Source organism: Eleutherodactylus coqui, chromosome 1 (assembly GCF_035609145.1).
Source record: "Eleutherodactylus coqui strain aEleCoq1 chromosome 1, aEleCoq1.hap1, whole genome shotgun sequence".
Classification (NCBI taxonomy): Eukaryota; Metazoa; Chordata; class Amphibia; order Anura; family Eleutherodactylidae; genus Eleutherodactylus; species Eleutherodactylus coqui.
This window is the reverse complement of record NC_089837.1, coordinates 225,879,203-225,951,291: the sequence shown is the minus strand read 5'-3', so window position 1 is coordinate 225,951,291 and position 72,089 is coordinate 225,879,203. Positions and strand designations below refer to the sequence as shown.

The window sequence follows — 72,089 nt, the reverse complement described above, 5'->3', positions numbered from 1 at the left end:
AAGTACGGGTGGTCCCCAGTACCAAAACTTATAGATAATAAATGTTTTTGATCAAGTTTTGAAAAAGTGCCAGTTTGCAATAAACAGATTCTGAATGCTGTTGCAATTCCTTTTTTTCTAGACAGTTAATGTAATGTTTTATAAATAATGTAATATTTCCAGCAGTCTGTTTTTCAGGATTTAGTGGTTCTCCCTTAAAAGACTATTGATGCCGTTCCATTGGGATAGGTAATCATTAGTTGCTCGTAGTCCGTCGTTATGGCCCACGACCAATCAGCAGGCGCATGAAGTTACAGCCACAGATCGAAGCGGAAGCATGCGCCAGCACAAATGATGGGTTGGAGTCACGACCAAGAGAACCTGTGCGCTCAATTCTTGTTGCTCTATTCTCTGGATAGATAATCGCTATTTTACTTCTGAAAAGACCCAAATTATTTAAAGTTAAAAAATAAATGACAAAAAGCAGGTTTTCCAGAAAAGTGTTTTTATTTTTTAAGGATTATAAATTTTTTAATTCTATCCCAACGGAAAAATGAGGTATTGGTTCATAATATGGCCAAAGTCAGCTAAAAGACATTAGTCACTTGAGCAAATTTTGACCATATTACTTGAGCTCGCAACCCACATCAAGGGTTCTCATTGTCTTGCGAGTCCCTAACTAAAAAAAAAAAATCTAGCTAAATAAAATATTGGCCGGTAAAAAAACAATTTCATAGTTTAGAAAGTCCTTACCCTCAGGCTCAACCAGACAGAGGCCAGCTTCCACGGAACTGCTCCCTGGGGAGTCAGGAATTAGGCCACAAACTGGTCTCTAATCCAAAGTCCAGAAGATGCAGGCCTCACCACTTGATTCTGATCACCACCGCCAACTGTTGAAGTTGTTGGTAGTTGACCATCATCAAACGTCCAACCCGCGTCGTTGCTCCGGCAAAAATTATTCAGAACCACAGGGCTTTAACCACAGAGCACACATTTTCAGGTTCCATCTGGATGGTGCCCAGGAAAACTCGCCATTTACTGTAGAGAATTCCAAAGGCACATTTAACGAAATGCCGAGCACACGTGGGTCAATATTTAAAGACTCTCCTTCTGTTGTCCAACCCTTTCTGGTGAAATGGTCGCAGAATTTGGGTTGACAGGCCAAGGTCCTCATCCGTGACAATTACGAATGGGGCTATTGGACCTGAAGAACCAGGAAGCAACAGTGGCTCTGGCAGGGCCAGCTGGTTGGCTAGAAGAAGCTGGCCCATTCTGGAATACCTGAAGATGAGAGCATCAGCAGAGCTTCCACAGGCCCCAATATCCACCATTACAAGTTGGTAGTCATGGTCGCCGACCGCCAACAGGACTACCGAACAGTAATGTTTGTAATTAACATATCAGGACCCTGAGCACAACGGCTTCTTAACACGGATGCAGGGCCCCAATGCAGTTAGGAAATTGTGCAGCTTGCTGAAAATCGTCAGCCAAGGCAAGCCATTGCTGCTCGCTGGGAGTCTGAAATTGGGTTCCCTTTAAATGCTCCCAGATGATGTTGTACATCCTGGTCACGTTGGGGGAAATCATACAATGTGCAAGCAAAAATTCAAAGTGCATGGCAGCAAACAAGTTGTCCGTGGCCAGGAATCTATAACAAGAAGAAAGAAAAGATCTGCACCTCTAGCTGCCCATAAGCATGCATTAGCATCCGTAGGGCAGCTAAAAGCATGCACGTAGGATTTTTTTTCCAGTCTTATACCATCAAAATGTATACTCCAAAGGCCAAATGGCACACCTTCTCGCATGTGCCCATACAGCAATTTATGTCTACATATGTGGCATCTCCGTACTTGGCAGAAATTGGGTAGCAAATTTTGGGGTGTATTAACGAAAAAATTCTATTTTTTTTTTTTTGGATGACCAATCTTTTTTTTTGCAAATTATATTTATTTATTTGCAAACCTTCTAAAATCTAATTTTAAATTATTTTCATGACAAAGAGTTGGCCAAAGTCTGGAGGTGGGTTGTTTACTTAACGCAGAATGCATGGGGGCCGCACAGTAATTTGTGTCATGGTGAGATGGCTCAACTAGGTGAGCAGAAGTTACTGCTGTCTTGCCCTATCTTTTGACTGATCTACTGAAAAAACAGCAGTTTTAGGGAGTTTAGCTGCATCTTAAGCTGGGAAAACAAGACCGCTCGCCCTAATTAGGCAATCTAAGCCACGGGAAGAGTGTTAGGCACAAGCGTGTGTACCGGCTTTTTAATTGCAAAAACGAAGCACAGCAAAAATGTCTTGCCCTATATTCAGTAGGTTTTTTTTTTTAACATCTACTACGCCCCCGAATTTGCATTTGTAACTTTGCGTTTCCCCACGCACAATAATCTTTTGCACCACTCTGAGCAGTCACTATAAATGGCACGGCAGACATTCATAGTGTCAGTGGAACATTCAACAGCAAATAGAAAAGAATAGAAATGGAAATTTGAAGTCCACCTGCAGTTGTGGGACACGACCTGTACCCCCTATAGGGACCCAAATGGTTTTTGGTGAGCGCTGGGAGAATGGCACGTCCGCTCAGCACACCAAGTATTGTCAGTATATTTTGGATGTCTTTTGCCATGATCAGTATACGATTGACTTGTTGCAATATCTGACATCTAGAAAGCACCTCTGTGAAGCAAACATTGTTTACTTTGCCTATAGTGTGACTGCATTAGGGCCACTTTGTAGCCGCACTCGGTGGTCACTCCATTTGCAGTGCTCCTGGAGCCTATTGTTGTGTCTTTCCTTTATTAGTTCCTGCGTGCAAGAAAGATAGGGCAGGACGTATCATCCCGCTCTTTTTTTCCCCGAACTTGTGCTCAATTGCACAAAGCATGGATACTCCAATAAACAAATCATCTGCTAATACGCTCCTCCGCATCAAGCATATCAGCACATGCGCCCATGTGTTTAGACCCTTAGGTATTAACTGATGGCACTGAAGTGGAGAGTGGCTTTTGTTTGAGCCATATTGTTAAAAATGACAGTGTATTGCTAGGATATGCCATCATCTTCTGACACTTAGAGCGGCTTCAGACAGGCTGATGTGCAAATACGCTTACCACTACGAAGCTTATTAGCGCATAAACCAGTCAAAATTCCTTTTCTTTTTTACCATTCAAATGTTGCGCTATTGAACACAGTTAAAAAAAAACAAACAAACGCATGAAGATAGGTTCTGCCCTTTTTAGTTTTTCTACGTGCGCGAAAGATAGGGCAAGTCCTCTGTTTACTCGCGCATAGTATTAATGTGTGAAAATCCTGCAAGTCACGACGAAACCATTAAAATCAATGGTCATATTTTGCTGCCATGATTTTCACATTTGCAAAACATGAAGAAATCACGTTCATCTGTTTTGGCCCTAACGGGTCTTACAAGGTGCTCACAGATCCTGACATTACAGGGACTGCAATGCTGCTTAGCACTGCTTTAGTGCTGCATCCTCTTCCCAGTTGTTCCGTGAACAGCGGCGCCTCTAGCCCTCCCTGTGCAGGAAGCGCCGCTGTGCAAGGAGAAGCTTTGAAGGTGATGCAGCACTAAAGACAAACGTTGATGACCTACAATATGCTACAAATAGGCTATTAAGGTTTGACCCCAGGAAAATAACAGTAAATCTATCACCTAATGCATGAAATAATACACAACACTAATATTTATTAATAATCATTTATTATTAATGATACAAAACAATAAGTTTAGGGTTACCCAACAACATTGGCCATGCAAACTGTGATGCAGTCACAGGTGCCATGTAACCCTAGACTAGATGTACATTATGGTATAATACATTCCATAAACCTGGCCACATATAATAACATTCCATATAAACCACATCTTCAGTGTAATTATAGATAAATCCACAACGTTCCGTCCATCAGAATTCCTCCATATACTCAGTCACACCAGCGGTCAGTAAATGGTTCAGCCAGATGCTCCTCATGTGGAACTCCTCTATGGATTGTGTCTGTTGACCCTACTACTGCATGGACTCTTCTTTGGCCGTCCTGATGTGTCGCACCTCGTCAAGGTGTTCCTGTCATCTATGTAGAAGAAATAACAGTGTGGTTAATTAAACAGAAAACAATTGGCTTCCTACATCTCTTAATATCTGACATCCTCCACCCATTAGTATGACTAGCTGGTGGACAAGGGCCACAATTAAGGGTGCATGCTAAAAGTACATCAAGGAGAAAATCCACACCAAAATCCCCAAGTGGACTTTGATGTGAATTTTGGTGCAGATTTTCAAAGCGGGATTTACTCATTGTATTGCAATGAATGAATTTTATGGTGAAAATCCACAGCATTTTAGAATGCCTAACTAATACTGAAGATTTTTTTCTGCTGTAAGGCCGTTTTCACAAGTCTGAGCAACTCGTGCAAGATTTGTGCGTTGTGAGACACACATATCTCGCATGAATATGAACCCCATTCTTTAGAATGGGGTCATACAAATGAGCGATTTTTTTGTTTTCTGCGGTGCGATGCGGAAAAACAAATCGTAACGGTCCTATCTTTGGAAAAACCCTCGCATCAGATTGCCCATTGTTCTCATTGGGGCCTGCAGCAGCATCCTTCTTACCCCTTAATAGCCGGTCATCTCACACCTTTTTCCTTATCACCCATGATAGAACTATCATAAGGATGAGGAAATGTTATTACCGGTAAATGTACAATAGTCATAGGCATGTGTTTAGGTGTTAGGCTAAAAAAAAAATCCGGCCTCCTCTTCACCCCTTCGTAGCCGGCCATCACACACCTGGGTATTTCCCCTCTGCCCAAGACAGCACTAGAAGCTATTGCTATCCTGAGCATGGGGAATGTCATTTACCAGTAAGTGAAAAAAAATAGGTTATACATGCCTATGACTTGTAGCGCAGATGTTATAAACCATATCTACCGCCAGCTGCTGGTTGGATCTGCTGGCTTCTCCTTAGGTTTTCTCAAGCAATCTTTAACCCCAGTGAGGTGCCTTTAGAGTAATGGGGTCTTCTTCCATACAGGTGTCTGTGGAAAATGCTGGCCATCAGATCTTCTGGTCTTCTCTGGATGGTCCTCTAGAGGGCGCACAGCTTGCTCTGATGACATTGTGGAACTGGTATCTGTGGGAAAAAAAAAATCCGGCCTCCTCCTTACCCCTTAATAGCCGGCCATCTCACACCTTTTTCCTTATCACCCATGATAGAACTATCATAAGGATGAGGAAATGTTATTACCGGTAAATGTACAATAGTCATAGGCATGTGTTTAGGTGTTAGGCTAAAAAAAAAAATCCGGCTTCCTCTTCACCCCTTCATAGCCGGCCATCACACACCTGGGTATTTCCCCTCTGCCCAAGACAGCACTAGAAGCTATTGCTATTGTAAGCATGGGGAAAGTCATTTACCAGCAAGTAAAAAATATCTTATACATGCCTATGATGTGTAGCGCAGATGTTATAAGCCATACTTACCGCCAGCTGCTGGGTGGATCTGCTGGCTTCTCCTTGGGTTTTCTCCAGGAATCTTCAACCCCAGTAAAATATTGTGGAGCAGGTATCTGTGGAAAAAAAAATCCGGCCTCCTCCTTACCCCTTAATAGCCGGCCATCTCACACCTTTTTCCTTATCACCCATGATAGAACTATCATAAGGATGAGGAAATGTTATTACTGGTAAATGTACAATAGTCATAGGCATGTGTTTAGGTGTTAGGCTAAAAAAAAAAAATCCGGCCTCCTCTTCACCCCTTCATAGCCGGCCATCACACACCTGGGTATTTCCCCTCTGCCCAAGACAGCACTAGAAGCTATTGCTATCCTGAGCATGGGGAAAAGTAAGATGGAAAAGTGTTCCACATGCCTATGACGTGTAGAGCAGATGGTATAGTGCTTACTTACCACCGGCAGCTGGGTGGATCTGCTGGCTTCTCCATACAGGGGTCCAGGGTGACTGCTGGCCATCGGATCTTCTGGTCTTCTCCAGATGGTCTTGTAGAGGCTGCGGTTCTCGGCTTCCTCCCATGATCTTATTCAGCAGGTGTCTTGCTGAGGGTTTTCCAGTTGACAAACGAAAACCCGGGGTACCTGGTCTGTGTATCTGGTGGTAGAGATACACTGGCCTCTGCTTCTTCAATGTCATCCAGCTTGGTTTCTTGGAAGGTGGGATGAGTGTCACTTACTTCAGGGATGTATGGTGGAGTCACTTTCAGTCTTTCCAAGGAGTGCCAATCGATGTACCGGAAGAAGCGATGTCCTTTGATGTTCCCATGTAGTCCTAGGCGCCGGGCAGGATCCTTCTGGAGGAGCTAAAAATGAGAAATGTATCTAGAATTTAGTAACTGCAACCTGGGATCTGGGCGCAGTACGGACAAAAGCAATTACTACTCCCTGAATGCTGTTCTCCATGAATGGCCATCTATTGCTCTCATTTTAGGAGGTTGGTGATTGGGATAAAATGTGTATGTTTAAAACCGTCATCAGTACATCTATTATACAGTGTCAGCTACTATTAATGTTGTGTAACCCCTAGTATTAAACCCTTATAACAGGAACATACTGACCTTTTCAATGATGCTTCTAGCACTGTACGAAATCCCACGTAGGAGTGTCGGATCATAATCACACTCGCCGGTCAGCATTTCATTTAGGATGACACCAAACGCATACCAGTCAATAGCAGCGTTGTACTCTTTATTGGCCTGCATCTGCAATAAAGAAGAGAACTAGTATTAGTAGAGCGACATCTTGTATTGACCATACTGATATATCGCTCTCCATATCAGATTATTAGTACAATTTTAAAAAAACGTAGTAAAGTTCTCTTCTTACCTCCGGAGCGATATAACCTACTGTACCAGCCACACCAATGGATGTTCGGCCTCCATGCATGTTGACAAGCGAAAGTCCGAAATCCGTGATCTTAACATGGCCAGTATCAGTTAGCAAGATGTTCTCCAGCTTGAGGTCTCTGTGAGATAAAAAATGTGGATATAAAGTTAGTGTTCAGCTTATAATAATATGTGATAAATTCACATTGGAATTAGGAGGTTGTCTCATGAAGTGAATCCCTTTTGAATGGCAGCTAATCACAAGCATAGGCCCATCTTCTCTAACTGCTGGTAATCAGCTGTTATCACCATGAGAAGACAAGTCTAGCCTGATGTTTTGGACTCTTCAGGGAAAATCTGGCTTTAGAGCATGACCATTTAATGCAGGGCAGGTTGCGTCCTTCCCAGACAGACAACCATATGCCTTAACAGGGTATTTGGATAAGGGTTATATTCATGAGAGGCCCCTTTAAGAAGTGAGTAGTTAGAAAGCCATTACCTGTGGATGACTCCTTTACGGTGCAAGAACTGGATCCCACAAACAAGTTCGGCGCCATAGAATCTTCAAAAGGAAAAAAAGAGTATTATATCCCAAAAATAAGACAGGCAGCTCATGGAAATGTTATTCTTTAGTGTTACACATCTCATATATGTACAATGTACTCTAGTTTCACCTGGAACTGGTGAGGTCAAGTCTCCCCTTCCTCAGTAGAAGGTCGAAGAGGTCGCCGCAGCTCACGAACTCCAATCCAAATAGAACATTCTTCTGCAATATAGGACCGATATGTCACATTACCAAATCACCCTGCGCACATTTTCATAGTAACATAGTAACTGTAGGCTGAAAAAAGACTTGTGTCCATCCAGTTTAACCTATTAGCCCCAATGCTGATGCAGAGGAAGGCAAAAAATACAAAACAATGGGGTATAAGCCAATTTTTCTCTTTTTAGAAAAAAAAGGATTTTCCTACTCCAAGTCTGGCAATCAGTATATATTCCGGGATCATCAACCATTCTGAAGTTATCAATGACTATAACATAGACTTAAACATGTAATATAATTACACTCAAAAAACGTGTCCAGGCCCCTCTTGAATTCCTTTAGTGAATTCACCATCACCACGTCCTCAGGCAGAGAGTTACATAGTCTCACTGCTCTTACAGTAAAGAACCCCTTCTATGTTGGTGTAGAAACCTTCTTTCCTCTAGACATAGAGGATGTTCCCTTGTTACAGTCACAGTCCAGGGTATAAACAGATGATGAGAGAGATCTATGTATTGACCCCTAATATATTTCTACATACATTCATTACACAGTCTAGACAAGTACAGTTATTTAAAACTAGCTACTTAAGCAAATGCCAACAAACTTAGATGATGTTATTACTCTCCAATCATTAGTTATCTCACTGTTGTACTCCCTGCCAGTTACTAGAATGATTGAAGGTTGGCCATCAGTGTTGGACTTTGGTACCTAAGGCCCACTGGTATAACTGATTCTGAGGGCCCACCATACAGTGATATGGAAATACTAAGTGCTGTGTTTTAGTGCTAATGATGACCCGTGGTACACTGTGCAAATAATAACTGTTTTACACATTAAAGCCTGTAAAAAAGACTCCCCCAGAGCTGTGCATGGCATAAACTAGCCATTGTTCACCCTTCTACTGCCCCTCTGGTCTGGCACCGCTGACCCATTCCTCTCTGCTCTGATTACCCGCTGAAACAGGAAGCAATGACATAACATTCATCGCTCACATGGCCACTATAGCCAGTCGCTGGCCTCAGTGGTCATGTGAGTAATGAATGTTACGTCATAGCTTCTTGTTTCTCTGGGGCTCAGAACATAGGGAAGTGGGTTGGCAGCACCAGACTGGAGGCGCAGTGGAAGGCTGAAAAATGACTTTGTTTTTAATGTAATTTCCTACTCTGGGACAAGTTTTTGAAAGGTCAGAAAACCTTTTTGAATAGGGGTTCTGTTTATTGGACTGAGTTTTCCCCCTATGATTACCAAACTATGCTTATTTGGGAGACCTTAACCCCAGGTTTCCATTGCAGATTGCCTATCAAGCAATGCCTGTTACGTGGCTTGATAGATTGCCTGTCAGGTCATGGTATAATGTAACGCTATGGTAAGATCAAAGCATTGCGAGTTCATGTTCCCTCTGGGGAAGAAAAAACTGCAAAAATGAATGTAAAAAAGGTTTATTAATTATTTATTTAAAAAAAAGTAATAAAAGTTAAAAAAGAAACCCTTTGCTATATTTATAGTAAAATAATCCAAATAATAAAACAAAAAAACATATTTGGTATTGCTGCATCCATAAAAGTCAGATCTATGAAAGTAATGCATTATTTTCCCCACAACGGGAACATCGTCATAAAAAAAAAATAAACGCCAGAATTGCGCTTTTTTTGGTCACCTCCTTTCCAAGAAAAAATGTAATAAAAAAAGTTGTAGCACTCCAAAATGGCACCAATAAAAACTACAGGAGTCCTGCAAAAAATGAGCCATTGCCCAACTTTATATATATATTTGTTATCGTAGTAATTGTACTGACCCATAGAATAAAGTTATGTCATTCTTGTTGCAGTGTACGCTGTAGAAACAAGACGAACTGAAAGATGGCGGAATTTTGTTCTTTTTTTCATTTCACTCCACTTAGAAGTTTTTAAATGTCTTCCACTACTTTGAAAACTAAAACTTGTTCCGCAAAAAACAAGCCCCCAGACACCTATGTCAATGGTTTAATAAAAGAGTTAGGATTTTTTAAAAGGGGGGAGGAAAAAACGAAAACTTAAAAAGAAGGCCGCGTCCATAAGGCGTTAATCTAATATATGAATGTACATCATAAATGAGTTGCAGTATGATTAAATGACATGTGCGCCTAAAGCCATACTGTAGATACGCTTAAATATAATCATCCATATACACATTGCAAATATATAAAGTATATAATGTACAAAAGGGGCAGACACTGACAGCAAGTAGCCAGAGTGCAAGAACTATATCAAGGGCGAAGGGCGACGTCACTGGGATGTTTGCAAGTGCAAAATCTCCATGCACATTCTGCAGACAATAGCACCCATTGACTTCAATCGGTTTGTACACATTTCCGTATTTTATGTGCGCAAAAAAAGCTGCAAAATGTTTTACTTGTGTATGCACAGAGGCTCCCATAGAAGTCTATGGGGCGTGCGCAAATGTGTGTGCAATACGCTAGGAGATGCTTAACCCCTTAAGGACATGGCCTATTTTGGTGTTGAGGAGCTTGTTTTTTGCGTGGCGAACTGTAATTTTTACTGGTACCATTTTTGGGTACATAGACTATATTGTAAAACTTTTATTATGATCGTAGGGAGAAAAAAACGCATCAATTCTGCCATAGATTTTTTTTTTTAAGCGTCAATTTTGCAGCATAAATGACACAATACATTTTTTTCTGTGGGACGGTACGGTTACAACGATACCAATATCGTTATATTTTTTTTTGTTTTTTCCACAATAAAACCCCCTTTTTTGGAAATTTTTATTTTTTCTAAAAGCACTGCATTCAAAGTGCTGTAATTTTTTTTTCCATGGATGGAGCTCTGAGGGCTTATTTTTTGCGGGACGAGCTGTAGTTTTTATTGGTACCATTTAGGGGTACACACGTTTTTTTTAATCACCTTTATTGCGTTTTTTGGGAGGCAAAATGCTAATATGAGAAAAAGCATTAAAAAAAGGGGGTTTTCAACTGTTTTTTTTACATTTTTATTTTTTGTACTTTATTTTTCTCTTGTTCTCTTATTTGTGTCCCTCTGAGGGACTTTTATTGCAGGACTGCAGATCGCTATGATAAGGCATGGCAGGAATTCTCTCCTGCCATGCCTTATCGCTTACTATAGCGATCATAGGCTACGGCAATACAGGACGCCGGTATCTGGTGTCCTGCTGCCATAGCAATCAGCCGGGCTCTCGTGATGTTATTGCGAGAGTCAGCTGGAGTCACAGAGGGAGCACGCTCCCTCTGTGAACCCTTCCTATGCCGCGATCTACTCACATTGCAGCAGGGAAGGGGTAAACAGTGGGGGGGCTCCAATGCCCCCCGCCGTTGCAGCGGGACGCCGGCTACTACTGACAGACGGCTCCTGCTGCGGGATAGCGCGAGATCTGCTATGACCCCGCGCTATCCCTATGACGTAAGGGTACGTCCTTTTGTGGGAAGTACCCCGCTGCCATGACGTACCCTTAGGTCAATGGGCGGGAAGGGGTTAATAAGAGGTGCTATTCTGTTGGAGAAAGAACACATATGGAAATCATTAGACTAAATAGCCATTTAAATTGGAGTGTGTTTCTCTGCTGCACGCAAGTGAACTGATGTGATTTTAAGGGCGGCTTCAGTTTTACATCTTTGTACTCGCAAAATACATGTGCGCAATACGCAGTGACTGAATTTTTGCATGCAAAATCACCCGTGTGCAGAAGCCTTTGAAGCCTGACAGATCTGCACCAAAAACCGTGACAAGGTCCGCACCAAGTGGGCTTAAACAGATGAGCGCCATTTTGTCGCCTTATGCAGCCAATTTGACCATTTAGACCGCAGATTTCAGCACTTGAAATAAAAGGGTTAAATCCACAGCAGATCTGCTACACAAACCGTAATCACATCAGCATCATTTTGGTGCGGATTTAACCACAGTGGTTTTCGGAAAGCCCACAGCAGATATAGCCCATGTGAGGGCGGCCTTGTTCTGGAGGCAGTCACTTCTATATGGCGCTTGGCTATGGCCGCTGATTGGCCACATGAATCCTATTAGTTTCTTTACTAAGGCACATTAGATATACATCAGTGTAATTCATACCCTCCAACACGTAGAAAAGAGCAGCAGTACAAACCCTTGTTAGGGCTTATTTACACGGGCGTATATCAACCAGCCGATATACGCTCCCATCTAAGCAGTCCCGCCTTTCCTCACTGGCTCTCCGCATTTCTCCTTTACTCCGTGGTTTGCAATGGGAGGGGGCAGGGTGAGCGGAGCTAAGCTCTACCCTGTCGCACCCATTCCCATTGCTGGCTATGGATAAGTGGCGGGAGCTTAGCTCCGCCCCACCCATTTTCATTGCAAATCGCTCAGAGGGGAGAAAAGAGGCAGAGAGCCAATGAGGGAAAGGGAAGGAGGGGACTGCTCAGATGGAAGCGTATATCTGCGGGCCGTGAAAACCCCGACTGATATACGCTCATGTAAATAAACCCTTACACAGAAAGGGCGCTAACACGTCATGTACGTCGCACTGTAACCCTATAGGCACTATGCCATACAGTGCGCTAAGGAAGGTTTTCTTACAGCTCTTTTTCTGCTCTGAGCTTCCAAGGTTTTGGCTTAAAAAAAAGCCAGTTGATAAGATTGGAAAAACAATGCAGGATTTTTTGGTACTATAGAAAACACAAAATTTGGAACTATAGCACCAAAATCAGTACTCTTGAAGGATTTATAATTTATGGTCACTCTGGTGGAGGCGTATGGCCTATATCATAAAAAGTTTATATACTACATGTGTATGGCAGAAGGGGTGAAAATATATGTAGGTGATACTAAGGCGGCTTCACACAGCCATATGGGCAACTACGCTCACCGCTACGGAGCGGACTGCGCATTAACAGGTTGCTGTTTTTTTCTTCTCGGGCTGTTTGATCTCCACACCATGGCGCAGGAGTTTCGAAAAAACAGCAGGAAACATACAGCAAGTCCTATCTATTCTCCCCCGTACTATGAACAGGCGAGAATCCTGCTAGTGAGAATAAAGCCATAGGAATCAATGTTTTCGTTTTGTTCCATTACACGGCCGTGACTGTCACAGCTGACTAACAGGACTAATACCTGCCCATGTGTTTAACCCCTAATGCAGAGAATTATGTGGCAGGAAATGACTTTCCTCAAGGTAGGATTAGAACTATTGCTATTCTGGCTGGAAGGGGATAATTTCTGACCTTTGTTATGTGGCCCTATGACTATCTCATATGTTCCTGCCAGTGAAGTCTGTAGTGTATGACATTCGCTAATACAAGGTAGTTACAGTTATACCTTGGTCTGGATGGCAAAGTCTGCATGCACAAGGAAAGGGCTTCCGGATGCCAGCTGTAGAACTTGCTTCTCCACGATGATGTACTTCTCCTTCCCTTTAGCTCGTAGGGCCGTCTTGCTGATAATCTTAACCGCAAATTTTCGGTGGGTTAAAGTATCTTCGGCCTTCATGACTGTGCCGTAACTTCCCCGGTTAAGCTCCTGGTGGAATACTAATCTCTCTTTGAAGGAATCAGAGATTGTGCCGGAGCCAGTTGGACGAACTCCGCTGGATCCTAGGAGGGAAGATAAATAGAATGTAATACAATAAGTCTAGCATTTACTAGACACTATTCACACTGAGGAGATATTGCAAATGGTGCGGGCACAAGAGATGTGCCCCCCCAGCCCATCACTTGTGGGGACTAGCTGTATTATATAGCATACAACCTGCAACATCTAATTGGTTAACAGACATAGGACCCCTGTCACCCTATTGACCTTCCACAATGCAATTGTGGGAAGCCAATGATTTGCCGTGGCAGCTAGGGGCCATAAGGGGTTATCCTGGGACATAATCAAAAATGCCTTTAGCCTGTGGCAATAAAATAACAGGATTCATGCTCACCCTTCGGCCGCCTGCAGACAGGCGGAAATTCCGCGGCGGGATTCCCCGCAGAATTACCGGCCCTGGATACCTACATAGGATTGCATTACAGCACGCAATCCTATGCAGACGGCCGCGGTTTGTCTGCGCAGCAAAAAAACCGTGGCATGCTCTAATTCTGCGAGCCCCGCACAGAAACGTCACTCACCAGGCGAAGGCTTTGCCCTGTGCATGCACCGACTGCCCGGCAGCCGGCACATAAAAGAGCCGGAGCTGTGGGAGCGGGTGAGTCCTCGGTGCTCAGGTCGGGTCCCGCTGCGAGAATTCTCGCAGCCGGATCCGACCCGGCTGTCTGCAGGCGGCCTTCCACTCTTCCCCGCGTCTCACCGGCCCTTTAGTACCTGCTGAACTTCACTTCCTAAAACGGGGTAACATAAGTGCCACAGCTATTCACCGGCTGAAGGAAGCAGGTGATTGGCTGCATCGGCTATGTGGCCCTTTTCTTGGAGACGTCATCGCTGGCTTCCTGCATCGGGAGGTGAAGACCGGCGAAGACTGGAGAGCCGTCAGTACGGCAGCTGTGGGGGATTCTAGGATTTTATTACCACGGGCTGAAGACTTTTTGAACAAATCTATGTCCATGGAATTGCAGTTGGAATTAATTAAAATTTTCCACCATTTTCCTTATATGCTTGTGACATATAGCTGTGCGTTATAAACTACTCAATTTATTGCAGAGTCTGTCAGTCAAACATTCAGGGGCCAATTACAGCAGAGCAGGGGGGATGTCACATATAGCAATATACCATACAACCATGAAGCGGGGAGTCTGACCTTGTCCCATGCTGGAACTAAAGGTTTATGGGCCCTGGTCAAAAGTTCAGCTTGGTCCCCTCCCTGCTTATGGCAAAAGTTCAATTCTGTCATCATAACCTGCAACTTATTGTATGAGCCACTGCTATGAATCTTAGGCTTTATGCACACGGGCGGGTCAGATTCTAGCCCTTGTAGCAGCAGCTTCCGCACGTACCTGCTTTTCTTTTCCTTCATCCGTACTGGCGATGGTCCGCATGGCTTACTGTCAAATATGCGCAGTACTGATTTTTAAAAAAAACTCTTGTTTTTCCTGCGTCATCGCCTAACAATGCAAATCCTTAGGCCTCACGCACACGGGTGGAGTTTGCATTGTGGAATCCGGAGCGGGCGTCCACCTCCATGTTCCGTAGGAAATACCGACCATTGCATCCTATGGAAAAGTGACTATTCATGCACACGAGCGGAAAGCAATTGGGGTTTCCACTTGCGCAAGAAGTCAATGGAAGCCATCCGATCCGCAGCCCTTCTGCAACTAACATTGCAGAAAGGTCGTGGATTCTGCGTCATGGCTAAGCAATGATGCGGGAAAAGCAGGAGTGGACCGTGCGGACCATATGCAGTACAGATGAAAAATAAGAAAAGCAGGTATGTGCGGCCACCGCTGCTGCCAGGGCCGGATTCCACTGCAGGATCCGACCTGCCCGTGTGCAAAAGGCCTTAACAAAACAGCAAAGCACTATTTTTTAATTTTTTTGTCATTGTAGCTGTGTGAGGGCTTGCTTGTTGCAGGAGGAGGTGTATTTTTTAACCCCTTAAGGACATGGCCTATTTTCGATATAAGGACGCAACGATTTTTAGAGGATTTTCATCTCCTCTTTTCAAAAGCCATAACTTTTTTATTTTTCTGTCTGCCCATCTGAATAAGCCCTCAATGAGTACTGCGGGTTAGTACGATTACAATAATACCAAAAATATTATAATTTTTTTTGGGGGGGGGGGTGTTCTACAGTGAAACCCCTTTTTTTGGAAATGATAATTATTTCTATATCACTACATTAGTGCAATAACTTTTTCCATGGAAGGAGCTCTGTGAGGGGTTGTTTTTTGCGTCATGAGTCATAGTTTTTCTTTGTACCATTTTGGGGTACATATGGCTTTTTTGACCACTTTTATTGTGCATTTTGGGAGGTAAAGCGAACAAAATAAGCATTTTATCTCCAGTCTTTTTATGTTTTTTGCTGCGCAGGATGAATAGTGTGCTGAAATTACAGTACAGCTCATTATGGACATGCTAATACTAAATATGTGGGGTTTTTCTAAAAATTTTTGCAAATGATTTTTTTTTTTTCATGTTTTTTTTTTCTACACTATTTTTGTTTTCTTACTCCCTTTATGTTCCTGGGGGCTTATTCAGATGGCCATATATCGGTCGGGTTTTCACGCCCGGGTCGATATACACTGCCCCTCTCTGCAAAGGAGAGAGATGGGCAGGGCTGGGAGCTAGTGCACTGAGCTCCCCCCCCCCTCTCTCTCCACCCTCTCTCCACAGGTGGATAAGGCATTGCAGGACCTATGTACCTTGTGTCCTGTTACTTTAAGGGTCAATGGAACTGTTTTAGGGTAAATACAATGCGCTGAAAAAATATCTATTAATTCTTTTTGGGGGAAGAATGGAAACAAACTGCAATTCTGCAATTGTAAATTGATATAGTTTTTGTTTTTACTACTTTTGCACAATAAAAACACAAACCTTGTTTTGTGTAACTATGACTTTTTGATTTTTCCATTGATGGAGCTGCAGGAGGGCTTATTTTTTGTGGGATGACTTATAGTTTTCAGGGTGCTATTTTGAAGTACATGCCACTTCTTATTCAGTTTCAGAATAAACAAAAACGTTTACCATTCTGTCATTGATTATCCTTTTTTATGGCACGAAGGACCTATTCACATGAGCGTATATTGGCCAGCCATGAAAAGAGCCGGCCAATATACACTACCGTGTGATGCATGGGGCGGCGTATACGTAGAGAGTCGGCGAAGGTTAGTGTGCTGAGCTCCTGCCCCTCTCCACCCCTTGCCACTGTTTGCAATGGGAAGGGCGGGAGGGGTGGGGCTTAGCTCCAAGCCCGCCCCTCCCATTGCAAACTGCGGTAAGGGGCGGAGAGGAGAAAGGAAGGGGACTGAGTTTAGCAGTCCCTTCTCCTGCAGCTGTCATTAGCTCCCATAGGGCGCTTTTACACTGCAGAGATACGCCCCTGTGCACTGATGCATTGTAAACCAATGCATCAGAGGGGAAGCGTATATCGGCCGGGTCGTGAAAACCTGGCCTATATACGCCTGTGTGAATAAGGCCTTAGGCCGGGCTCACACCGGCATAAGATTACCATGTATTACGCGTGCGCTGTATGCACATGTGTTACACGGTAATTTGCAGACAATCAAAGAAATTGTTTTACACAGTTCCGCTCTCACTTGCGTGTTGCAATTGCGTAATACGCGAGTGCATAAAGAATGCAGCATGCTCTTTTTTGTGGCATATTATGCATGAGAGAGAACATTGTTCTCTATGGCTGCATAATTACATTGCGAATGGGTGGTGTGTCGACATGCCGTAGTGAAACAATTGCGCATGAAATTTAAGCAGAAAAAAAAAACAGTGCCTGACACGTGCGTATGATATGTTGTCATGTGCAGTACAATTTAGCTACCGTATGCGGCAATAAGCAACGTCACCAACACAGTGTTCATGCATACACATTTTTTGACATTTTAAAATATTTTTCTGTTGCCCATAGCAACCAATCACAGCGCAGCTTTCATTCACCTCATTAGTTTAAGAAATTAAAGCTGCGCTGTGATTGGTTGCCATGGGCAACAACAATTTTCTTTTAGACAGTTTCCATAAGAGTGTAGTGCTGTGATAACCCAGAACATTACATGGACCCCAAAACTGTACCAAGGAAAAATATAAGTCGCCTCACATAAAACAGGCCTTCATATAGCTTGGGCGACTGAAAAGCTATGGCTTTTGAAGTGCCAACAATTGGCCTTCCATTAAATACCACCGTCGGCAGTTTGGGGTTATACATTCATGAACAGAACCCTCCCAGCAGAGGACATTTCTGTAGGAGAGATCCATATAAACTTTGGGTTGTCCATAATTCACAATAAATCCCCTCCTAACCGTCTACGGACAGCAGATCACATTGGCTTCACCTCAGCAGACGTCACCCTGCAGGATGTGTGATGTTAGGGGGATTTCATCATGAATTGGGGAGAGAAGACAACTCTACTAACATTATAATGGTCAACTGGGCCTATTCCATCTGTCATCACCCGCTCTGACATAAGGGGGCGCTCACATGTAGCGCAAATGGGGAGGAGCTTCGGCACCAAAATCCATGTCAAGAACTACATCTTAATCTATACTAATGGTGGTGCGGATCCGCAGCTGACTTCATTCTTTCTATAGAAGGGGTGAACTCTGCTGCGGATCCATAATAAAGTCCACAGAAATGGTGTGGATTTTAATGCAGATTTTAGCATGGATTTTGCACTGTGGAAGATTCCCCACATTTCCTCTACATGTGAGCGTTCCCTGAAAATGGTGGAATATGACATTACTAAAAACAAGTACATTTAAAATAATAACATTTATCACTGGAAACATGCATATACAGTACAGTTATATAATGACCAGATATATCTACCTGCGACTCTCTGGTCATCAGGTCCATAATTTCTCTTTTGGAACTTGCTGTCCCTCGATGGCTTTTTTCCATCCTCTGAACAGTTCTGGTTGGTTCTCCTGTTCTTTGGTCTTTTCGCATGTGGAATGACGTCCTGTTCATCCACTGCTGGAGCGGCAGACGTCCTCGGTCCTGGAATTGGATCACTCCTCTTCCTCTTCCTGGTCTGCTTTCTGCTCTTTTTGGTCTTCTGGCTTGAAGACATCTCATCAGCCGATGAGATTGAGATGTGTTTCCTCTTCTCCACTTTCTTCCTCCCCACAACAACCTCCTCTTTCTCCATAAAAGCGCTTTTTTCTCTGTCCATAGACAACTCTCCTATACTGTCGCCAGTACTCTCCAACTGTCACTTTGTGCATGTGCCAGCTGCCTTATATGTACATCATCACAATACACCTGGAAGACACTGGTCATGTGATCAGTAACCGACCAATGAGATTCAAGTATATGTGCTATAGCATAAGTATTTGAAAATTTCAGCTTAATATATGATTATATTGAAAATGCTTTTATTTTTTATTCTACTTAGTTTGTTATGTAAATTATATTGGTTTTATCTTTATTTTTCCCTTCATTAAAGTACAACTACATTTACACTGCAGCATTGGCTAACAGATGGAGGGATTTAGGGCCCATTTTAATCATTTGTCAATTTATATGCTGCGTTGTGTATTAAAATCATACTAAAATCCATCATCCATCTACCTGCCCATTGTATATATTTGGGGCTATACTCCTATATTTTATTTGTATTATTTTATTATATCTTTATGTCTGTTGGTATATACTATTATAACAATTTAACCAGAATAAATGACTATTACTATCTGGCTTTTAGAGGCATACATTTCCTATGAACTGTAATTTAGGGAAATGGGGCAGATTTATAAAGCTGTCTAAAAGAAAACTGTCTGTGTTGCCCTTAGCAACCAATCACGGTGCAGCTTTCATTTCTAAAACTGCTGTTGAAAAAAAAAGCAGAGTGGTGATTGGTTGCTATGGGCAACAGGAATAGTCTTAAGGCTGGACAGTTTTGATAAATGAGGCTCTATAGTTTACATTTGTCTGACTGCACCTTCCATAAGGGCTCAGTATCCAGATTACAGGATGCCACAAATATTACCCTCCAAGGCCTCATGAACGCGGGTAGATTTTTGCTTTAGAATCCTGATCAAGCGTCTGCCTCCGGATACTGCAGCAATAACCCTCCATAGCATGCTATGGACAAATTATTCTTTATGCACACGAGCGAAAACCAATAGCGGTTTTTGCTCGCAGATGGAAAATTGCAATATGCTCCATTTTACTGTGGTACATGCACTGACAGCTTCCATTGAAGTCAATGGTAGCCATCCGATCAGGGTCCGTCTGAAATTGACATTGTCATGCGGACCATCCGAAGTACAGAGAAGCTGAAGACAGGTCCACACGGATGCCAGCGAAGAAGATGGCAGGTATGCATGGTCACCCGCCACAGTCGGGGCTGGATTCCATGTGAGATTCTGCAGGCGGTATCCGGACGTGCCATGAGCATTTGGCCTAAACCTTGAAATCAATTCTTTCGTGGTTCAAATAGTAGCCATCAGACTTACCTGCTACCAATAGACAGGAGACTTTGATTCTCTATGCTGCTAGTTATCAGGGCAGTCAGAACCATCTACCAAACTCTAGTCTATTCACCCAGATGTCAGGGCATGAAGACTGACTTACTAAGCTTTAGAGTATCCTGCAGCTATAAGTACTAACCTCTCTAACCAGCTTTAGACTCCTGATGAAAGAGTATTTATCCGCATCATAGAAACGCGTTGAGTCTTATTTAATGCGCTGGAATCCATCTGTGAGTGTTATGCACAGTCAGCATCTATTTTTGCTGGCAGTAACTTTGGTTTTCCACTGAGGATTTACGTGGATACATGATGATATTCTGATCTTTCATAACACGTCGGAACTAGAGATGAGCGAGCGTACTCACTAAGGCAAACTACTCGAGCGAGTATTGCCTTATGCGAGTACCTGCCCGCTCGTCTCAAAACATTCGAGTGCAAGCGGGGAGGAACGGGGGAGAGTGGGGAGGAACGGAGAGGGGAGATCTCTATCTGACTCTCTCCCCCCGCTCCCACCTGCTCACTCCCGCAACTCACCGCTCTCCCCCGCCGGCACCCAAATCTTTTGAGACGAGCGGGCAGGTACTCACATAAGGCAATACTCGCTCGAGTAGTTTGCCTTAGCAAGTACGCTCGCTCATCTCTAGTCGGAACCAATTTCCGATTGTTACACATATTCAGTATCCATCTTTGGCTGCCACATAGTTGAAGACAGTGGTGTAACTTGAAGCTCCTGGGCCCAGATACAAAACCTGTAACAGCGCCCGCAACTATGATGCTTTATTCATAGTACTATGCTTTCTATATAGAGAAGAGAGGCCTTATGGGCCCCCTAAGGGTCCTGGGCAGGGTGCAACCGCATCCCCTATAGTTACGCCAGTGGTTGAAGACAATGTCCATCTAGTTCAGCCTGTTTCAACCCCTCTTTTTTTGGTCCAGAGGCAAAAAAAACCCACTGAGCCAATTTCGCTCATTCGGAGAAAAAAAATTCCTTCCTGACTCCGTAATGGCAGTCACAGTAATCAATGGATCAACATTTGAGATCAACAACCCCACTGGTCTCCTAATGTCTATATCCTGTAATATCGTAGTGCTATAGAAAGACATCTAGTTCCCTCTTAAACTCCTCTATGGATTTTGCCATCACCAAGTCCTCATGCAGAGAGTTCCACTGTCTCACTGCTCTTACAGTAAAGAACCCCCTTCTATGTTGGTGATGAAACCTTCTTTCCTCTAGACATAGAGGATGCCCTCTTGTTACTGTTGCAGTCCTGGGAATAAAAGATCATGGGAGAGATCTTTTTATCATCTCCTAATGTATTCATACTTAGCTATTTGATTGTCCCTTAACCATCTTTTTTCCAGGGTAAATAATCCCAATTTTGATAACCTCTCTGGGTATTCCAGTCCTCGCATTCCATTTCTTAATTTAGTTACTCTTCTTTGGAGCCCCTCAAGTACTGCTACATCTTTCCTGAGCACCGGTGTCCAGTACTGTACACCGTATTCCATGTGAGGCCTGACCAGTGCCTTACATAGTGGAAGAATAATGTTCTTGTCCATCGCCCCTAAACCTCTTTTAATGCACACCATTTGCCTTCACAGCAGCTGACTGGCATTGATTGTTCCAATTGAGTCTACAGTCCACTAGTACCCCAGGTTTTCTGCCATGTCACTTTTTCCTAGTAGTACCCCATTTAGTGTATATTGGTGACATCTGTTTCTCCTGCCCATGTGCATAACCTTACATTTATCAATATTGAACTTCATTTTCCATTTTTTACCCAAGCCCCCAGCTTATCCAGATTCTTTTGTAGCCATACATTGTCCTCTGTTGTATTAATTATCTTGTATAATTTACTATCATCTGCAAATATTGATATTTTACTGTGCAGTCCCTCTATCAGGTCATTGATAAATATATTAAACAGAATGGGGCCTAGTTCTAAGCCCTGTGGCACCCCACTAGCTACGGACCCAGAGTACGAACCATTTATTACCACCCTCTGCTTTCAATCCCTGAGCCACTACTTTACCCAGCTCCACGCGTTTTCACCAAGACCGGGCTGTCTCATTTTACATAGCAACTTATTACCGTATGCGGCATGGTGTCAATTGCTTTAGAGAAGTCCAGATATACGAGATCAATAGACTCTCCCAGGTCCAGCCTAGAACTTACTTCATCATAGAAGCTGATCAAATTGGTCTGACATGATCGACCCTTTATGAACCCATGCTGATGAGTTATGCTGTTGTTTTCCTTGAGGTATTCTAGAATGGCGTCTCTCAGAAACACCTTGAATATTTTTCCAATTATTGAAGTGAGACTTGCCAGCCTCTAGGTATACTATAGGTCAGGGGCATACCTAAAGGCTCAGGGGTGCAAAAGTTCAGCTCAGATATACATAGATAGATAGATAGAAGAATCATGATTATTGCTTTCTTTAATGTGTACAGCTTGTTGCTCATGGACACATCAAGGATAACCAGAAATAAGACATAGATACAAAAGGTTTCATGTAAAGAATGAAAATTAGGATAATTGGACAGGCATTCTTGTATCCTGACGCCACCGGAAGCTAGGGGTTTGACAGGAGGAATGCCCCCCTCACACCCCCAGCTCTCGATAGGGTCAATAGGTGAAGGTCCTGGAAGTTGCTAAACCTAATAGCTGTGAGCCATAAGCAATGGCACTGAGCAGCTGTTCCCCGGGCCTGGTGCTGTGGCCTCCCAGCTGTCCTCCACCTGCTGTGTGCGGCAGCAGGCTGTAACACTGTGTGCGCTGTCCCTGTAGGCTCCCTGTCCTCCTCATACAGTGTGCGGGGGATGCATGTCAGGGAGTGCAGCGCACCGCTGCCGGCTCCCTACTGCGCTCCTGCAGTGTGTGCATGCTGTCTGTGACTTACAGGACCCCCGCCGCTGTGTTGTCCCTGCTGACGACCGGAAGCTTCAATACATGGGGGGTTGGTTGCTGTGCCTTCTGCGGCACTGCACCCAAAGCCGCTTCACAGCACTGTCGCCGCAGTCATGCCGACCCCGCTCTGCTCTTCAACACAGAGCAGGATGCTGCCTTCTGAGCTGCGGGTGGGGAAGGGCCTTTCAGGTGGGGCAATGCTTACCTGCAGTGTAGTTCCTGAAGTTACAGAAGTCAAGCATTGCTTGATAAAGACCTAGTATGTGAGGTCAATACGTCGCAGTCTTTTTATGTTTTTATACTGGGGAATAAAAGAAGATTTTGCTAAGTAAAGTTATCTAGTGTGCTGGTCCTCCTTCTGAAATTTTCCTACTTAAGCAACTTTTGAGTGATAATCATTGTGTCATTTACAGCGCAAGATGATTGCTTAAAATGAGCAATCACCTTGAGCTGCCAGCGGAGGATGCAGAAAACAAGCGGGGTGTCCCTGCTTGCCTTCTACATCATCTGTTCCCTTCTCGCAGCGTCCGGCTATTATACAGCCGAGCACTCGGAGTGGAGGATGCAGAAGACAAGCGGAGGGTCCCCGCTTGCCTTCTGCATCCAAATGTTTTCTGCATGGAGCGCCCGGCTGTTATACAGTCGAGCGCTCCGTGCCAGGTATGGGGAACAGAGCTGGACCTGCTCTGTTCTTCATACCCAGCCTGTCATCAGGGAGCGGGATACTGCTGAAACAATATAACTTTTACTTAAATAAACTTGGTAAAACAGGTAATACAGGTACAATTCACTTTCATTAGTTACAGGCTTAAGCTCAGAGATGGGGAGGATACACAGGATCAATAAGGCCCTATAGTCCAAGTTATCTATATGTCACCGGTCCTGCATTGGGAGCACTTCGGAGGAGGAAAGGGGGTAGGGGTCACTCCGGATACACTCTGGCAGAAACAAATATTAAAGGAGAAGGCTAGAGAACCTCTGTGCGGTGATCACAGCTATGGATGGCTGCACAGGAAAAGCCTGTGGTGTGTACAGTTACCTGTTTTTAGGAACTGGGATTGCTCTCTCTCTATGGCAGGGACTCACTCCTCTCACATCCACTCTCCAGATTCTATTGGATGTCACTTCTCTTCCTCCATCTTCACCTACATGGAAGCTGATGTTGTTCCCCTCGGCTCTGTGTTAGCACTCCTGAAGATGGACTCGAACACCTTTCCCACTCAAGCACTCACATTTATACCTTCACTCATACCACATGACACAGTACAATAGATATATTCAGAAGACAAAGCTGACAGGCAAAGATTTTTATTACAGTTAACCCTTCAGACGCTGTGCAACACACACACAGAATATGACATGAGAGCTTTACACACTGCATCCACAGAAGACAAACATGTTAGACATTTATGGAGGGGACCAGGAGGGTCTTCTGGGCCACTACACTAACAGGGCATGGGGTCTAGTGGATGTGTTAGGGCAGGCACAAAAGGCGACTGGGCCCAGGATGCCCTCAACAACCACCAGTGGAGAGGACCATCTGATCATCCAACAAGCATGAGCAGCTCCATCTATTTTGTTGTCCACCATCCAAAGACAGGTGGCATCATCGTTACAGGCCCCTTGGTCTGTTAAAACCATTTCCAGGCCATTGGCTTAAAGACTTTTGGTCTCATGGTGCCCATTATGTGTACCCACCCTCTTTGCCATTGTGTCGTTAATGATGAAACTAGCGTGCTATGCAGTGCAACCAAATTGTGTTCAGCGACAAAGCCTGGTTTAGATTTGCAGCTCACAACAGCTGTGTTCATGTCTAGAGATCTGGGGGTAAGCGCCTCAATCTTGCCTTTGCTGTCCCATATGACAGTCGGTCACCCTAGTGATATGTTCAGGACATCTTGCAGCCAGATGTGTTCCTCTCATGCCAGGGCTTCCAAGAGGCAGCAGGATAATACTCGGCCGAACACACAAGGGTGTAGTATGAATGTCCCCACAACATTGTCTGCCCACTCACCTGATTTATCGCCAATAGAACATGTATGGGACCATCTGGGTCACTAACTTCGAAAGCCTATGAGTTTGCCCGATCTAGAAACTCAGTTGCAGCAAACATGGATTAATATGCCTGGGATATCATGCAGAATCAGTATGCCTCCATGCTTGCCCATATCACATCTTACTTATATCATATACATTTTCATTTGATTCTAACAATTTCTTCTAGATGTTTGATTTTTTTTTGACAATGAGTGTATTTTCATACTCTTAGTCCTTGATGTTTTTTCTTTCTTCTGGACAACTTATCCAAAAATCACAGACAGCCATCATGTTATATAGACATATTAGAAAACCATAATGAATGATAAAGATTATAAGCGATACGTGTCTGGATGTCAGATACTGATGTCATCGCCTTAGGCCGTGCTCACACGACCGTAAGTGTAGAACGCTAGGTCACGCAGCATTTTACCACTGTGGAGCCGCCGATGGCCGGTGTACTGCCGTGTATGGCAGCGAAATTGTACTGCGCATGACAGCGTATCTCACATATGTTGTCATATGCAGTATACCTTTTTTTTTAGGTTTCCTGCGACGTTGCAATGCCCTCTCGCACGCGTGTGTATGTAGCAAAATAGATCATGCTGCGTTCTTTATTATGCTCTCATATTATGCAATTCCAACACGCTAACGTGAGCGGAACTGAGTAAGGTAATGTAATTGATTGCCTGTGAATTACCGTTTATCACACTGGTGTACAGAGCCCTGTAATACATGGTACTCATACACTCGTGTGAGACCAGCCTTTCCAGCATTTACCGTGAGCTGTTTAATAATAACTTGCTTAAATAACAGCAGGTTCGAAAAATTCACAGTCGCATCTCCCTTTTCACGAATACTGGGAAAAAGTATTTTTTACCAACCATCCAGGAATTTGCGGACAGTTCACAGCTCTGTACACAAGTGCAGAGGGCCCTAAAGCCACTAGAGGGCGAGGAGGAGGCAATTTCCCTTTGGCTGATGGTTTCCTCCCATAGTATCTAATGCTGCTACTCAGTTTTTGTATACATGATGATAACTGATTTAGATTTATCATTAACAGCTGCACCATTGGTGCTTTTTTGACTCTAAATAAGTTGCAGATCTGCAGTTGATTTTGGTTGCTGCTCCTTTCACACTGGAGAGGAGTGGCAGGTCTGCAGTTGATTTTTTTAAACTCTTTCTTATTAACATTTTTCCATAATATACAGACATAAGCAGGCAGTATTGATGATATATAGTAAGATCATATATACCATGCATTTCCTTTTACATCAATTATGTCTTAGTATTTCTGTTAACACGTTTGAATATGGACATAGCCTTCCCAGTTTTATATTCTATGTGTAACACTTATGCCTCATACTTGCACTCTACCTTCTCTACCCCCCCCCCCCCCCATCCCTTTCCTTTCAAACCTCCCAATACCATCCTTATAAAACAATAACAATAACTAATATCAACCCAGCAGTGGACACTACTAGCGATCCTTTGCCTTCTATGCTATGCTATCTTTAAGGTTCCCAGACGGTTCGCGTCATCTTGAGTATAGTACCACATTGTGTTGGTGAACTGCCTCATACATTCAGTGATTTTGTTGGGGTTTAGATACTTCTTTATAAAATCCCTCAAGTTTTTAAAAATTGGGGGCTTGCAATGTCACACGCTGCTCTATCTTCACTCTCTTCATTTTCAAGACGTATTTTAGTTGCTGTAAAGTATCATTTATCCCTGGGGGTCGGCGGGGGGGGGGGGGGGGGGAGGGGGGGGCATTGGCTTGTAACCAATTGTTCAATAAACATCTCTTACTTATCAAGAGAGTAGTATGTATCATATTGGCCTTTCTCGTCTGATCCGGGAGAAAGTGGGATATGAATATTTGTGGTGTTAACTGAAAGAACTGACCTCCAATATCTTGCACCAGCTTTTGAATCTCGGCCCAGTACTTTTTGATCTTAGGACAGTGCCAGATGTCATGTAGGAAGTCAGATTTTGGCAGGGAGCATCTAGGGCATTTTAGGAAAACATTTTTTTTTAATGGACATAGACTAAATGAAAAAAAAATTAACCCCAAAAAACGGACGTGGGTATAGCGAGGTAATTAGGGTGTGAGAGGCGCTGATGATTGGCTGATGGGCACAGGATTTTTCGCTGCTATCTCTCTCCTCTCACAAGACTCTCTCAGTGAGGGGAGGAAGATATGCAGGACTAATCCTGTGCCGTATTTACTAAACACATGACATGGGTGGCTGTGATAGGTATATCACAGCCATCCATGTTAGCAGGGACCAATCACTGTGGTCCCTGCTGGTTACTATGCCTAAGTCACTGTGGTATATGCTTGTACTGCGTATATGCAGCCATTTTGTCGGTACATGCGTAGATCAGCGGGGGTACCCAGCACTTTAGTAGGCTTCGAGGGACCTTTGGTGAGTATTTTCATCTTCCCTGGCAGATTGGCTCTGTGAAGGGAGATGAAACTAACTTTATTTCACTTTTTTAAACTTTTCTGTGATTGGATAACGGCGATCACGGTCCCAGGGACGAGTCACAACGGTCCCCGATGGCTTCTCCAGCCGGGAGATTCCAAATCACCAACATCGAACAGATCTTCTGTCCAGGCATCGCCATTTTTCCTTTGGCGTGTGCACAAAAGCTGCTGGAAGGTCCTTTCCGGACCAGATCATCGCGGGACATCATGGAGGATCCAATCCGTGAGGGGAGCTGAAGCTCTTAACTTTTTTTTACTTTTTATTTTCATCCATGCAATCGGCATTATCTGTTGGAAAACAATGATTGCATGACAATCTGATAATTTACAGGACATCACAGGCGCTGCAGCCAATGGCAGTGCTGTGATTGCTGTAGCACCTGGGACATTTTGTGAATCTGATGTCAGGACCCAGAGCAGCATAATGGGGCACATCGGGGAGAGGGGTCTATATGCCTGATAGTTATTTTAATACATGAGGTTTTATAGGAATAAAAAAACTTTTCTGAAAACCCCTTAACCCCTTCTCGCCCCATGACGTAAGCGTACGTCATGGGAGCGGGGTACTTCCTGCAAAATGATGTACCCTTACGTCATGGGGATAGCGCGAGATCATAGCATATCTCGCGCTATCCCACAGTGGGAGCCGGCTGTCACTAGTAGCCAGCATCCCGCTGCAACGGCAGGGGGCATCAGAGATGCGCCCCCCGCTGCTAACCCCTTCCCTGCCGCGATCTAAGTATATCGCGACAGCTAAAGGGTTCACAGAGGGAGCGCGCTTAGTGAAACGTACAATACATTGAACATGCTTATTATCCTACACGGCAAAAAGCGTTTAAAAAATGCTAAAAAACTGAGGCAAAATGCTAATTTTTAGCATTTTGCCTCCCAAAACAACGCAATAAAAGTGATCCAAAAAAACGTGTGTACCCCAAAATGGTACCAATAAAAACTACAGCTCGTCCCGCAAGAATAAGCCCTCACAGAGCTCCGTCCATGGAAAAATAAAAAAGTTATAGGACTTTGAATGCAGTGAGTTTAGAAAAAAATAATAATTTCCCCAAAAAAGGGTTTTTATTGTGGAAAAGTGGAAAAACCTAAAAAAAATGTAAGAATTTTGGTATCATTGTAACCGTACCGTCCCGCAGAAAAACATGTAGTGTGTTATTTATGCTGCATAATTAACGCTTTAAAAAAAAATAAAAATCTATGGCAGAATTGATGCGTTTTCTCTCCCTACGATCATAAAAAAATAATAAAAGTTTTACAATATAGTCTATGTACCCAAAAGAGGTACCAATAAAAACTACAGTTCGCCACGCAATAAACAAGCCCTTATACGGCCGCGTCGACGGAAAAAGTAAAAAAGTTATGGCTTTTGAAAAATGGAGATGAAAAACTACCAAAAATCGTTTGGTCCTCAACACCAAAATAGGCCATGTCCTAAAGGGGTTAATTTGCAATTGCTTAGTGTTAAAAGGATACCCCTTTATGTCATCTGGGAAATATGAACTATCTTTTGGTATTTAGTTCTGAGGTGAGAAAGGTGAGACTTATGATTGTGGGAAATTGGAGTCCAAACGTTATTTATTTTAGATGAAGCAGGAGGAGGTTGTCCATTTATCCATCTGAAGGAAAACTGTATTGCGTTTTGATAACTAATGGCGCATTCACATGGGGATTCATCCAGATATCGTGCGTGAAAAGAACACGTTGCTTTCAATGTATTTACTCACATGAGCGACTTTTCTCTCTGAAATAAGGAAGATGGAATGATACCTCTGCAGCGCCACCTATTGGATGGCAGCATTCCTGCAAATCAATGTACAACGCTTTAACGAGTCTGTAAAACAATGATTGGGAATAGGACACCCCTCTTTTCTCTTGGACTAATGGTCCAAGATTGAAAGATCACTGCATGCCCTATTTTTGGGCTATCCTGTTTTTAGAACCGCTCATTGTTTATCATGGCAAGAAAATTCCCATCGCAGTTGCATGTAGTTGAGACTTTCACACACGTGAAAATCGCACGTTGCAGAGATCTGATACATTTTTCTTGCAAAACGCATTGCAACTCAGTGAGTTTCTCGGACCGATATCTGACTTGCCCATGTGAATGCATCCTTAGTATTGCTTAAAAAGCTGGTGGACAAGGCAACAGAGTTTTGTGAAAAGTGCCTGGGAATCTGTAGCCTAAGATAGCAGCAATATCTGCTTCATGTTGAACATTTCCCCTCATAACTTCAATATATTTAAGGGCTTGCCTTTTAAAAAACATCTTTAAAAAAAAAAACAAGAAAATTGACACTAACCCAAAAAACGCAAGTGAAAAATGTGCTATTTGTACCATGTTTAATGTTTCCCTGCTGACTTGCAGCCAAGCTTGCGATCCTTTGCTGCGGCTGTGACAGCCACAGCGGGGATTCCCTCCATCCCTGAAGTGATGCGAGGCTGTTTTCACATGAAAACTCCTCGCATCCACTGGTTTCACATGGTTGGGAGAGCGATATTGGATGCTAACCTGGGTATCTCCGGTATATTATCATGTATGTGCAGCTGCTGTATATAGTGATTGTTACGATCGTGTGGGCAACCTAAGCATGGGAGCCCACCCGATTGTACCCCAAAAATGGGGAGAATGGATGGGATGCACGCACACAGGTAGCACCAGGGTCACACGGGATTCACACAGGTTTCAGGCAACTGACCCTGTTCTACACGGGAAGATGGCATGGCCCTACCTAAGCGGGGAACATTACCCCAATAAGGGCAGCCCAGCGGTCTTCGGAACTCGGCCCTAGCTGATCCTAGGAACCACCCCACAGAACAGGAGGCATACACATGCCACATGACAAAGACAGAACAGGATCCACAGCACACAACATGTAACCACTAGAAACAGATAAGCTGAACGTAAATACCAGGTATTGGTTGACATGTTGTACAAGATGTTGAAAGCTAGCGGGCCACTTCACGGCTCCTGGTTATACCGCTAGTCCCTACACTAACCAGGAGTCCAATAGAACCGGACAGCGTTCACACAGAAGGCTGCAACAGGACAGGACACAGATAGCAGGTCACGCAGCAGACTGACAAGAAACTGACAGAATTTAAACGTACAAACGGACATGAACCAGCAAGACAGAGATCACTCAACAAAGCTTGCAACAGGACAGAACAAAGCACTGGACACACAGCCAGCTGCATCAGGAACAGGACAGAGAACAGGGAACAGAGCCAGACAGACTCCACTCAGATCACATGCACACAGAAGGAACTCACCGCAAGTCTATGTGTCCTCATACCGGACAAGTTCTGTGTCCTGTAACAAGTTACAGGACACAGAACTCTATTTAGTGTGAAAATACCTTTAACTGTCTCTAGTCTGCATGATAAAATCTAATTCCTCCAACCCCAAACGTTTAGTACCATCTGCCTACCCCATCTGTTAAATACATATAATTATTCACTATGGTGGACATTATATAGTAAAATGGGTGTTAGTTTTATGCAAATGATTGCAGGATTGTGAGACCCCAGATAAAGACCCTTTTAGACACAACGATTTTCGCTCAAAAATCGCTCAAAGCCGTCTTTTGAGTGATAATGATTGTGCCTAACTGCACTGACATTGTGCAGTTTTCATTAAGCCATCGCTGATCTTTCAGCATGCTGAAAGATCAGCGATCAGTTATCAGGAATTCACAGCGACATACAGCTGATACTATTGTTTCAGCTGTATCCCGCTCCCTGATGACAATTCCTGATAACTGATCGCTGATCTTTCAGCATGCTGAAAGATCAGCGATGGCTTAATGAAAACTGCACAATGTCAGTGCAGTCAGGCACAATGACAATCCTGCAATCATTTGCATAAAACTAACACCCATTTTACTATATAATGTCCACCATAGTGAATAATTATATGTATTTAACAGATGGGGTAGGCAGATGGTACTAAACGTTTGGGGTTGGAGGAATTCGATTTTAACATGCAGACTATAGACAGTTAAAGGTGTTTTCACACTTAATAGAATTCTTCTCTATTCACAAGATAGGGCATAAACATTTGATCGCTTGGGTCTGATGGCTGGGCACCAGTGATCATGATAACTGCATACCGCGACTGCTCCATGTGAAACGACTGGCGGTGCATGTGAGGGTCTGAATGACATTGCAGAAATAGATTGAATGTTGCCCTTTTTTTCACACTCTCCATAATAGTGTTGCAGATAGAGCTTGCCTTAAATAAATTACATAGTAACATAGTATGTTAGGCTGAATGAAGACAATCTCCATCTAGTCCAGCCTGTTTATACTCCTGTGTTGTTGATCCAGAGGAAGGCAAAAAAAAAAAAAACAACGAGCCAATTTAGCTCCTTTGAAGGAAAAAATCCTTCCTGACTCCATAATGGTAGCCAGAGTAATCCCTGGATAAACATTTGAGATCAACAACCCCCAATGTCTATATCCTGTAATATCATAGCGCACATGAGTTGAAAGACATCTAGTCCCCTCTTAAACTTCTCTATGGGCTTTGCCATCATAACATTCTCAGGCAGAGTATTCCACAGTCTCACAGCTCTTACAGTAAAGAACCCCCTACTGTGTTGGTGATGAAACCTGCTTTCTTCTAGACGGAGCGGATGCCCTCTCGTTACCGTCACAGTCCTGGGTATAAACAGATCATGGTAGAGATCCTTGTATTGTCCCCTAATGTATTTATGCATAGTTATTTGGTCGCCCCCTTAACCGTCAGCCTCTCTGGGTATTCCAGTCCTCCCATTCTGTTTATTAATTTAGTTGCCCTACTTTGAACCCCCTCAAGCATTCCAAATCTTTCCTGAGCATCGGTGTCCAGAACTGTACACAGTATTCCATGTGAGGTCTGGGAAGTGCCTTATATAGTGAAAGAATAATGTTCTCATCCCTCGTCCCTATACCTCTTTTAATGCATCCCAAGATTTTATTTGCTTTTGTAGCAGCTGACTGGCATTGGTTGCTCCAGTTAAGTCTACAGTCCACTAGTACCCCCAGGTCTTCTTCCATATCACTTTTCCCTAGCTGTACCCCATTTAGTGTATATTGGTGACATCCGTTTCTCCTGCCCATGTGCATAACCTTACATTTATCAACATTGAACTTCATTTGCCATTTTTCTACCCAAGACCCCAGTTTATCTAGGTCCTTTTACAGCCGTTCATTGTCCTCCATTGTATTATCTCATATAATTTTGTATCATCGGCAAATATTGATATTTTACTGTACAGTCTCTCTATCAGGTCATTGATAAATATATTGAATAGAATGGAGCCAAGTACTGAACCCTGTGACACCCCACGAACAACGGGCCCAATCAGAGTATGAACCATTGATTACCACCCTTTTTTTTTCTATCTCTGAGCCACTTCTTTACCCAGATACACACTTTTTGCCAAGTCCAAGCTGTCTAATTTTGTATATAAACCTATTATGTGGCACAGTGTCAAATGCTTTAGAGAAATCCAGATATATGAGATCAATAGACTCTCCCTGGCCCAGCCTAGAACTTACTTCATTGTAGAAGCTGATCAAATTGGTCTAACATGATCGACCCCTCATGAACCCATGCTGATGGCGTTATGCCATTGTTTCTCAGAACCCCCTCGAATATTTTTCCAATTATTGAAGTGAGACTTACTGGCCTGTAGTTACCAGGCTCTCTTTTAGACCTCTTTTTGTATATTGGAATCACATTGGCAATGCGCCAATCCAGTGGTATAATCCCGGTGTCAATAGTGTCCATAAATATAAGAAATGTCGGTCTAGCTATCTTGTCACTTAGTTCCCTTAGAAGCCTTGGTTGTATTCTATCTGGGCCTGGCGATTTTAATCTTCTTTAACCGGTTGTGCACTTCCTCCTGTGTAAGGCATGCAATATTTAGCAGGGAAGGGAGGTTGTTTTTTTCCCCTTTGCCTTTTCCCCCATTGTCTTCTATGGTTTTCTATGGTTTCTCCTGCATTATGTGTTATAGGGCTAGTGCTTTCAATGCAAATCCTTTGGGTTATTTTTGCTCTCTTTGGTGATCACTTTTTTGCCTCCTCCTTAGCAATTTTGATCTTTTATTTATATGATTTGTTTTTTTTCCCTGTATGATTTTAGCGCTTCTTCGCTTGCTTTAGTAGTTTAAACACTTTCTTTTTTTCGTTTATTGCCCCCTAACAGTCTTGTTGAGCTACATTGGTTTCCTTCTACTTGTAGTTCTTTTATTTTTAAGGGGTATGAACTGCTCACATGAGGTAATTAGGATGTTCATAAACTTCTCTCATTTGTCGTCTGTACTGTTATTTATGAGGATGTTGTCTCAATTAATGTAACCAATAGTAATTCTGAACTGATCAAATTTTGCTTTACTAAAGTTTAGTTTTTTTGTCACTCCCTGATATGGCTTCTTATTGAATGACAGCTGGAAATTAATTAGATTGTGGTCACTATTTTCCAAGTGTCCCTCAAACTGCACCCCCGAGATTCTGTCTGGTTTGTTGATTAATAATAAGTCAGAGTGGCCCTCCCTCTGGTTGGCTACTGCAAAAGTTGGATAAGGTAGTTTCATTTAATTGTTCTGAAGAACTTATCACCCTTGTGATATTTGCAGGTTTTGTCTTCCCATATTATATCCGTATAATTAAAGTCCCCTATAATAATTACTTCTTTGCGCTTTGAGACCTCTTCTATTATCCTTAATAATAAAATATCAGTTTCTTCCGTTGCTTTTGGTTGCCTATAGAAAACCCCTATCAGGATTTTGTTTTTTTTTTCTCTGTATTTCTACCCACAGAAATTCCACGCATTCATCTCCTGCACCTGTATCTTCTTGTAGCCTCGGCATTAACTACGATTTATATACAGACATACCCCTCCCCCTTTCTGATTTCCACGGTCTTTTCTGAAGAGATTATAGCCCTGCCAATTCACCGCTCAATCACACTTATCATCAAGCCATGTTTCCGTTGTTCCCACTATATCATAATTTTCATCAGACTTTCTCACTTCAAGCTCACTCATTTTACTGATCAGACTTCGTATAAATTGTATGGCAATGAATGTAAGGTTATTGTTGTTCTTTATATTCATTGTGCTACTAATGGTACTATTAGCTCTTCTGTCAGTTCTAACTGTACTAACCCCACCCCCTGCTCGACTCCCATTCCTATTACTTGGTCCCTGGTTTCTATCTACACTGTCTACCTCCCTGTTTCTCTTTTTGCCCTCTTCCCCAGTTTTTTAGTTTAGACACTCCTCCAGCCTTCTAGCCATCTTCTCCCCCAGCACAGCTGCACCCTACCCATTAAAATGCAGCTCATCCCTACAGTAAAGCCTGTAGCTGACAGCAAAGTCAGCCCAGTTCTGCAGGAACCCAAACCTCTCCTTCTTACACCAACTCCCTAAGATCCTGCTGCCTTTTTAGTGCGGCTTGTGGTGCAGGTAGTATTTCTGAGAAACTACCTTGGAGGTCCTCGCCCTAAGCTTGGATACTAGGTCCCTGAAATTGTTTTGAGGGCCCTCCATTGACCTCTAATTTATTCATTGATGCCAAGGTGCACCATGACCGCTGGATCCTCACCAGACCCTTCCAGTAATCTGTCAATCCGATCTGGGATGTGTTGAACTTGAGAGCCAGGAAGACAACACAGAAGGGAATGCTAGAGAAACTGTGCACCTGCTTCCTGAGTCAGAGTGGCAAACTATTAACAGCATTACTAAATTGCTTGAAGATGTTTATGGTGAAACCGCTAGTGCTGGAAATCTGAGAGCTGAGGCCAAAGGATGGAGGAGGGCATCCTACAATATACCAACTCTGTCCAAGAGCTTCTGCCCAGCATACAGATGAGAGATTCCTCTTGGCTAAAAACGCTGGAACCGGAAGATGAGATCCTGCGTAACCAGTTCATAATTGGAGTACGCAATGTCCTTGTGGATCTTTCACTAACTTTCCATCGATTGTTAACGGAAGTCATTTCCCCAAGCCAGAATGAGCTCTATGGCCCATTTGCTGTGAGATCTCAAATCGACGAAGGCCGCCGTATGATTGGAAGAGGGAAACCTTGGAAGAAAAAAGTCAGAAAATTACAAGATTCACTGAGTTCTGTCATTGAAGAATTAACCCAAGTGAAAGCTAGAATGGAACAACCCTGGATTGAAAGATTACATTATGAAGCACTTCAACACCCACTTATGCCATCATCTGCCATGAAAAGCTGAAGCATTCCTTTGACTCAGAGTGCAAACAGACATAGTGACTGAAGGCAATTCCAATGTTGGCAAGGTGGAAAGAGAGGCCACTTTGGCAGGGATTGCCAGGGTGGCAAATTGCCCTTCTTGTCAACGCTTACTGGAAAGGCGTAAAGTTCTAAAAATATGAGATTGAATCAAAAATTATCCACACTAGTCAACTTTCAGAAAAGACAAATACATTACTTTTTGACATAATCTGATTGCTTTTGAATACACTTTAAAAATACCTCTTTAAAAATCTTTTCGACTGAGCTGCGAGCCACAAGGCACTGCTGTCTTCACCTCTTTATCAAACATGAATGTTTGTTCTCGTAGGACTTCTTTCAGGTGACCAAACAGTGTTTTGTTTAAATGGACCACTAGCAGTGTATAATTTTCAGAGCAGAGCTGATAAGCAAGGTCCTAACTCGCTATTACCATTCTGTTACATCACAATAGAAATGCAGACTTGCTATCATATACATAAAGGCGAAAGCCCTTACTGACTAACTCATTGATTGACTCGCCACTTAAGGCCCATTTAGATGGGATGTGTGTCGGCAAACGATGCCCGACACTCATCCCCGCATATACTTGCTCATACTTGCCTTTGCATAAATGATGGATGATGAGCAGATATAAATAGCATAGTATAAATAGCAGCTGTTCAGTACTCAACAGCCGCTATGTTACGTCAATAGAGAGGGGCAGGGGAGCACAAGGAGAGAAATCTCCAGCAGCCTCCCTGCTGTGAGCCAGTGATACTAGCTCTCGTGCAGGTGCATGGGAGCTAGTATGTGCAGGGACGAGTGTCAGGCATCATCTGCCCGACAGTCGTCCCCTCTAAATGGGCCCTAATTCTCTAACTTCTCGGTGTCGTAGAAACATGAAGTTTGGCAGGAGCATTCTATAGTTCCTATGTAGGAAAAGTAAAGGGGTCACAACTTGATTATTCAATGCTAATTGAGAAAGTAAGTGCACCCCTATGTAATGTAACTTTCCGGTGTCGTACAAGCGTGAAATTTGGCACAAGCATTTTAGGTCCTAAATAGGAAAATTCAAAGGATCACAACACAATTATTCAATGCTAATTGCAAAAGTAAGTGCACCTCTATGTAATGTAACTTCCAGGTGTCGTACAAGCATGAAATTTGGCACTGAGGAGAATCTAACACTCCTCTATGTGTATACATATTTTATTCCTTCATTCCTCTGAAGTAACCATGACTTAATGAAAAATTTCCATGTGAATAACAGGTGTACCAAATTAACTTGGGCAAGGCCTGGTATATCAGCTAGTATATATATAAAGGCGAAAGCCCTCACTGACTGATTGGCCACTGGCTCTCTAACTTTCTGCTGTCGTACAAACTTAAAATCTGCCATGACCATTCTTTAGGAAGAGTAGGAAGAGTAAAGGGGTCGTAACTTGATTATTCAATTCTAAGTGCAAAAGTAAGTGACCCCCTATGTAATGCACCTAATCTAATTCTCTGACTTACCGGTGTCGTACAAACATGAAATTTGATACAACCATTCTTTAGGTCTTAAATAGGAAAAGTAAAGGGGTCACAACTTGATTATTCAATGCTAAGTTCAAAAGTAAGTGGCCCCCTAAGTAATGTAACTAATAACATACACATCTGTACTGCAAAAACGTCAACTTTGCCTTGGCCATTCTTTACGTTCTAAATAAGAAAGGTAAAGGGGTTTGCAGCTTTAATATATTTAATTCTAAGCGTGAAAACTGTGAAAATCTATGATACATGACATGGTTATTTTCTTAGAACCCATAAAGCCTCAGGAAATAATTTGTATACTGAGGAGAATCTACCTCACATCTATGTGTATATACACTGAGGAGAATTTACCTCACCTCTATGTGTATATACTGCGGAGAATCTACCTCACCTCTATGTACATACACTGAGGAGAATCTGCCTCACCTCTGTGTGCATATACTGAGGAGGATCTAACTAACCCCTATGTGGATATACTGAGGAGAATCTAACTGACCTCTGTGTATATAATGAAAGGCTGTAAAGTACATAATGAAGTGGCCATGGACTGCAAGGCTGGAGCATGCCTTTAAGGCTAAGAGGGGGCTGCAGCCTCCAGTCTGGGGGTAAATTTGAATAAAAATGGGTGTTACTTTTAAGGGGGGAAAAGTGAGGAGAGTGGGAGGGGTGGCACATTCTGCAGAGGGACATTGGTACGTGCAGTCAGAGGAGAATGTAATGCTCCTCTATGTGTATACATATTTTATTTCTCTCGGTTCCTCTGAAGTAACCATGACTTCCTAAAATTTTCCATGCGAACAACAGGTAAACACCTGCACCAAATTAACTCTGGCAAAGTTCTAGGTATCTGGACTTTAGGGCTCGTTCACATGGGCGTATGCATGCAATGCTGCGAGTCTCCCGCAGTGTTGCACACATTACGGCCCATACGCTCTGCCAGCAGAAATCAGGTATGGGCTGTGTTTGGCATTGCGCATGCCCAGGAATCTAACGTTATGGACATGCATAGTATGATTTATTTTTCCAATTCCATTCAAGGGCTGCTTATGATACATGGAGAAATAGAGCATGCTGTGATTCATTTCTCCTGCGTATCGATATGCAGCGCACACACGCAGGTGTGCATGGAGAGTGAAAGTCCACTGACTTTTATTGCCTCCATTCATCGTGCACAGGAAATACGTGTGTGCAATACACCGTGACAGTACGCCCACAAGACAGAGCCCTTAGGCTGCTCTCACACAGACGTTTTCATTCGTATTCAACAGCATTATTAAACGTACCCCATCATTGCAATGGGTGATGAGGTGCGTTAAAAATCGCTGAAATGCACTAAAATAGAGCGGACAGTGTTCAAAAATTGCGGCATTTCTATCAAATGCTCATCTGAGAAGCTCCATTGAAATCAACGGAGGTGTTTTACAGCGTGTAGCTGTGTGAGAGCCGCCTTACTGAAATGTCATCCACATTGCTTGAAGTGTAATACACTGTGGATTTTTGCATGCAAATCCCCACTGGAGAATATGCAGCAAATACACTGTATGTGAACATACGCTAATTGGCTGTGAAAAGTCTGTAGTCTTACAGTACTAGTGAAGTAGATGCGCAATTTTTTTTTCTTATGACGTTCACCATGCTGCGTAAATAATGCAGCGGTATCAAATATGTTTGGGTTTCTATTTAGATTTTTTTTAATTATAAGTATGGCAAAAGGGGCTTTTTTAACTTTTATAACCTTTTAATTTTTTTTTAAATATTTAATAAAACTTTTTAAAACTGTTTTTTACATTTTTTTTAGCCCCCACACAGGACAAGAACTTGTTCTGGTTTGATCGCTCATGAAGTATGATGCAATACCATAGTATTACATTATAGTGCGATCTGACAAGCAATCTATAAGGCCACACCACAGGCAATCTGCAATGGCAGCCTCGGGGTCCAACTCTATTAAAATAATGAAAGTAGAAATACTTATCTGCCCTCTTCCCTGGTGATCCAGTACTGCAGATCTCAGTCTTTGTTGAAGAACATCGACCACCTGACTTCTGTAGCCAATCAAAGCCCACGGTGGTCAGATGCTGTTCTCCTGGTGTATCTGGCTCAGATGCTTTGGTCACCAACAAAGAAGGGAGAACAGGGGGGCTGCAAAAGGCTGAGGACAGGTAAGTACCTGGTCTGGCCTGGGGTTTGAGAACTGGGATAAAATATGATCATATTTGTTTTAAATGTTCCTAGTTGACTGAATGTGACAGTGATGTTACAATATTTTGGAATTTAGGACCCACTTTTAATTTTGCCCAGGGCTACACTTTGTCTAAAACCAGCGCTGGCTGTCAAGTCCAGTAATACCCCATTAACCAACAGCTTTATACGGAAAAGAAGGTTTAGTAAAGAGGTTGTTCAGGCACACAGTACTCTGCTGCCTAATTTGATATGACATAGAGAGCCAAGGTTGCACAACAGGCACAAGAGCTACTAAGGTAACCCCCTGATACCCAGCAGATATCATGTACAGGTCCTATTTATGAGAATAGGACTCATAGATGATGCTCGCTGGGTGTTGAATGGTTGCCTTAGCTAATACCCCACCCAGCACACAGTTACAGTGCTGCATGTTGAATGCCATAGCAATTACTGTTTACTTTGTTCATCCTGCTTCCCAATGAGTTATGCTACATTTAATTCTTAGGAGAAGGCACACAACAAATTGATTTAAGCTTTAGATTGATGTAGACATACAAAATGTTTGACCCATGTGTGCTGTTTGACTCATGTGTGCTTCATAAAGCCTTACTTGTACTTGCATGTAGTCGGACAGATGAAGGTATCATTGCAATACCGTAATGTGTAGCCCTTATGTCTTCATCAAAGTTCCTTGAAGAGTCAAGCTCCTGGTTCTCGGCCTGTTCAGCACACCATCGAGCCTCTTGCTCCCTTTCCATTATCTGTGAAATATGGTAACAGCTCCAACTTTGTAGAAGCAAGCAGAATTTGCGGAGGAAAGTAGGGTAATTCTGAGCATATAATGACATATAAAAACTAGTTGGGCGAACACACAAATAGTCCAAGTGACCATTGAAAAGGAAAGTTGGACTGAAGTTCGGACATCAATGATTGAGCCAGTGTAAGATTTAATGTTTTCAATGCTGCAACGTTAATTGTGAGACCTGAAAACAACCCAAACCTAGACGGTTCAGAAAGTAGATTAAAAAGAAATATATGAGTGGTAGGCGCCAGCATTAAAACGTCATCAGCAAGAATGCAAAGCTTATGATGAACCAATGCAACTTTGTTTCCATTAACCCCTTCATGACATGGCCTATTTTGGGCTTAAGGACGCAACAATTTTTGGCGGATTTTCTTCTCCGTTTATCAAAAGTCATAACTTTTTTATTTTTCCGTTGACGCGGCCGTATGAGGGCTTGTTTTTTGCGTGGCGAACTGTAGTTTTTATCGGTGCCACTCTTGGGTACATAGACTATATTGTAAAACTTTTTTTTTTTTTATTAATGATAGCAGGGAGAGAAAACGCATCAATTCTGCCATAGATTTTATTTTATTTTTTTTACAGCGGTACTCATGCAGCATAAATGAGACATTCCATTTTTTCTGCGGACCGGTACGGTTACAACGATACCAAAATTCTTACATTTTTTTTAGGTTTTCCCACTTTTCTGCAATAAAAACCCTTTTTCTGGGTAATCTTTTTTTTTTCTAAATTGCTGCATTCAAAGTCCTGTAACTTTTTTATTTTTTGATGTACGGCACTCTATGAGGGCTTATTTTTTGCAAGATGAGCTGTAGATTTTATTGGTACCATTTTGGGGTACATACGGCTTTTTTGATCACTTTTATTGCATTTTTAGTGAGGCAAAATGCTAAAAATTAGCATTTTGCCTCAGTTTTTTAGCGTTTTTTTTTTGCGCTTTTTTCTGTGCACAGTTAAAAGCATGTGCAACTTATTGTACGCGTCGTTACGGACGCAACAATACCAAATATGTGGGGTTTTATTTTTTTTTTTACTTTTTTTTATGCTAATCTGAGAAAAAGCATTAAAAAATTGTTTTTTTAACTCTTTTTTTACATTTTTTTAAATTCTTTTTTTAATCTTTGTTTTTTTTTTACACTATTTGAGTCCCTCTGAGGGACTTTAACCACTGCCCTGATGATCGCTGGTATCGCTTGTACAGCGATTATAGGCAATACAGGACGCCAGTGTCTGGCGTCCTGTTGCCATGGTGACAGGCCGGGCTCTTGCGATGACATTGCGAGAGCAGGCCTGGAGACACAGAGGGAGCGTGATCCCTCTGTGAACTCTTTCCCTGCCGCGATCTACTTAGATCGCGGCAGGGGAGGGGTTAACAGCGGGGGGCGCATCTCCGATGCCCCCCCGCTGTTGCAGCGGGACGCCGGCTGTGACTGACAGCCGGCTCCCGCTGCGAGAGAGCGCGGGATCTTATGTGATCCCGCGCTATCTCCAGGACGTAAGTTTACGTCCTGTTGCGGGAAGTACCAGGCTGCCAGGACGTAAACTTACGCCCTGCAGCGGGAAGGGGTTAATATTGAGTTTGCTATGGATTTTAATTGCCAAGGGTTCCATGGCTATAATGAATAGGCCGAGAGGGGGGGGGGGACTGAGGGCATAACAAAGAATAGGAAAGTTCTCGAAACAAAAGCCTTTATAGCATTACATGGCATCCTGTGCGGAATCTTTTTGCCCCTCCCTCCATCATAAGAAAAAAAAGGTATATATTGTGCTGAAGGGCAGTCTGCCTGTACTCTGCTTGTGCAGTAAGCAGCAAGATAGCAGCATACTCACAGCAGAACAGCTCAATGAATAAATACTGGACCAGAAGCAAGCTCAGTGCAGAAATATGGCACTAGAGCCAAGCTTATAACATAAATACAGTCTCAGAACCAACTTCAGTACATAAATACAATACCAGAATCAAGCTCATAACATAAATATAGTAGGATAACTAAATAATTGTGTTGCAGGGTACTAATGGGCTGATAGCAGCTCCTCAGTAGAGGAGACAGAGCCAGGAGGAGGAAGATTCATGTAGCTCCCCAAGATGCTGCCATATAGAGGAAGAAGGAGGTAGACCTTACCGGAAGGTTGCTCCCAGCCTACATCTTCATGGTGCCCGCCTCTACAAGCTTGCAGTCAGCATCCTGTGAGACAGCATGGGTCGTCCCAAGAAACCGTTCAGCAATACAAAGTTCGGGCATGTTTCAGCGCTCCTATAAAACATGTAGAAAAAGAGAAAATTAAACAAAGAAAAATCACAAAACATCTGATCAGTACATTTTAGCAAAATAGAAAGAGATCGCCAAGTCTTGAAAGAAGATCTTGGAGCCATTAGACCTTTGTTGTGAGTAGGCACTTCAGAAGGGGTAGATGCTGGGGAGCGATTCAGAGATCTTGATGGAGATCCTGCTGGAATTGTAGGCTTTCAAAACAGCAGTCTCCTGTCATGTTGTGCTCCTGGGACCTGTAGTTCTATGGGTTTCCAGGAGCACTCTTCCACAGGTGTGGGATGACTGAGCCGGCTGGGTGTGTATTGCTCCCGTCAGCCAATCACCACCCTCTGATGCATATATATACCAGTCTTTAGAGGTTGATGGTCATTTATCTTTCTCCTCATTCCCTCCTAAAACCCTGATGTATAGAGTCATGCATGTTTTGCTTGATGTTGCTGCAAGCATGAGGTTCTGCGTGGAATTCCCTCATCTATTGGTGAGAACAGTGTCCTGTTCAGCTTGTATGCCATTTACCATATATGGCGAGCCAGGACCCTAGGTTCCAGAGTAAGGCCATTCCGTATTAGGACAATCACCCCGCTTTCAGGCAGGACTCCGTGAGGTTTAAGTAGTCTTGTTAGAATAGGGACTCATGAGACAATGAGGACACTTGTCGTGGGCTCATGAGCTTAAGTATCTTAGTCAATACGAACCAATACCTCTTATGTTCTTTAGCTGTTCCATCTGCTTATGTGTTTGGTATACTAGATAAGTGTTTTGGCGTTTGCCAGTCATTGTTGGATTTCTGCTTGCAAGTCCCATTTAGTGTTCAGCCTGTTTTGGTGTCCGTTTGTGTGCATTCCCCTTCTATGCTTGTTCGTCCTAGGCATAGTGTAAATTATGCTCAGGTCAGACATGATAGCTCCTTTGGGAGAGGTGTATGGTGTGAATTTTATCCTGAGAGGTAAAGATCCACTTAAACGAAAAACCCCAACGATATTGGATCTGCTTCCACTGCAAAATCTGCAGGTAGCGTTTAAGGCCTTTCTGTTCCTTAATTGTTGCGGAAGCCCAGTCAGGAAATAACTGGTAGTCATGGCCTTGAAAAGTTAGCTTGGAAGAGGCCTAATCTGCTTGAAATAATTGCTCTTTTGTATGAAGAAAATAAAGTTTGAGTATAATATCTTGGGGAGAGCCATTAGGTTTACAAGCATACATCTGTAAAGAAGATACAAGTGCTTAATTGGAATATTTGGACAAAGTTCCTGGAACAAAGCTGTCAAAGTTGATTGCAAATCTGTGATAGACTCAAGAAGACCTTGGTTTCTCAAGTTACCTCTGTTCCTCATATCTTCTAACTTATTATTGAAAAGTTGAATTTCATCCTCTAGTCGTTCTACTTCTTTTTTGGGGGATTTAAGGCCCATGCTGGCATTATGTATAATTTCATCCAAGGCAGATGTGTAATGGCCTAGCTCCTGAATCTCTTTAGTGAGTTTGGTGGTAATGTCAACAGAGACTTTAAACCTCCAGCACATTAGTGCTTTTTGTGTCCATTTAACAGACTACACATAGAAAGCATACCGACCCATATTGTTCAATGCGGCAATACACATTAGCAAGTTTTTTCACGCAGACACAGACTGCGAGAAAAAATTTATCACGTCCACAATTGTGATCAGTTTTATGGACGAGACTCGCCTATTCAGTTCAATAGGGCTAGAAAAAAATGGACAGTACCCGAATACCATACATGTGCTATCTGGATTTTTTTTTACACAGCGTAAATGAACAAGTGAACTGACTACATAAGCCAGACGGGGCTGCACATGGATGAAAAATATCTGTTTTTTTGTGGATGTCATATAAACAGTTTTTTAACACACCTAGCCTTAAACAGTTCTTTCAGTAGCAGGCCCCGTGTCTGTGAAGGAGTGCATCTGGCTGGGAGGCCACTGAAGCTTCTAGGGAGAGGGAGCTCACAAGAGCAGTGTAGAAGAATGAGAGGAATCATCCAGAGGGAGCAAGGCTGGTGTTAGTTTGCAGAGTGAGAACCTTGGCCATTCCTCCATGGTTTATGTTGAGATGGACACATAAATGGAGCATAAAAGGTGAATGGAGGGTTAGACAAGAAGACTAGACACTAAAAAAACAGAAGGGGCCTCTTCAATTATATATGTTGTAAGGTGGGCCCATTTGGATCAAGGCTTATTGAGACTCCCCCACTATGTCACCATCACAGGGTGGACTTGCAAAATTAAAGATATATTCTTTTTTTGGCAGCCCCTTAGAACTTAAAGGGGTTGTCCCGCGCCGAAACGGGTTTTGTTTTTTTTTCAAACACCCCCCCCCCCGTTCGGCGCGAGACAACCCCGATGCAGGGACCTAAAGAAAGCTTACCGGAGCGCTTACCTTAATCCCCGCGCTCCGGTGACTTCTATACTTACCGGTGAAGATGGCCGCCGGGATCCTCTTCCTCCGTGGACCGCAGCTCTTCTGTGCGGTCCATTGCCGATTCCAGCCTCCTGATTGGCTGGAATCGGCACGTGACGGGGCGGAGCTACACGGAGCTACACGGAGCCCCATAGAGAACAGGAGAAGACCCGGACTGCGCAAGCGCGGCTAATTTGGCCATCGGAGGGCGAAAATTAGTCGGCACCATGGAGACGAGGACGCCAGCAACGGAGCAGGTAAGTATAAAACTTTTTATAACTTCTGTATGGCTCATAATTAATGCACAATGTATATTACAAAGTGCATTATTATGGCCATACAGAAGTGTATAGACCCACTTGCTGCCGCGGGACAACCCCTTTAACCCCTTAGTGACCAAGCCTGTTTGCGCCTTAATGACCAGGCTAATTTTTTTTAAATCTGACATGTGTCACTTTAAAATAGAATAACTCAGTTAAGGTTTTGCATATCCAAGTAATTCTGACATGTTTTTTGCCACATATTTTACTTCATTTAGGTGGTAAAATTGGACAGATAGAATTTGTGTATATTTATTAAAAGTGCCAAAATTTCATTATTTCACATTTTCAATTGCAATATCTCAAATATATGTAAACGTACTGTACAAATTTTTGATAAGATATATATTTCCATCTGTGTACTTTATTCTGGAAGCACATTGGAAAAACCTACCTTTTTTTAACCATTTAAGAGACGTACAAATTTAACATTGATTATCAACATTTTGAGGAACACTTTGTTTTCCTACACCAAGCCAAGGTTGCAAAGGCTCATAGGTATCGGAATGGTAGATACCCCCATAAATGACCTCATTTTAAAAACTACACCCCTTCATGTATTCACTGAGGGGAGTCATGAGTATTTTGACCCAACAGTTTTTTTCAAAAGTTAATGCAATTTAGAGAAGAAAAAATTAAATTTCATATTTTTGCAAATATGTTATTTTAAAGGCAAGTTTTTGTTCTATAGTGCACAGGAAAATGAGGATGGATACCCCTGTTTGCCCTGTGTTCAGAAACATACCCATTGTGGCCCTTATATTATGTACTGTATGTATGCACAATGGGTCCCAAATCAAAAGGAGCAGCCAGTGGCTTTCAGAGCAGACATTTTGCTTGAAGGCATTTTAGGCCCCATAGCACACTTGTAGAGCCTTTTAGCAGCCCAAACGACAGAGAACCCCCAGAAATAACCCCATTTTGAAAGCTATATTCCTTAACAAATTTATCTAGGGGTGTACTGTGTATTTTGACCCCATAGTTTTGAATGAATGTAAGCAAAGCAGAAGGAAATAATTACGATTTTCATTTTTTTTGGAATTGTGTCATTTTGAAAGCAGTTTTTTCTTCGTATAGCAAACATATGAATGTAGGCTTTCTTCCAAAAAAGGATCCCCCTGTTTGTCCTGTGTTCAGAAACATATTCATTGTGGCCCTAATCTTATGTCCGTTTGCATAACGGGGCCCAAACTGAAAGGAGCAGTGGGTGGCTTTCAGAACAGACATTTTGCTTGAAGGTGCTTCAGGCCCCATTGCCCACTTGTAGGGCCCTTGAGCGGCCAAAACAATGGAGATCCCCCACAAATGACCCCATTTTGAAAACTTGACCCCTTAATGAATTAATCTCGGGATGTACTGCATATTTTGACCCCACAGTTTTTGAATGAATCTAAGTAAAGCAGGTGTGGCGATCTCAAACAGAAGGCGTTCAACAAGCTGCTCCTGGAACTGCAGGAAGGCGAGCATTTCTGGGGGCTTCTTGTAAATTACGTCCACATTACAGATAGTGGTCTAAATAATGCCGGGCTTACACGGCCGCCTGTGGAATTTGCTGGCGGAGACCCCCAGCGGATCCCAGCAGTGAGCCCCGCTCTGGCTCTGCATACGTCCACGTAATGTACTGTGCATTCGTCACGTTGGGGTTCAAATGCCTCCTGGGATCGGTAAGGGGAGATGGAACTTTTTAAAAAAACTTTTACGTGATCGCCATTATCCATTGGATAATAGCGATCACGGGACCAGGAACCACACACCGCGGCACCCCGTGACATCTCTAGGCTCTTGGCTACCCTCGGTAGCCAGTAACAGGATGATTTTAAATTTAACGGACAATTCTTGACTTTTGCGCATGCGTCCGCCATTTTGCTGGCAGGCGCATGAACCAAAGCTGGGAAAGGTCCATGGATAAAGATCAGATCAGAGTGCAAATTCAGCGGTCCTTAGGTATATAATTTTATCGCCTCATAGATACAATCTTTTAAACTATTTCTTTTTACATTTTTTTACTTTACATTATCACCGTTATCCAGTGAATAATGGTGATCACGTGACTGGGAACCGCATACAGCGGTCTCCGGTGACAACACCCTTCACTGGACTATCTCTGACAGCCAGGTGCAGGAAGATTTTACATTTGCCAGGCGCTTTGACCTTCTGCCCATCCATGAAAGCAGCTGAAAATACTCACCCCTGACCTCCACGATATCCCACAGCGATCTGCACAGAAGCCCGTGGCAGGTGCAGATCGCCATGGGACATTGTGGAAGTCAGAGGGGAGTATTTTAAGCTGCCCTCATGGATCCAATCCATGAGGGGGGCTGAAACTAACTTTTTTGACGTTTTTTTTAACTTTTTCATAATCGCCGTTATTCATTGGATACCATAGATCACAGGCCCCGCGGACTGCTCACCACGGTCCCAGGTGACCTCTCTTGCCTCCCGGCTACCTTCAGTAGCCGGAAGCCAGGAGATTTCAAATTTCCTGGTCCTACCAGCCTTCTGCACATGCGGCTGACGTAATGATGTCTGGCGCGCATGCGCAGAAGCCCGGCATCAGGTCTTGGAGGACCAGATCACAGTGGGACATCACAGAGGACAGGGGTATTTTCAGCTGCCCTCATGAATCCGATCCACGGGGGGGATCTGTAAATCTAACTTTTTAAACCTTTTTATTTACATTCATGCGATCGGCGTTTCTCCATTGGAAACGCCAATCACATTACTGGGAGGGGACTTCCTATAGACCCCATCAGACAAAAGGTAACCGACAGCATGGAGGTGTCACACCCACAGCCTGCAGGGCTTTAATACCCAGAGGAAGCATGTTTTTAAGGGTCAGGGAATTAAAGCTCAGCAAAGCAGGATGTAAAAACACTATGGGGTGGTTACTAAGGGATTAAAGCACAGCCTAATATCAAACACTAAATTAAAGGCCCTTTAGAAGAATAAGGAGGATTCCATTAACAGAGTATTATTCCAGGTAAAGAGCCCACGAGTCAATTCTTCTCAGTATTAGGGTCTTATTGTAATACTAAAGTCTGAATCAAGTACTGTAAAATAACACGTAGTATTTCCAAAAAGTTCAAGACCAAATGTGGACACTAGATGGCAGCAAGGCACCCTGTAGTTCTTTCTTGGATTTTAACTGCAGAGTTGTGAAATATTGGGCTGGGTTCACACAGGGCGTATTCCCGCCGGAAATCCCGCGGTTTGGCCGCAGCAAAAACCGCGAGATTTCCACCGGGAGAACCGCCGCGGAAAAAGCCGTGGTGGCTTTGAAGCGGCCCGGCCGCTTGCTTTTCTGTTGCGGCCGGCGCTCCCATAGAGGAGAGCGCGGACGCAACGAAAGTAAACAAAAAAGTAAAAGTAAATAGACATGCTGCAGCCGCGGTTTCAGCCGGACTTACCGCAGCGGATTGGCCGTCCCGTGTGGATGAGATTTCTGAGAAATCTCATCCACATGTCTGGCTAATCCCGAGATTAGCGGCCGCGGGCGGATTTGCCACGGCGAAAATCCGCACGGCAAAACCGTGGCAAATCCGCCCTGTGTGAACCCAGCCTTACTCTTCCATGAAAAATTAGGGCACCAGACGTTTAGCATGAGGATGTAAAAATGTCATTTTGCTGGCACTGCAATATGTTGCCAGTCTTTTTATATGTTCCTATCACATGGCAAAATATTCTTGAATGTACAGTTACACTTTGATTAGTCTTATTTTGCAAAAGTAGAAATCTAAAGGTTATTAAATTCAAGAGTTCACTTACTTTCTGCACTACACATAGCTCCTTTGACAGAAAAAAAATGTTATGGATCTTGGAATGCAGCGACACAAAAAATTTAAGTGTTTTTATTCTACAGAAGTAGTAAGATGAAAAACTATATAAATTTGATATACTATTATGGCCTAAAGCATACACATAAATCAAGAGCAGTTGAAAAAGATTTGTGTTTTATTACGGTCACATCAGAGTCCTGACCTTAACTCTGTTGAGATGTTGTCGTGTGATCTGAAGAGGGCTGTGCACCCAAGGCATCCCAGAAATATTGATGAACTGAAGTACATTTCCAGGGAGGAAGGGTCCAAAATTCCTCCTCCAAGCTATAAGAACACTTTGGTGGAGGTGATTGTTACTTAAGGAGAACCTACACAAGCGGAATCTTCCTGCACTGTAAAATAAAATACATGAATGGTACAACTGTTAGTTTAATTAGTTTATTTAAATTGTGATTGTCTATACTTGAGCCATAGATAACAATCAGAGCACATTTTATTAGTAATCAATGCAGAAAACTGGATAATTGTAACAGTATCACTTTTTCTCGCAACCATGGCACTCATCTGGTGCGCTGAGTATTGGCGGGGCAGCCTATTGCTGTTGGTGGTCAGTGAGCTCAGCAGCAGCTCCGCGGCTTTCTCTTCCATATTAGGAGCAGAGTGCTCTATATTATTGTGCATGCTGCATGCATGTTTGCAAGGATACATGCTCGATTGAAACCGTTGCAATGCTGCATGCATGATTGCAAGAATGCATGCTGGATGCACAGTCTCAACCATGCATGCAACATTCACCGGCGCAACCACACATGCATTGGTGTGCCCATGCATACTTCTGACAATGCATGCTGCATGCATTACTGCAATGATGCATACATCTATGGTTGTGTCAATGCATGCAGCACCCAACAAAAAAGAGAGGATATTCATTTCCATCGAATGGCATACCTTCTCCGTACTGTGGTGATGCAACTGTAAGTAAACATTGGCGCTGACACATGTGTTAAAACCAGTTGCCAGAGGTCAACTACTAATTTTTCATATCTTCTTCACAGGACAAGTGATAGCTTGCCAGAGAGGGTGCAGAGCCCTGCAGTAGAAGTTCAGTTTTTGAAAGGCAGTGTGGCATCGCCAACAACACCAATTTCAGAGGCTTCAGTGGAGGAAGAAATGGAGAGCTGCACCTACTGTGCCCTATGAAGTGCTTATTGACATGGACCAATGCAAGATTCAACTTACCCAATGCCAGGTGGCTGCTACACATCCAGATCCACCACCATCCACTCCTCCCCCACGGATTCTGAATGCTCTTGCAATTCCTTTTTTTCTAGACAGTTAATGTAATGTTTTATAATGTAATATTTCCAGTAGTTTGCTTTTCAGGATTTAGTGGATCTCCCTTAAAAGACTATTGATTCCGTTCCATTGGAACAGGTAATCATTAGTTGCTCGTAGTCCATCGTTATGACCGATGACCAATCAGCAGGCGCATAAAGTTACAGCCACAGATTGGAACGGAAGCATTCGCCAGCACAAATAATGGGTTGGAGTCACGACCAAGAGAACCTGTGCGCTCAATTCTTGTTGCTCTATTCTCTGGATAGATAATCGCTATTTTACTTTTGAAAAGACCCAAATTATTTAAAGTTAAAAAATAAATGACAAAAAGCAGGTTTTCCAGAAAAGTGTTTTTATTTTTTAAGGATTATACATTTTTTAATTCTATCCCAACGGAAAATTTGAGGTATTGGTTCATAACATGGCTAAAGTCAGCTAAAACACATTAGTCACTTGAGCAAATTTTGACCATATTATTTGAGCTCACAACCCATATCAAGGGTCCTCATTGTCTTGCGAGTCCCTAACTAAAAAAAAATAAAACTAGCTAAATAAAATTTTGGCCGGTAAAAAAACAATATCATAGTTTAGAAAGTCCTGACCCTCAGGCTTAACAGACAGAGGCCAGCTGCCACGGAACTGCTCCCTGGGAAGTCAGGAAATAGTCCGCGAACTGGTCTCTAATCCAAAGTCCAGAAGATGCAGGCCTCACCACTTGATTCTGATCACCACCGCCAACTGTTGAAGTTGTTGGTAGTTGACCATCATCAAACGTCCAACCCGCATCTTTGCTCCAGCAAAAATTATTCAGAACCACAGCGGCTTTAACTACAGAGCACACATTTTCAGGTTCCATCTGAATGGTGCCCAGGAAAACTCGCCATTTACTGGAGAGAATTCCAAAGGCACATTCAACGAAATGCCGAGCAGACGTGAGTCGATATTTAAAGACTCTCCTTCTGGTGTCCAACCCTTTGTGGTGAAATGGTCGCAGAACGTGGGTTGACAGCCCAAGGTCCTCATCTGTGACAATTACGAATGGGGCTGTTGGACCTGAAGAACCAGGAAGCAACAGTCGCTCTGGCAGGGCCAGCTGGTTGGCTAGAAGAAGCTGGCCCATTCTGGAATACCTGAAAATGAGAGCATCAGCAGAGCTTCCATAGCCCCCAATATCCACCATTACAAATTGATAGTCACTGTCGGCGACAGCCAACAGGACTACCGAACAGTAATGTTTGTAATTAAAATATCAGGACCCTGAGCACGACGGCTTCTTAACACGGATGTTATTCCCATCCAGGGCCCCAATGCAGTTAGGAAATTGTGCAGCTTGCTGAAAATTGCAGCCAAGGCAAGCCATTGCTGCTCGCTGGTAGTCTGAAATTGGGTTCCCTTTAAATGCTCCTAGATGATGTTGTACATCTTCCTCACGATGTGGGAAATCATACGATGTGCAAGCAAAAAGTGCATGGCAGCAAACAAGTTTTCGGTGGCCAGGAATCTATAACAAAAAGAAAGAAAAGATCTGCACCTCTAGCTGCCCATAAGCATGCATTAGCATCCGTAGGGCAGCTAAAAGCATGCACGTGGGATTTTTTTCCCCAGTCATATTCCATCAAAATGTATACTCCAAAGGCCAAATGGCACTCCTTCTTGCATGTGCCCATACAGCAATTTATGTCTACATATGTGGCATCTCCGTACTTGGCAGAAATTGGGTAGCAAATTTTGGGGTGTATTAACGAAAAAATTCTATTTTTTTTTTTTTTGGATGACCAATCTTTTTTTTTGCAAATTATATTTATTTATTTGCAAACCTTCTAAAATCTAATTTTAAATAATTTTCATGACAAAGAGTTGGCCAAAGTCTGGAGGTGGGTTATTTACTTAACGCAGAATGCATGGGGGCCGCACAGTAATTTGTGTCATGGTGAGATGGCTCAACTAGGTGAGCAGAAGTTACTGCTGTCTTGCCCTATCTTTTGACTGATCTACTGAAAAAACAGGAGGGGGAGGGAGTTTAGCTGCATCCTATGCTGGGAAAACAAGACCACTCGCCCTAATTAGGCAATCTAAGCCACGGGAAGAGTGTTAGGCACAAGCGTGTGTACCGGCTTTTTAATTGCAAAAACGAAGCACAGCAAAAATGTCTTGCCCTATATTCGGTAGTTTTTTTTTTAACATCTACTGCGCCCCCGCATTTGCATTTGTAACTTTGCATTTCCCCGCGCAAAATAATCTTTTGCACCACTCTGAGCAGTCACTATAAATGGCACGGCAGACATTCACAGTGTCAGTGGAACTTTCAACAGCAAATAGAAAAGAATAGAAATGGAAATTTGAAGTCCACCTGCAGTTGTGGGACACGACCTGTACCCCCTATAGGGATAGGTTGGCCAAAGAGACCCAAATGGTTTTTGGTGGCGCTCGGAGAATGGCATGTCCGCACAGTGCACCAAATATTGTCAGTATATTTTGGATGTCTTTTGCCATTATCAGTATACGATTGACTTTTTGCAATATCTGACATCTAGAAAGCACCTCTGTGAAGCAAACATTGTTTACTATGCCAATAGTGTGACTGCATTAGGGCCACTTTGCAGCCGCACTCGGTGGTCACTCCATTTGCAGTGCTCCTGGAGCCTATTGTTGTGTCTTTCCTATTGTCGCCAGCACCTGTATGCACTTGTATACAGTATTAGTTTTCCTGCGTGCAAGAAAGATAAGGCAGGACGTATCATCCCGCTCTTTTTTTTCCCGAACTTGTGCTCAATTGCACAAAGCATGGATACTCCAAAAAACGGATCATCTGCTAATACGCTCCTCCGCATCAAGCATATCAGCACATGCACCCATGTGTTTAAGCCCTTAGGTATTAACTGATGGCACTGAAGTGGAGAGTGGCTTTTGTTTGAGCCATATTGTTAAAAATAACAGCGTATTGCTAGGATATACCATCATGTTCTGACACCTAGAGCGGCTTCAGACAGGCTGATGTGCAAATACGCTTACCACTACGAAGCTTATTAGCGCATAAACCAGTCACAATTCCTTTTCTTTTTTACCATTCAAATGTTGCGCTATTGAACACAGTTTAAAAAAAAAAAAAAGCATAAAGATAGGTTCTGCCCTTTAGTTTTTCTACGTGCGCAAAAGATAGGGCAAGTCCTCTGTTTACTCGCGCATAGTATTAATGTGTGAAAATCCTGCAAGTCACGACGAAACCATTAAAATCAATGGTCATATTTTGCTGCCATGATTTTCACACTTGCAAAACATGAAGAAATCGCGTTTGTCTGTTTTGGCCCTAACGGGTCTTACAAGGGGCCCACAGGTCCTGACATTACAGGCACTGCAATGCTGCTTAGCACTGCTTTAGTGCTGCATCCTCTTCCCAGTTGTTCCGTGAACAGCGGCGCCTCTAGCCCTCCCTGTGCAGGAAGCGCCGCTGTGCAGGGAGAAGCTTTGAAGGTGATGCAGCACTAAAGACAAACGTTGATGACCTACAATACGCTACAAATAGGCCATTAAGGTCTGACACCAGGAAAATAACAGTAAATCTATCACCTAATGTATGAAATAATACACAACACTAATATTTATTAATAATCATTTATTATTAATGATACAAAACAATAAGTTTAGGGTTACCCAACAACATTGGCCATGCAAACTGTGATGTAGTCACAGGCGCCATGTAGCCCTAGACTAGATGTACATTATGGTATAATACATTCCATAAACCTGACCACATATAATAACATTCCATATAAACCACATCTTCAGTGTAATTATAGATAAATCCACAACGTTCCGTCCATCAGAATTGCTCCATATAGTCAGTCACGCCAGCGGTCAGTAAATGGTTTAGCCGGATGCTCCTCATGTGGAACTCCTCTATGGATTGTGTCTGTTGACCCTACTACTGCATGGACTCTTCTTTGGCCATCCTGATGTGTCGCACCTCGTCAAGGTGTTCCTGTCATCTATGTAGAAGAAATAACAGTGCGGTTAATTAAACAGAAAACAATTGGCTTCCTACATCTCTTAATATCTGACATCCTCCACCCATTAGTATGACTAGCTGGTGGACAAGGGCCACAATTAAGGGTGCATGCTAAGAGTAAATCAAGGAGAAAATCCACACCAAAATCCCCAAGTGGACTTTGATGTGAATTTTGGTGCAGATTTTCAAAGCGGGATTTACTCATTGTATTGCAATGAATAAATTTTATGGTGAAAATCCACAGCATTTTAGAATGCCTAACTAATACTGAAGATTTTTTTCTGCTGTAAGGCCGTTTTCACACGTCTGAGCAACTCGTGCAAGATTTGTGCGTTGCGAGACACACATATCTCGCATGAATATGAACCCCATTCTTTAGAATGGGGTCATACAAATGAGCGATTTTTTTGTTTTCTGCGGTGCGATGCGGAAAAACAAATCGTAGCGGTCCTATCTTTGGGCAAATCCTCGCATCAGATTGCCCATTGTTCTCATTGGGGCCTGCAGCAGCATCCTTCTTACCCCTTAATAGCCGGTCATCTCACACCTTTTTCCTTATCACCCATGATAGAACTATCATAAGGATGAGGAAATGTTATTACCAGTAAATGTACAATAGTCATAGGCATGTGTTTAGGTGTTAGGCTAAAAGAAAAAAAAATCCGGCCTCCTCTTCACCCCTTCATAGCCGGCCATCACACACCTGTGTATTTCCCCTCTGCCCAAGACAGCACTAGAAGCTATTGCTATCGTAAGCATGGGGAAAGTCATTTACTGGTAAGTGAAAAAAAATAGGTTATACATGCCTATGACTTGTAGTGCAGATGTTATAAACCATACCTACCGCCAGCTGCAGGGTGGCACTGCTGGCTTCTCCTTAGGTTTTCTCAAGCAATCTTTAACCCCAGTGAGGTGCCTTTAGAGTAATGGGGTCTTCTTCCATACAGGTGTCTGTGGTAAATGCTGGCCATCGGATCTTCTGGTCTTCTCTGGATGGTCCTCTAGAGGGCGCACAGTTTGCTCTGATGACATTGTGGAACTGGTATCTGTGGGAAAAAAAAATCCGGCCTCCTCCTTACCCCTTAATAGCCGGCCATCTCACACCTTTTTCCTTATCACCCATGATAGAACTATCATAAGGATGAGGAAATGTTATTACCGGTAAATGTACAATAGTCATAGGCATGTGTTTAGGTGTTAGGCTAAAAAAAAAATCCGGCCTCCTCTTCACCCCTTCATAGCCGGCCATCACACACCTGGGTATTTCCCCTCTGCCCAAGACAGCACTAGAAGCTATTGCTATTGTAAGCATGGGGAAAGTCATTTACCAGCAAGTAAAAAATATCTTATACATGCCTATGACTTGTAGCGCAGATGTTATAAGCCATACTTACCGCCAGCTGCTGGGTGGATCTGCTGGCTTCTCCTTGGGTTTTCTCCAGGAATCTTCAACCCCAGTAAGATATTGTGGAGCAGGTATCTGTGGGGAAAAAAATCCGGCCTCCTCCTTACCCCTTAATAGCCGGCCATCTCACACCTTTTTCCTTATCACTCATGATAGAACTATCATAAGGATGAGGAAATGCAATTACCGGTAATTGTACAATAGTCATAGGCATGTGTTTAGGTGTTAAAAAAAAATCCGGCCTCCTCTTCACCCCTTCATAGCCGGCCATCACACACCTGTGTATTTTCCCTCTGCCCAAGACAGCACTAGAAGCTATTGCTATCCTGAGCATGGGGAAAGTCATTTACCGGTAAGATGGAAAAGTGTTCCACATGCCTATGACGTGTAGCGCAGATGGTATAGTGCTTACTTACCACCAGCAGCTGGGTGGATCTGCTGGCTTCTCCATACAGGGGTCCAGGGTGACTGCTGGCCATCGGATCTTCTGGTCTTCTCCAGATGGTCTTGTAGAGGCTGCGGTTCTCGGCTTCCTCCCATGATCTTATTCAGCAGGTGTCTTGCTGAGGGTTTTCCAGTTGACAAACGAAAACCCGGGGTACCTGGTCTGTGTATCTGGTGGTAGAGATACACTGGCCTCTGCTTCTTCAATGTCATCCAGCTTGGCTTCTTGGAAGGTGGGATGAGTGTCACTTACTTCAGGGATGTATGGTGGAGTCACTTTCAGTCTTTCCAAGGAGTGCCAATCGATGTACCGGAAGAAGCGATGTCCTCTGATGTTCCCATGTAGTCCTAGGCGCCGGGCAGGATCCTTCTGGAGGAGCTAAAAATTAGAAATGTATCTAGAATTTAGTAACTGCAACCTGGGATCTGGGCGCAGTACGGACAAAAGCAATTACTACTCCCTGAATGCTGTTCTCCATGAATGGGCATCTATTGCTCTCATTTTAGGAGGTTGGTGATTGGGATAAAATGTGTATGTTTAAAACCGTCATCAGTACATCTCTTATACATTGTCAGCTACTATTAACGTTGTGTAACCCCTAGTATTAAACCCTTATAACAGGAACATACTGACCTTTTCAATGATGCTTCTAGCACTGTACGAAATCCCACGTAGGAGTGTAGGATCATAATCACACTCGCCGGTCAGCATTTCATTTAGGATGACACCAAACGCATACCAGTCAATAGCAGCGTTGTACTCTTTATTGGCCTGCATCTGCAATAAAGAAGAGAACTAGTACTAGTAGAGCGACATCTTGTATTGACCATACTGATATATCGCTCTCTATATCAGATTATTACACCCTCTCCCATAGTCCTCCATGCAAATTATTAGTACAATTTTAAAAAAAGGAGTAAAGTTCTCTTCTTACCTCCGGAGCGATATAACCTACTGTACCAGCTACACCAATGGATGTTCGGCCTCCATGCATGTTGACAAGCGAAAGTCCGAAATCCGTGATCTTAACATGGCCAGTATCAGTTAGCAAGATGTTCTCCAGCTTGAGGTCTCTGCAAGATAAAAAATGTGGATATAAAGTTAGTGTTCAGCTTATAATATTATGTGATAAATTCACATTGGAATTAGGAGGTTGTCTCATGAAGTGAATCCCTTTTGAATGGCAGCTAATCACAAGCATAGGCCCATCTTCTCTAACTGCTGGTAATCAGCTGTTATCACCATGAGAAGACAAGTCTAGCCTGATGTTTTGGACTCTTCAGGGAAAATCTGGCTTTAGAGCATGACCATTTAATGCACGGCAGGTTGGGTCCTTCTCAGACAGACAACCATATGCCTTAACAGGGTATTTGGATAAGGGTTATATTCATGAGAGGCCCCTTTAAGAAGTGAGTAGTTAGAAAGCCATTACCTGTGGATGACTCCTTTACGGTGCAAGAACTGGATCCCACAAACAAGTTCGGCGCCATAGAATCTTCAAAAGGAAAAAAAGAGTATTATATCCCAAAAATAAGACAGGCAGCTCATGGAAATGTTATTCTTTAGTGTTACACATCTCATATATGTACAATGTACTCTAGTTTCACCTGGAACTGGTGAGGTCAAGTCTCCCCTTCCTCAGTAGAAGGTCGAAGAGGTCGCCGCAGCTCACGAACTCCAATCCAAATAGAACATTCTTCTGCAATATAGGACCGATATGTCACATTACCAAATCACCCTGCGCACATTTTATTAGTAACATAGTAACGTTAGGCTGAAAAAAGACTTGTGTCCATCCAGCTTAGCCTATTAGCCCCAATGCTGATCCAGAGGAAGGCAAAAAAAACAAAACAATGGGGTATAAGCCAATCTTTCTCTTTTTAGAAAAAAAAGGATTTTCCTACTCCAAGTCTGGCAATCAGTATATATTCCGGGATCATCAACCATTCTGAAGTTATCAATGACTATAACATAGACTAAAACATGTAATATAGTTACACTCAAGAAACGTGTTCAGGCCCCTCTTGAATTCCTTTAGTGAATTCACCATCACCACGTCCTCAGGCAGAGAGTTACATAGTCTCACTGCTCTTACAGTAAAGAACCCCTTCTATGTTGGTGTAGAAACCTTCTTACCTCTAGACATAGAGGATGTTCCCTTGTTACAGTCACAGTCCAGGGTATAAACAGATGATGAGAGAGATGTATTGACCCCTAATATATTTCTACATAGATTCATTACACAGTCTAGACAAGTACAGTTATTTAAAACTAGCTACTTAAGCAAATGCCAACAAACTTAGATGATGTTATTACTCTCCAATCATTAGTTATCTCACTGTTGTACTCCCTGCCAGTTACTAGAATGATTGAAGGTTGGCCATCAGTGTCGGACTTTGGTACCTAAGGCCCACTGGTATAACTGATTCTGAGGGCCCACCATACAGTGATATGGAAATACTAAGTGCTGTGTTTTAGTGCTAATGATGACCCGTGGTACACTGTGCAAATAATAACTGTGTCACGCATTAATGCTGTAAAAAAGACTCCCCCAGAGCTGTGCATGGCATAAACTAGCCACTGTTCACCCTTCTACTGCCCCTCTGGTCTGGCACCGCTGACCCATTCCTCTCTGCTCTGAGTACCCGCTGAAACAGGAAGCAATGACATAACATTCATCGCTCACATGGCCGCTATAGCCAATCGCTGGCCTCAGTGGTCATGTGAGTAATGAATGTTACGTCATAGCTTCTTGTTTCTCTGGGGCTCAGAACATAGGGAAGTGGGTTGGCAGCACCAGACTGGAGGCGCAGTGGAAGGCTGAAAAATGACTTTGTTTTTAATGTAATTTCCTACTCTGGGACAAGTTTTTGAAAGGTCAGAAAACCTTTTTGAATAGGGGTTCTGTTTATTGGACTGAGTTTTCCCCCTATGATTACCAAACTATGCTTATTTGGGAGACCTTAACCCCAGGTTTCCATTGCAGATTGCCTATCAAGCAATGCCTGTTACGTGGCTTGACAGATTGCCTGTCAGGTCATGGTATAATGTAATGCTATGGTATGATCAAAGAAATGGGGAAGAAAAAACTGCAAAAACGTATCTAAAAAAGATTTATTAATTATTTATTTAAAAAAAAGTAATAAAAGTTAAAAAAGAAACCCTTTGCTATATTTATAGTAAAATAATCCAAATAATAAAACAAAAAAACATATTTGGTATTGCTGCATTCATAAAAGTCAGATCTATGAAAGTAATGCATTATTTTCCCCACAACGGGAACATCGTCATTAAAAAAAAAACCCGCCAGAATTGCGCTTTTTTTTCCGGTCACCTCCTTTCCAAGAAAAAATGTAATAAAAAAAGCTGTAGCACTCCAAAATGGCACCAATAAAAACTACAGGAGTCCTGCAAAAAATGAGCCATTGCCCAACTTTATATATATATTTGTTATCGTAGTAATTGTACTGACCCATAGAATAAAGTTATGTCATTCTTGTTGCAGTGTACGCTGTAGAAACAAGACGCACCCAAAGATGGCGGAATTTTGTTCTTTTTTTCATTTCACTCCACTTAGAAGTTTCTAAATGTCTTCCACTACATTGAAAACTAAAACTTGTTCCGCAAAAAACAAGCCCCCAGACACCTATGTCAATGGTTAAATAAAAGAGTTAGGATTTTTTAAAGGGGGGGGGGAAAGAAAAATGGAAAAAGAAGGCCGCGTCCATAAGGCGTTAATCTAATATATGAATGTACATAATAAATGAGTTGCAGTATGATTAAATGACATGTGCGCCTAAAGCCATACTGTAGATACGCTTAAATATAATCATCCATATACACATTGCAAATATATAAAGTATATAATGTACAAAAGGGGCAGACACTCACAGCAAGTAGCCAGTGTCAGAACCGGCAACTCTCGGGGCCGCCGTGCCCGCACCACCGGTCCGGCCACCCGGGGTACAGGAGCACGGCGCAGAGGTACCCCGGTTCTTGTGATCTCCCCGGGCCGCTGTAAGACTGGTCGCCGCCGGGTTGCTAGGGAGGCAGCTGGTGCTTCTAGTCGCTTGACTACCAGGCTGGCTTCCCTGGTAACTGTCTGTGCAGTGAGACTGGGGGCGTGCCCCCAGCACCGCCCTGATTAGCCCTGCTGCTGTCAGGCTCCCCGCCCCAATCAGCTTCTGGGGCGGGAGCGCTGACAGCATTTAAATAGGTGTGTTTTCCTCTCAGGCCTTGCCAGTGTTAGTTTGGTCTTCCAGCTGCACCCACGTATTCTTTTGACTCCTGTTTGTGACCCCGGCTTTCTTGACCTCTGCTTTTGGACCTTGACTACGTTTTTGCCTGACCCCCCTGTACTGCGTACCCTCCTGTTGCCGACCCGGATTGTCTGACCGTTCTACCGTTGTTTGTCTTCAGTGTCTGTTTGTCTTCCCGTGTCCCGCTTCCCTAGTGAGGGTAGGGACCGCCGCCCAGTTGTCGCCCTGGGGGTTAGCCCAGGGGGGCAAGTAGGCAGGGACAGGGGTTGCGGGATATATCAGGGACCCCCATATCCCGGACACTGTCCTGACAGTAACACTGGCCGAAGGTAGGTCAGACTCGTGCATCCGCCCGGCTACTTTGAATCCCTCGATGGAGGCCGTGGCTGCGTTAGCGAACCAGGTCCAGGTCCTTACTAACCTTGTCCAGGACCTAACCGCCCGCATGCAGCTACAGGAACAAGTGGCGGCTGCAGGTCCCATGCAGCCCCCTTCCGCTCCCGGGACTATGTCAGAACCCCGAGCCACGCTGCCGGACTGCTTCTCTGGAGAGAGAGGTCAGTTCTTTGCATTTAGAGAGAGCTGCAAGCTCTACTTTGATCTCCGACCCCACTCCTCTGGTACTGAATATCAGAAAGTGGGAATTGTAATTACCCGCCTGAGGGGGGACCCCCAAAATTGGGCTTTCTCGCTACCAGCAGGCTCTCCAGCCCGACTATCCCTTGACGCTTTTTTTTCCGCCCTGGGTCAAATTTATGACGAACCCGACCGGGCGGGCTACGCAGTCTCCAAACTTCTGGCCCTGCGCCAGGGTGGTAAAATGGCGGAGGACTACTGTTCCCAATTCCGTCAACATTGTACGGAATCCGGGTGGAACGATGCCGCCCTAAAAGACTTATTTTTGACCGGTCTGTCTGAGGGTCTCAAGGACCTACTTGTGGCCCACCCAGAGCCTAGAACCCTGGAGCAAGCCATGACGCTTGCTATTCGGGCCGACCGACGTTTGAGGGGCCGACACGCCGCTCGGGCCACTCCACTCCCCACGCCCACTTCTTCTACTGACCTGACTCTCTCACTTCCCACCACCGAGCCCATGGAACTGGGAGCCATGAACCCCAAGCAGCGACGGGAATATCGCCTGAAGAAGAATCTTTGCTTCTACTGTGGGGAGCCGGGTCACCGCATTGCCACCTGCACTAAGAAGCCAAGGCAGGAAAACTCCCGCTCCTAGGCAGTTGTCGGGAGGACTGTCTAGGAGCTAAGGTACTCCCTGTGTTATCCAAAATGTTATTGCCTTGCACCCTAGAATTTCATGCTTTCCACCGTACTGGGCAAGCCTTTGTTGATTCTGGGGCTGCGGCGAATTTCGTTAACTTTAATTTCGTTGCTCAACTGTCCGGGGTTTTTTTACGTTTAGAGACCCCGATTCTGGTTTCAGGAGTGGACTCCACCCCATTGCAAGCAGGGGTGGTTCATCTGGTTACCCCTGAAGTAAGGTTTACGATAGGAGCCTTACACGTGGAAACCTGCACCTTTCTAGTGATGAGAGATTTGTCTGTGGACGTCGTCCTAGGCCTCCCCTGGCTCCGGGAGCACAACCCGGTAGTAAATTGGGACACGTTGGAACTGGTAAAGTGGGGTCCCCGCTGTGCCAACCACCTTTGTGCTGTGAAGGTGGGAATCTCCACCTGCGAGGGGACCCCCCTACCAGATTACCTCTCCGAGTTTTCTGACGTGTTCTCCAAACAATTATCTGAAGCTCTGCCCCCTCATAGGGAATGGGACTGTAAAATAGACTTGATTCCTGGGGCCAAACTTCCTAAGGGCCGCATTTATAACGTTACGGTTCCTGAGAGAGAATCCATGAGGGACTATATCCAGGACAGCCTGGCCAAGGGGCACATCCGGCCCTCAGAATCCCCGGTGGGTGCCGGGTTTTTCTTCGTTGAGAAGAAGGATGGGGGCCTCCGGCCCTGTATTGACTATAGAGAGCTAAACAAAATCACAGTACGAAACCAGTATGCCCTTCCACTCATTCCTGACCTCCTCAACCAGGTCGCTGGTGCCCGATGGTTTTCTAAACTTGATCTCAGGGGAGCATACAACCTCATCCGCATTCGGGAGGGGGATGAGTGGAAAACCGCCTTCAATACGCCCCTCGGGCATTTTGAATACCTAGTTATGCCTTTTGGATTGTGTAACGCCCCCGCCATTTTTCAGGGGTACATGAACTCAGTGTTTCAGGATATCATGGGGGTGTTCGTGGTTGTATATCTAGACGACATTTTGATTTTTTCCTCCGACTTGCCAAGTCACCATACTCACGTTCAGACTGTACTAGCTCGACTCAGACATAACAAGCTGTTTGCTAAACTCGAGAAATGTGTGTTCGGGGTACAAAAGATATCATTTTTGGGGTATATCATCACGCCATGCGACTTCCAGATGGATCCTGAAAAGGTGAAAGCCATCACGGAGTGGGCCCAGCCAGGGTCGTTGAAAGCCCTTCAACGCTTCCTCGGCTTCGCCAACTACTATCGCAAATTCATCAAAGACTTCTCCGTGGTGGCTAAACCTCTAACGGACCTCACCAGAAAGGGGGCAGATGTGAGGACCTGGTCTTCTGAGGCTCTGAGGGCCTTCGATACCCTAAAGGCGGCGTTCTCTTCTGCACCTGTCCTAGTACAACCAGATCTGTCCAGCCCTTTTTTGGTGGAAGTAGATGCCTCTGAGTTTGGTGTGGGAGCGGTACTGTCCCAAGGTCCCTCCACTCTCACCAACCTTAGACCGTGTGCCTATTTTTCTAGGAAGTTTTCTTCCACCGAACGGAACTATGATATAGGCAACCGGGAATTGCTGGCGATTAAGTGGGCTTTCGAAGAGTGGAGGCATTTTTTGGAAGGAGCCCATCACCAGATCACGGTACTCACAGACCATAAAAACCTCACCTATCTAGATTCCGCTAAGAGGTTAAATGCTCGGCAAGCCCGCTGGGCCTTGTTCTTCTCTCGGTTCAATTTTGTGGTTACCTATAGACCCGGTTCTAAGAATGTCAAGGCTGATGCCCTGTCTAGGAGCTTTGGTTCTCCGGAACCTGCCGAGCCGGAGCCTGAGAGCATTCTCTCCCCTGGGGTGGTCCTCGCTGCTGTCTCCTCCGACCTTTCACCTCTCATTCACGCCGCTCAACAATCTGCTCCTGAAGCCCTTCCGGAAGGCAAATTATTTGTCCCATCGTCACTGAGATTGAAAGTGTTAGAGGAGACACACGCTTCTGTCCTAGCTGGACACCCCGGCATCAGGGGTACGCTGGAGTTAGTATCCAGACTCTATTGGTGGCCGCACATGGCCAAGGAGGTACGGGTATTTGTGTCCGCGTGCCCGGTTTGCGCAAGGGGGAAGAATCTCAGGAGACGTCCTGAGGGTCCTCTTCTTCCCTTGCCCATTCCGTCCAGGCCATGGTCCCATTTGTCCATGGATTTTATTACTGATCTGCCATCCTCGCTGGGGAATACGGTCATCTGGGTAATAGTAGACCGTTTCTCTAAAATGTCACATTTTGTTCCGCTTTGCAAGTTGCCTAACGCCAAACTTCTGTCTGAAATGTTCATCAAGGAGATTGTTCGGTTACATGGGATCCCCGAGGACATTGTGTCAGATAGAGGGGTTCAGTTCGTCGCTCGCTTCTGGCGAGCCTTCTGTAGAAATCTAAACGTAAATTTGTCCTTCTCCTCCGCTTTCCATCCCGAGAGTAACGGACAAACGGAACGAATGAACCAAGAACTTATCCAGTATCTGCGACTGTTTGTCTCTGATAACCAGTATCAGTGGGCCAACTACTTACCTCTCGCCGAATTTGCTATCAACAACCATGTTAACTCGTCGACCCAATTGTCACCTTTTTTTTGTAACTATGGGTTTCATCCCCGGTTCTCGCTTTCCACTCCTGTGGTCTCGAACAATCCGGCCGCCGACATATCCTCTGAGGAACTGTGCACAGTTTGGGCCCAGGTTCGTAAGAACCTTCAGGGTTCCCAAGAGAAACTGCGTAAATACGCAAATAAAAGATGTACCATCTCTGCACCTTTTGTAGTCGGGGAGCAAGTTTTGTTGTCCTCCAAGAATCTGAGACTCAAGGTTCCCTCCCTGAAACTTGCTCCTCGGTTCATTGGCCCATTTACTGTTTCTCAGGTCATCAACCCGGTGTCATATAAGTTGGCACTTCCTGACCCCTGGAAGGTCCACAAGGTGTTTCACAAAAGCTTACTTAAGAAGTATGTGACTCCAGTTCTACCCACCCAGAACCCGCCTCCTCCTTCTCTGGTACAGGGGGAACTGGAGTATGAAGTAGAAAGGCTGGTGGATGCCCGACGGGTTAGAGGTGTGCTGCAGTACCTGGTCCACTGGAGAGGATTTGGCCCTGAGGATAGGACGTGGGTCCCTGCCAGGGACGTTCATGCGCCACGCCTAGTCCAGGCATTCCACAGGGCTTTCCCGCTTAAGCCCGCACCTGGCCATGGGGGTCCGGTGTCCCCCCGTAGAAGGGGGGGTACTGTCAGAACCGGCAACTCTCGGGGCCGCCGTGCCCGCACCACCGGTCCGGCCACCCGGGGTACAGGAGCACGGCGCAGAGGTACCCCGGTTCTTGTGATCTCCCCGGGCCGCTGTAAGACTGGTCGCCGCCGGGTTGCTAGGGAGGCAGCTGGTGCTTCTAGTCGCTTGACTACCAGGCTGGCTTCCCTGGTAACTGTCTGTGCAGTGAGACTGGGGGCGTGCCCCCAGCACCGCCCTGATTAGCCCTGCTGCTGTCAGGCTCCCCGCCCCAATCAGCTTCTGGGGCGGGAGCGCTGACAGCATTTAAATAGGTGTGTTTTCCTCTCAGGCCTTGCCAGTGTTAGTTTGGTCTTCCAGCTGCACCCGCGTATTCTTTTGACTCCTGTTTGTGACCCCGGCTTTCTTGACCTCTGCTTTTGGACCTTGACTACGTTTTTGCCTGACCCCCCTGTACTGCGTACCCTCCTGTTGCCGACCCGGATTGTCTGACCGTTCTACCGTTGTTTGTCTTCAGTGTCTGTTTGTCTTCCCGTGTCCCGCTTCCCTAGTGAGGGTAGGGACCGCCGCCCAGTTGTCGCCCTGGGGGTTAGCCCAGGGGGGCAAGTAGGCAGGGACAGGGGTTGCGGGATATATCAGGGACCCCCATATCCCGGACACTGTCCTGACAGCCAGAGTGCAAGAACTATATCAAGGTCGAAGGGCGACGTCACTGGGATGTTTGTAAGTGCAAAATCTCCATGCACATTCTGCAGACAATAGCACCCATTGACTTCAATCGGTTTGTACACATTTCCGTATTTTATGTGCGCAAAAAAAGCTGCAAAATGTTCTACTTGTGTATGCACAGAAGTCTATGGGGCGTGCGCAAATGTGTGTGCAATACGCTAGGAGATGCTTAACCCCTTAAGGACAAGGCCTATTTTGGCGTTGAGGACCAAATGATTTTTGGTATTTTTTCATCTCCATTTCTCAAAAGCCATAACTTTTTATTTTTCCGTTGACGCGGCCGAATAAGGGCTTGTTTTTTGCGTGGTGAACTGTAGTTTTTACTGGTACCATTTTTGGGTACATAGACTATATTGTAAAACTTTTATTATTTTTTTAATGATCGTAGGGAGAAAAACCGCATCAATTCTGGCATTTTTTTTAAAGCATTAATTCTGCAGTATAAATGACACAATACATTTTTTTCTGTGGGACAGTACGGTTACAACAATACCAAAATTATTATATATTTTTTTAGGTTTTTCCACTTTTCCATAATAAAAACCCTTTTTTTGGAAATTTTTATTTTTTTCTAAAATTACTACATTCAAAGAGCTATAACTTTTTTATTTTTCCATGGATGGTCTTTTTTTTTGCAAGACGAGCTGTAGTTTTTATTGGTACCATTTAGGGGTACACACATTTTTTTAAATCACTTTTATTGTGTTTTTTGCCTCAGTTGTTTAGCATTTTTTAAACGCTTTTTTCCGTGCAGGACAATACGGGCATTCAATGTATTGTACGCATCATTACGGACACGTCGATACCAAACGTGGTATTTTAAATTTTTTTAAATTTTTTTATGCTAATATGAGAAAAAGCATAAAAAAGGGGGTTTAACAGTTTTTTTTACTTTTTTATATTTTGTATTTTATTTTTCTCTTTTTTTTTACACTATTTGTGTCCCTCTGAGGGACTTTTACTGCAGGACTGCAAATCGCTACGATAAGGCATGGCAGGACTTCTCTCCTGCCATGTCTTATGGCTTACTATAGCGATCATAGGCTATGGCAATACAGCATGCCGGTATCTGATTGGCCACATGAATCCTATTAGTTTCTTTACTAAAGCACATTAAGTATACATCAGTGTAATTCATACCCTCCAACACGTAGAAAAGAGCAGCAGTACAAACCCTTGTTAGGGCTTATTTACACGAGCGTATATCGACCAGCCGATATACGCTCCCATCTGAGCAGTCCCCCCCTTTCCTCCCCTCACCGGCTCTCTGCATTTCTCCTTCACTCCGTGGTTTGCAATGGGAGGGGGCGGGGTGAGCGGAGGTAAGCTCTACTCTGTCCCACCCATTCCCATTGCTGGCTATGGACAAGTGGCGGGAGCAAATCGCTCGGAGGGGAGAAAAGGGGCAGAGAGGCAGAGAGCCAATGAGGGAAAGGGAAGGAGGGGACTGCTCAGATGGAAGCGTATATCTGCGGGCCGTGAAAACGCCGGCTGATATATGCTCATGTAAATAAACCCTTACACAGAAAGGGCGCCAACACGTCATGTATGTCGCACTGTAACCCTATAGGCACTATGCCATACAGTGCGCTAAGGAAGGTTTTCTTACAGCTCTTTTTCTGCTCTGAGCTTCCAAGGTTTTGGCTTAAAAAAAGCCAGTTGATAAGATTGGAAAAACAATGCAGGATTTTTTGGTGCTATAGAAAACACTAAATTTGGAACTATAGCACCAAAATCAGTACTCTTGAAGGATTTATAATTTATGGTCACTCTGGTGGAGGAAAATGGCCTATGTCATAAAAAGTTTATATACTACATGTGTATGGCAGAAGGGGTGAAAATATATGTAGGTGACACTAAGGCGGCTTCACACAGCCATATGGGCAACTACGCTCACCACTACGGAGCGTACTGCGCATTAACAGGTTGCTGTTTTTTTTCTTCTCGGGCTGTTTGATCTCCACACCATGGCGCAGGAGTTTCAAAAAACAGCAGGAAACATACAGCAAGTCCTATCTATTCTCCCCCGTACTATGAACAGGCGAGAATCCTGCTAGTGAGAATAAAGCCATAGAAATCAATGTTTTCGTTTTGTTCCATTACACGGCCGTGACTGTCACAGCTGACTAACAGGACTAATACCTGCCCATGTGTTTAACCCCTAATGCAGAGAATTATGTGGCAGGAAATGACTTTCCTCAAGGTAGGATTAGAACTATTGCTATTCTGGCTGGAAGGGGACAATTTCTGACCTTTGTTATGTGGCCCTATGACTATCTTATATGTCCCTGCCAGTGAAGCCTGTAGTGTATGACATTCGCTAATACAAGGTAGTCACAGTTATACCTTGGTCTGGATGGCAAAGTCTGCATGCACAAGGAAAGGGCTTCCGGATGCCAGCTGTAGAACTTGCTTCTCCACGATGATGTACTTCTCCTTCCCTTGAGCTCGTAGGGCCGTCTTGCTGATAATCTTAACCGCAAATTTTCGGTGGGTTAAAGTATCTTCGGCCTTCATGACTGTGCCGTAACTTCCCCGGTTAAGCTCCTGGTGGAATACTAATCTCTCTTTGAAGGAATCAGAGATTGTGCCGGAGCCGGTTGGACGAACTCCGCTGGATCCTAGGAGGGAAGATAAATGGAATGTATTACAATAAGTCCAGCATTTACTAGACACTATTCACACTGAGGAGATATTGCAAATGGTGCGGGCACAAGAGATGTGCCCCCCCCCAGCCCGTCACTTGTGGGAACTAGCTGTATTATATAGCATACAACCTGCAACATCTAATTGGTTAACAGACATAGGACCCCTGTCACCCTATTGACCTTCCACAATGCAATTGTGGGAAGCCAATGATTTGCCGTGGCAGCTAGGGGTCATAAGGGGTTATCCTGGGACATAATCAAAAATGCCTTTAGCCTGTGGCAATAAAATAACAGGATTCATGCTCACCCGTCGGCTGCTGCAGACAGGTGGAAATTCAGCGGCGGGATTCCCCGCAGAATTTCTGCCCCTGGATACCTGCATGGGATTGCATTACAGCACGCAATCCTATGCAGACGGCCGCGGTTTGTCTGCGCGAAATCACACGCAGCAAACAAACCGTGGCATGCTCTAATTCTGTGCTGGACTCGCAGAGCCCCGCACAGAAACGTCACTCACCGGCCGCCGACTTTGCTCTGCGCATGTGCCGGCTGCCCAGCAGCCGGTACATAAAAGAGCCGGAGCTGTGGGAGCAGATGAGTCCGCGGTGCTCTCTGCAGGCGCTCGGGTCCCGCTGAGAGAATTCACGTAGCCGGATCTGACCCGGCTGTCTGCAGGCGGCCTTCCACTCTTCCCCGCATCTCACCGGCCCTCTAGTACCTGCTGAACTTCACTTCCTAAAACGGGGTAACATAAGTGCCACAGCTATTCACCGGCTGAAGGAAGCAGGTGATTGGCTACATCGGTTATGTGGCCCTTTTCTTGGAGACGTCATCGCTGGCTCCCTGCATCGGGAGGTGAAGACTGGAGAGCCGTCAATATGGCAGCTGTGGGGGATTCTAGGATTTTATTACCACGGGCTGAAGACTTTTTGAACAAATCCATATCCATGGAATTGCAGTTGGAATTAATTGAAAATTTTCCACCATTTTCCTTATATGCTTGTGGCATATAGCTGTGCGTTATAAACTACTCAATTTATTGCAGAGTCTGTCAGTCAAACATTCAGCGGCCAATTACAGCAGAGCAGGGAGGATGTCACATATAGCAATATACCATACAACCATGAAGCGGGGAGTCTGACCTTGTCCCATGCTGGAACTAAAGGTTTATGGGCCCTGGTCAAAAGTTCAGCTTGCTCCCCTCCCTGCTTATGGCAAAAGTTCAATTCTGTCATCATAACCTGCAACTTATTGTATGAGCCACTGCTATGAATCTTAGGCTTTATGCACACGGGCGGGTCAGATTCTAGCCCTTGTAGCAGCAGCTTCCACACGTACCTGCTTTTCTTTACCTTCATCCGTACTGGCGATGGTCCGCATGGCTTACTGTCAAAAATGCGCAGTACTGATTTTTTAAAAAAACCTCCTGTTTTTCCTGCGTCATCGCCTAACAATGCAAATCCTTAGGCCTCACGCACACGGGTGGAGTTTGCATTGTGGAATCCGGAGCGGGCGTCCACCTCCATGTTCCGTAAGAAATACCGTCCATTGCATCCTATGGAAAAGTGACTATTCATGCACACGAGCGGAAAGCAATTGGGGTTTCCACTTGCGCAAGAAGTCAATGGAAGCCATCCGATCCACGGCCCCTCTGCAACTAACATTGCAGAAAGGTCGTGGATTCTGCGTCATGGCTAAGCAATGATGCGGGAAAAGCAGGAGTGGACCGTGCGGACCATATGCAGTACAGATGAAAAATAAGAAAAGAAGGTATGTGCGGCCACCGCTGCTGCCAGGGCCGGATTCCACTGCAGGATCCGACCTGCCCGTGTGCAAGAGGCCTTAACAAAACAGCAAAGCACTATTTTTTTATTTTTTGTCATTGTAGCTGTGTGAGGGCTTGCTTGTTGCAGGAGGAGGTGTATTCTTTAACCCCTTAAAGACACGGCCTATTTTCGATATAAGGACGCAACGATTTTTAGGGGATTTTCATCTCCTCTTGTCAAAAGCCATAACTTTTTTATTTTTCTGTCTGCCTATCTGAATAAGCCCTCAATGAGTACTGTGGGTTAGTACGATTACAAGAATACCAAAAATATTATAATTTTTTTTGTTTTTCTACAGTGAAACCCCTTTTTTTGAAATTATAATTATTTCTATATCACTACATTAGTCCAATAACTTTTTCCATGGAAGGAGCTCTGTGAGGGGTTGATTTTTGAGTCATGAGTCATGGTTTTTCTTTGTACCATTTTGGGGTACATATGGCTTTTTTGGTCACTTTTATTGCGTATTTTGGGAGGTAAAGCGAACAAAATAAGCATTTTACCTCCAGTTTTTTTATGTTTTTTGCTGCGCAGGATGAATAGTGTCCTGAAATTACAGTACAGCTCATTATGGACATGATAATACTAAATATGTGGTGTTTTTCTGAAATTTTTTGCAAATGATATTTTGTTATTTTTTCAGGGCTTTTTTTTCTTACACTATTTTTGTTTTCTTACTCTCTTCATGTTCCTGAGGGCTTATTTAGACGGCCATATATCGGTCGGGTTTTCACGCCCGGGCCGATATACACTGCCCCTCTCTGCAATGGAGGGAGGTGGGCCGGGCTGGGAGCTAGTGCACTGAGCTCCCGCCCCCTCTCCACCCTCTCTCCACCCCTCACCACTGTTTGCAGTGCAAGGGGCAGGACAGTGTTTGTGGGGGGTCAAACCTAGCCCTGCCCCACCCCTCCCATTGCAAACAGTGGCAAGAGGCGAGGAGGGGGCAGGGGCTAAGTGCACTAGCACCTGGCCCAGCGCACATACTCCCTTTGCAGAGAGGGGCAGTGTATAATAGGCAGACGTGAAAATCCGATCGATATATGCCCGTCTAAATCAGCCCCGAGGGTGAACTGAACCATTGCAGCTATGATAAGGCATTTCAGGACTTATGTACTGCAATGCCTTATCGATGTAGTAGTGATCATAGGCAATGGCAAGCCTGTTGCCATAGCAACCCGTTGGCCCTCCACGATTACTCCTCAACAAAGGGAGCGCCCTCCCTATGTGAACCCTTACATGTCACGATCTACACTGATTGCGGCATGTAGGGGGTTAACAGCTGTTGCAGCGGGAGGCCAGCTATCAGTAACAGCTGGCTCCTGCTGTGCGATGGCACAGGCTCACTTCTGATCCCACTGCATGCACATGACGTAAGGTTACGTCCTGTCGCGTTAAGTACCACTCTGCCATGATGTAACCTTGTGTCCTGTTACTTTAAGGGGTCAGTAGAACTGTTTTAGGGTAAATACAATGTGTTGAAAAAATATCTATTACTTCTTTTTGGGGTGAGGAATGGAAACAAACTGCAATTCTGCAATTGTAAATTGATATAGTTTTTGCTTTTACTACTTTTGCACAATAAAAACACAAACTTTGTTTTGTGTAACCATGACTTTTTGATTTTTCCATTGATGGAGGTGCAGGAGGGCGTATTTTTTGTGGGATGACTTATAGTTTTCAGGGTGCTATTTTGAAGTACATGCCACTTATTCAGTTTCAGAATAAACAAAAAAGTTTACCATTCTGGCATTACTAATACTTTTTTATGGCACGATGGGCCTATTCACATGAGCCATGAAAACAGCCGGCCAATATACACTACCGTGTGATGCACGGGGCGGCGTATACGTAGAGAGTCGGCGAAGGTTAGTGTGCTGAGCTCCTGCCCCTCTCCACTCCTTGCCCCTGTATGTATTACACGTGCGCTGTATGCACATGTGTTACACGGTAATTTGCAGACAATCAAATACATTGTTTTATGCAGTTCCGCTCTCACTTGCGTGTTGCAATTGTGTGATAGGCGAGTGCATAAAATAATGCAGCATGTTCTATTTTGTGGCATATTATGCATGAGAGAGCCCATTGTTCTCTATGGCTGCATAATTACATTGCAAATGGGTGTCTACGGGCTGTTGTGAAACAATGGCGCATGAAACTTAAGCAGAAAAAAAAAACAGTGCATGACACGTGCGTATGATATGTTGTCATGTGCAGTACAATTTAGCTACAGTACGCGCCAATAA

The 72,089-nt window shown here is 44.0% G+C and overlaps 2 protein-coding genes and 1 long non-coding RNA gene across 4 annotated transcripts; all 3 read right to left on the bottom strand.

Moving 5' to 3' along the window:
- Window positions 1–5,569: 5,569 nt before the first annotated feature.
- LOC136611444 (protein kinase C delta type-like) lies at window positions 5,570–13,136 on the bottom strand. Of its 2 annotated transcripts, XM_066591089.1 has the most exons (6): window positions 12,899–13,136; window positions 7,507–7,598; window positions 7,332–7,394; window positions 6,566–6,972; window positions 6,185–6,310; window positions 5,570–6,102 (listed from the first exon to the last, which is right to left on the bottom strand). In XM_066591089.1, exons 1-4 carry the CDS (start codon window positions 13,067–13,069, stop codon window positions 6,792–6,794), a joined length of 507 nt encoding a protein of 168 aa, XP_066447186.1. In that variant the 5' UTR covers window positions 13,070–13,136; the 3' UTR covers window positions 5,570–6,102; window positions 6,185–6,310; window positions 6,566–6,791. The 2 variants fall into 2 exon arrangements, with proteins under 2 accessions (XP_066447186.1, XP_066447176.1); XM_066591079.1 differs by having other exon boundaries at window positions 5,571–6,310.
- A 42,641-nt stretch (window positions 13,137–55,777) lies between these two features.
- On the bottom strand, window positions 55,778–56,557 carry LOC136611440 (uncharacterized). The gene is made up of 3 exons (XR_010790270.1): window positions 56,470–56,557; window positions 56,089–56,214; window positions 55,778–56,006 (listed from the first exon to the last, which is right to left on the bottom strand). It is a non-coding gene; the product is annotated as an uncharacterized lncRNA (long non-coding RNA).
- Window positions 56,558–56,599: 42 nt separating this feature from the next.
- Window positions 56,600–68,066, bottom strand: LOC136578825 (protein kinase C delta type-like). The gene is made up of 5 exons (XM_066579035.1): window positions 67,719–68,066; window positions 57,444–57,535; window positions 57,269–57,331; window positions 56,797–56,909; window positions 56,600–56,613 (listed from the first exon to the last, which is right to left on the bottom strand). The coding sequence occupies exons 1-5, from the start codon at window positions 67,887–67,889 to the stop codon at window positions 56,600–56,602; spliced, it is 453 nt and encodes a 150-aa protein (XP_066435132.1). The 5' UTR covers window positions 67,890–68,066.
- Window positions 68,067–72,089: the final 4,023 nt, after the last annotated feature.

Bases quoted from the DNA above. Each gene is read 5' to 3' on its own strand.
- LOC136611444 (XM_066591089.1), bottom strand. From the start codon at position 13,069: ATGAAGGCCGAAGATACTTTAACCCACCGAAAATTTGCGGTTAAGATT. The intron at 7,599-12,898 runs GTATAACTGTAA...CCTATATTGCAG, and splicing joins ACTTTGCCATCCAGACCAAG to AAGAATGTTCTATTTGGATT. The intron at 7,395-7,506 runs GTGAAACTAGAG...TTCCTTTTGAAG, and splicing joins CTTGACCTCACCAGTTCCAG to ATTCTATGGCGCCGAACTTG.
- LOC136578825 (XM_066579035.1), bottom strand. From the start codon at position 67,889: ATGAAGGCCGAAGATACTTTAACCCACCGAAAATTTGCGGTTAAGATT. The intron at 57,536-67,718 runs GTATAACTGTGA...CCTATATTGCAG, and splicing joins ACTTTGCCATCCAGACCAAG to AAGAATGTTCTATTTGGATT. The intron at 57,332-57,443 runs GTGAAACTAGAG...TTCCTTTTGAAG, and splicing joins CTTGACCTCACCAGTTCCAG to ATTCTATGGCGCCGAACTTG.